The sequence below is a fragment of the Oryzias latipes genome, chromosome 6, assembly GCF_002234675.1.
Source record: "Oryzias latipes chromosome 6, ASM223467v1".
Taxonomy (NCBI): domain Eukaryota; kingdom Metazoa; phylum Chordata; class Actinopteri; order Beloniformes; family Adrianichthyidae; genus Oryzias; species Oryzias latipes.
This window is the reverse complement of record NC_019864.2, coordinates 31,420,871-31,491,137: the sequence shown is the minus strand read 5'-3', so window position 1 is coordinate 31,491,137 and position 70,267 is coordinate 31,420,871. Positions and strand designations below refer to the sequence as shown.

At 47.9% G+C, this 70,267-nt stretch overlaps 3 protein-coding genes across 3 annotated transcripts; all 3 read right to left on the bottom strand.

The window, feature by feature from the left end:
• Positions 1 to 13,797: 13,797 nt before the first annotated feature.
• On the bottom strand, positions 13,798 to 17,576 carry LOC111947525 (cell wall protein DAN4-like). The gene is made up of 6 exons (XM_023955630.1): positions 17,306 to 17,576; positions 16,804 to 16,905; positions 16,533 to 16,700; positions 16,304 to 16,420; positions 15,566 to 16,107; positions 13,798 to 13,857 (listed from the first exon to the last, which is right to left on the bottom strand). Exons 1-6 carry the CDS (start codon positions 17,352 to 17,354, stop codon positions 13,798 to 13,800), a joined length of 1,038 nt encoding a protein of 345 aa, XP_023811398.1. The 5' UTR covers positions 17,355 to 17,576.
• A 27,607-nt stretch (positions 17,577 to 45,183) lies between these two features.
• LOC111947524 (serine-rich adhesin for platelets-like) lies at positions 45,184 to 62,044 on the bottom strand. Its single transcript, XM_023955623.1, has 2 exons — positions 57,275 to 62,044; positions 45,184 to 45,234 (listed from the first exon to the last, which is right to left on the bottom strand). Exons 1-2 carry the CDS (start codon positions 62,006 to 62,008, stop codon positions 45,184 to 45,186), a joined length of 4,785 nt encoding a protein of 1,594 aa, XP_023811391.1. The 5' UTR covers positions 62,009 to 62,044.
• A 30-nt stretch (positions 62,045 to 62,074) lies between these two features.
• Positions 62,075 to 66,494, bottom strand: LOC111947556 (serine-rich adhesin for platelets-like; the record flags this gene model as incomplete). Its single annotated transcript, XM_023956171.1, has 5 exons — positions 66,224 to 66,494; positions 65,722 to 65,823; positions 65,451 to 65,618; positions 65,222 to 65,338; positions 62,075 to 65,025 (listed from the first exon to the last, which is right to left on the bottom strand). Coding segments are annotated over exons 1-5 (3,387 nt in total), but the record flags the coding sequence as incomplete, so codon positions are not given.
• Between the last annotated feature and the right edge of the window lie 3,773 nt (positions 66,495 to 70,267).

Here is a 70,267-nt window from a genome sequence, read left to right as displayed (position 1 = left end):
TCTTTACATTTAAAATTTGTTTGGCACCACTTAATGTGCATCCAACATGCAGCTAATATACTGTATTCAACTCTTCGGCAGCAAAAATAATTCAAAAATGTATTAATAGACAGATCTCATTTATATTACAACAACAGTTGCGTTTTTTTGGTGCTGCTGACCAGTTAGAGGGCCCACAAATTAAATTTCGCTTAGGGCCCCCAGAAGACCAGGGCCGGCCCTGCATGGACCAATGACGGGCCGTTTTAGTTGCTTCGAATGTGTCGACGATTCTGATTGGGTTTGACTGTACCACGTGGTAAGCGTGACGGAGTCCTAGCCAAAATGGCGTCGTCGACTGTGATTGGCTTTGTTTGTACCATGTGGTCGGCGAGACGCGTCCCTGACGACCAAATATGACGGAACGTGCTGAACTTTTTCATGAGGAAAATTTGAAGAGTTTGGGATGTAATTTGCGGTAAAATCATGGTGGGGATCGTCGTTATCGAGCGTGGTAATGACCTCGGTTGTAGGACGTCGTTTAAAAACAAATTTCAGTGGGTTTTCGGTTCGCCGAAAAAGGTTTTTATGTTGCACAGCGCCTCCGACGGCAGCCTCTGCCGCAACGGCGAGATCAACGTGCATGGTTGCAGGGTCTAATACATTTGGGGTAAAATAATTTTGTAATTATTTCGGTTTTCTTATTGTGAATACATGTCTCTAATTTGTTTGTATGTCCTAATAACCGCGATTAAGTTCAGCTTTGTTTGAAGAAGTATTATTGACATTTTTAATTTGTTTAATTTCGTTTTTCTGTTTGTTTTGATCTTGTGCACTGCAGTTTGAATGAGAAGCGAATTAGTGGCGGTTTTGTTTGTTTGAATCATAATCAATAGTATTTGAAAATTGTTATCAGAATGGGGAAAAGGAAGAGGTAAAGAAAAGAGAAACATGGTTTTTGAGGATTTGGAAGGATGTTGCAATGTAGAGACAAGAAATGTAAGGTGAAAAGCAGGAGAAATGAAAGGCATTGTAAGTGAAATGGAGCAGGGTCTGGTAGAACAGGACAAGAGGGAACATGAATGTTAAAACGCTAGTTATGAACGATTCATTTCAGTGAAATGGTTTATTTTTGTTTGTGTAAGGTACCTAATTTGTTGTGTTATGTCTTTTGCAGAAACGGTTAAAAGTTCTTGTCTTTGTCTTGATTGTCTGTGTTTTAGAGTGTGACTTGTGTTTTTGGTTAAATAAGGAAAAGCTTAAATTGTGGGATTTTGTTGCTTTTAGCACTTCTCCAAATTCTTTTTGTAGGGCAGCAAGTCCTTAATGGTAAGTAAGAACAATTTGTCTTTGTTTCTTGATTAAGCGTGAATGAAAAGCTGCCAGAATGCATGTAATAGAATATATTTTTCAAAGATTTTGCTCCAGGTCCTTCATTTCGGACAAAGAAAATTTTAGGGATTTTTCCCTTTGCTGGCTTTCATAACTGATCAACTTACGGTGTTGGAGACGGTGAAGACTGAACATGACTAATACATTTCTAAATCTCTTTCCAAGCAGAAGAGCAGACCTCATAAATCTTTACACAGAAAAATCCCGCTGCTTCAAACCCCTCCCTGCTTCGTGGGTGAGTGACAAAAGGCGCAGTAGTTTACCATCCTCCGCAGCTCACTACCTTCACAGGAGGGGGCCGTGTCAGGAATGACTGACCCTCGGGTCAGCTCTCCTACTCAATTCAAGGCATGAATTTACACATGAAGAATGCAGTGGAGCGTCTGGCAGGTGATAAGAGTCGATTTTAACATGCATCTGATTCATCACTGCAGAGCACATTACAGGGCAGAGGGAGAAGTTGATCAACTGAAAAAACTATTTCTATGAAACTATGAAAACATTATTTCTGGATAATAAAGGTGTTACAAATTAAAGGAAAGCAAATAACATGATGACTTTAACGTTAACACAGACTGGCAAAATTGTGTTTTTTCAGGTGTTCACTTTCCTCCCTCAATAAAAATGTACAGGTTAATTTTGCCTTCAACAACTGAGCAGAGAGGAGACGGCTCATGAAGATGCAGAGGTGATGTTTAAAACGCTCTCTGATGCTTCATGGTCCACAGGTTCAGTTGATGTTGGTTCATTCTTCACCGTCCCCCCGGTGGTGATTCAGGTAACTGCAGGAGCACAGATTTTTAGATCTCAGTGCAGCTGAGTGACTGATGCAGATGAAGGGCGGAAGGAAACTCAGTCTGGGCTGTGGAACTATGGTGTCATTGAATATTCGTATTCTTCATGGTGTACTTCTTTGAAACCGATTTTAAAAGCAGATGGATCGCGTGGCATATGATTTAAGCTAATGTTAATTTAAGTTGATGACGTCACCATTATTTTAAAACCTATCCGTCCCTGATCCATATTGCATGCTGTCACCTTTAACCCCACAAGGTGTGTTGTTTGTTGCTATTGCTTTAGCACACGTTTTCTTTTGCGTTCCATTACATAGAAATAGCAGACAATTATTTGCAGTTTATTACAGATGTATTCTTAAAATCCTTCTTGCATTTTTGATCACTGTTTAAAGTCACTCTGACAGAACATTATGCTACAAGAGGTTTGTGTTTTCATGATGTAGGCTGATGACATCCCGCTCGCAGCACCAACTGCTGAACTCTGCCTGCAATTAATGAAAGATCTTCTGTTGCAGTTGTATTATTTTTTCTTGTGACCTTGCCTTTACAGGAGCGTGGACAGGACGCCTCTTCACCTTATCAATGCACCAAACTGTTTATTGTTTTTATGTTCTTGCTTTACATTTAATTCGTTTTATGTGTTTGTCCTGGAGCTTAGCCCCAGGCCAAGAGAGGGAGGTAGACAAAAGAGGTCTTAATGATTAAAAGAAGGACATTATTTTATTATCGTTTAAATGTATTTGTCTAGAAAGAATGTTTAAATAGTAACACAGATTGACCATTTTTAAAATTTTAAAGCTTTGTGTGTCTGTTCATCTGATTTTCTCTCATCCACAGCAAGGATGAGTAGGTTCTACGACTGGGTCATTAGACAACAGCCCATAATAAACTTTTTTCTTTTTTTTCTTTTTCTTGAATTTGTATTTCCCCCACTTGTGTTCTTCATAAAACAGCACAAGGGGAAGCAGACCTTTGAGAAGAGAAATGTGGTGGACCTTTTCCATCATATTTTCTCTTACTGTGCATGCGTAAATTGATTCTTGTCTCATTGTCTTTTATGTTTTATTGTTTTTTATTTTTTAATTTCCTGACCCTAACACTAACAAAAACTTAGACCCACAGCAGAATCATCTTGGCAGAACAGTACCACAGCAGTGGACACCCCAAGTCCTTTTGCAGCCGTTCTGTTGTATCAGATGTGTCACATCTCTAATAACAGGCTTTTTGAGAAGTCCATAGGAGGCCAGGTCCAAGCTTGCCAGAGCTTGTGGGACATGCAGAAGGAGGACGCGAGTGTTCGAGGCCCGGAATGACCTTTTTTGGACTTTGTTGCATTTTTATAAAATTGCTTACTGTTATGTTTGACATTTTTCTTTTTTCTTTTCATCGTCTGTGTGCTTTTTGTTCTGCTTTAACATTTCTCATTCCCCCCCCTTAATTCCAGGTGTTCCTTTTCCTTACAGGAAGTGCTATTTTATTGTCTTTATCTTTTACTTTTTAGAATAATTTGAATTTTTATTTGTGCACTTACTTTATTTACTATTTTATGTCTTGTTCTTTGTAAATGCCAATGTGCCAAAGATCCAATGAAGCATGAGTGTCCTTAGGGACAGTCGCCGATGGGGCTCGGGGCCTTAGCAAGCATTTTTCCTGTCCAACTGAATGTTTCTTAAATAGCGACTCGTCGCATTTCGGGCAGACACTCGGCAGAATTGCAGGTTACTCCCCTAGGGCGGGTCTGTTAATTAACCCACCTGCTTACGTCCTATTTAAGTCAGGTGTACAACTGTTCATTCTCTCTTACCTTCAGCGCTCATTCTTTGCCGGTCTCAGTGCCCGCGGGTCTCCGTCTCTTTCGGCGTCTTGCTGTGTTCCCGCCGTTCTTCGGATGGATGATCCCCGTTTTTTATGATGTGGGGTTTTCGTTTCGCCGCGTCTGCTCTGCTTGCAGTGATCCGCGGGCGGCTGTCGGCGCACAGCGCGTTCGTTCTCGCCGCGGTCGCGTGCATCTGCAGGGGGTGTGCTTTCCGCGATGTTCGGGATGTCCGTGGCCCCCGATCAGGAGCAGTCCGGGTCTTCTCGTCTGCCGTGGTCAGCCGACTTTCTGCGGTGAGCGGCAATCAGTCCTTTCCCGTGTAGTTTTCTAAGGCTGCGTTTTTCTTCCTGTTTACTTCGGTGACGTCACGCCCTAAGGACCCTGGGAATTGTAGTTTTTTCTCCGGGTCCTTCTTGATGCACTTCTGATTCCTTTTCTGCTGCGTAGTTCTGCGTCGTCCGTTTTTTTTTTTTTTTTCAGGGGTTGTGGGGTCCTTTCTGTGGTTGTGAAGGCTGGCAGTCCTCGTTTGGACAGGTCCTCATGCTGGCTGATATTATTGTGGCTTTTAGCATTTGTTTTCTGTTGCTGTTTTGTTCTTTGGGAGCTGTGTGTAAATCTTATCTTTAATTTGATGCTGGCTTTATTATTATGGCGGTTCTTCTGTTGGTTTTCTTCGTTGTTGTGGCTGCTGGTTAGTTAGAATGTGAATCAGTGTCTCTTGGACCCGTCTCGGCTCTGTGGACATTTTTCCCTATGATTGGTCTCTCTTATGCAGCGACTATGGCTCATTTTATTCACTCAGCGATCCTCGTTCATTGCCCCCGCACATTCTGCATCTGGTTCTGCTCCGCCTGTTTTTTCCCTGCTCTGTGTACCCCAGTGGGTCCTGCCCTGTCCTCAGGGACTTGCGTCGGCCGCATTAGTGAGTGTGTCGGTCTCGTCGCGGCCTTGTTTTCTCGGCTGGGGGTAGTTCGATCCTGGGCCGCGTGTTCCTGTTCTGGATTTTCGTGTTTTGCGTTTGATCTTTCCCTCTCTATGCCTGGAGTGGTTTTGTGATGACTGTTGTGTCTTCAGGCTCCCTCCACTTGTTCTCCTGTGTCTGCGCCTTCTGGTTTGGGGGAAAAGGATTTAAGAAGAGTGGTTTGTGTTTGTCCGGCCGCCAGAATCTACAGCTCTGATGGTTCTTAAGGGGTCGTCCGGTTATTTCATCCTTGGAGATTATATTAAGGCTGTTTCAATATTGAATGATAGTATTGTGTCATCGGTTGACTTGGTTAAATAACACCTTGAGCAACTTCTACCCTGACCATAGGAAATATATCACTTGCGCTCTCAAGCTTAGTTCAAGAGTTAAATCTTGTGTCCACAAGTCAGTCTTCGGTCTGCCTTTTCTAAGCAGATGGCACTCTGCTAGATGCATCCCCATTTGGAGGCTTGTTATACTCCGCCTCTGAATGCTTAAGGTTCAGTCTAGCAAAAATAATATCAAAACCTATGATCCCTCATGGCTCTCAAGTTCTCTTTTGCAGTATCCAGTCGCCCTTGGCTAAATAAAAAATTTGAGAACCATTAATATCATATACAAGGCATCAAATCCAGCCGAGCTGTAATCCTCTGCTACGTGGGATGTTGACCTTCCTCATCTACAAATCTCCTTGGCTACTCTTCCCATCTACTACTCCTACTCCTCGATGGCCTCCTGAAGGTGCGTCCCTCTGAAACTGTCAAAGGTTACTTTTGTCATCATTGGAATATATAAAAAATTGGTGTTAAGATTTCGTGCAGGTCATATATTTCACTATCATTTCACTGTTGGAATTTGTAATTATGGTGGTTTCTAGGGTGCGATAAATCCACAATGGGTCTTTACCTTAACTATCTACTAAATTTCACTTTCTCAGATTTGTTTTTAAAAGCACTGTTATTTAATTTATCTCAATCATTTTGAAACTGATCAGTTTCTGGGTTATTTATATATTCTTGTCAAGACTAATACTGCTTTGTTTTTTATCTATGCATCGCATCCTGAGCCTGCGAACCCTTACGCCCCGATCAGCTTCTCCGTTTCCAGGAAATGATGTCACCCATGCATTCCCTGATCTGGTGCTGCAACGATGACTGCTCAACGTACCTATTGCTGCACTGAAAGTGAAGGGGTGGTGGACCTCCTCTGCGTTCCAAGGACACTTCTGGCTTGAATCAATCTATGTCAGCTGCAGAATGAGTGTGAAATTCTTGGATTATAAATGTTGAAAGAAAATTATTTGTCAGGTGGAAGCCTAAAAAATTGAGGATGTTCTGGGTTTGTATTGGTATGCGATGGAGCTGCAAAAGTGGTTCGTAAGTTCATTTATATGTTAGTGTGTCAATGACGCATAGTAATTCTAGCCGTTGAGCTCGTTCCTAATATTTAGATGGAACTCGATTTCATGGAGGTTTGAGGGCGTTTAATTGGTATGCCAAATGGGAGAAAACTTTGTGGCCGTTAAGCTCGTTATGGTATTGTCGTTGGAGTTCGTAATAATGGAAGTTACTAAGCCTGCGTGAGTAGCATGCATGACGTATATAATGGCGTCGAGCCCGTCATAGTGTGATGGCATCTTAGAATAATGGATGTTACTAAGCTTGAGTGAATATTATGCCAAATGAAATGTTTATGGCCGTTAACCCCGTCAAAGTATGTGATGGATGCTTCAAATATGGGGTTATTTCATTCATGGCATAGGATGTCATCGGGAGCATTGTATTGGATGTAAGTTGTGTCATCCTAGGGTCGTCCATGGCGGGTAGAATTATAGTTCCGCACAGCGTTTTGCGGACGTGGGCTTTACGTTCTAAGATCAGGTATGAGTACTTCTTATGTCGGCTCCCATTCATTTCTTTCCCTCTCTCTTTGAGGTAGTATGCTCCCCTGGTGAACGGGAGCGGCCCAACGGTCAATGGTGCCGGGTAAACACATAGCAGATACACTAGATAGCATGTTCCCTTCGTAGAGTGGTTCTCGAAGGGAGCGGCCAAACGGTCAATGGTGCCGGGTAAACACATAGCAGATACACTAGATAGAATGTTCCCTTCGTAGAGTGGTTCTCGAAGGGAGCGGCCAAACGGTCAATGGTGCCGGGTAAACACATAGCAGGTACACTAGATAGCATGTTCCCTTCGTAGAGTGGTTCTCGAAGGGAGCGGCCAAACGGTCAATGGTGCCGGGTAAACACATAGCAGATACACTAGATAGCATGTTCCCTTCGTAGAGTGGTTCTCGAAGGGAGCGACCCAAACGGTCAATGGTGCCGGGTAAACACATAGCACATACACTAGATAGCATGTTCCCTTCGTAGAGTGGTTCTCGAAGGGATCGGCCAAACGGTTAATGGTGCCGGGTAAACACATAGCAGATACACTAGATAGCATGTTCCCTTCGTAGAGTGGTTCTCGAAGGAAGCGGCCCAACGGTCGATGGTACCGGGTAAACACATAGCAGTCATACTGGAAAATGAGATGAAATGAAGTGAAAATGGAATGCAGCCAAAAACACACCTCATCTTATTTACACACTGATTATACATTCACATTTTCTTCTTCTGGATGATCTTGGCGTTGGGGTTTTTTGTTACCCTAAAGCGTAAGGAAAATAATTATCTCAAGAGAAGTCCTTCCTCAAGTAGAAGCCGCGAATGATGAGTATAAAATGCATGGTGTTTAAATTGAATCAGGTTGTGTAATCTTGTTGGCTCCCCTCCAGTCTTCTTTTTCTCTCTCTCTCTTCAAGATAGTATGCTCCCCTGGTGAACGGGAGCGGCCACGGTCAATGGCGGGTAAACATAGCAGATACACTAGATAGAATGTCCTCGTAGAGGGTTCTCGAAGGGAGCGGCCAAACGGTCAATGGTGCCGGGTAAACACATAGCAGATACACTAGATAGCATGTTCCCTTCGTAGAGTGGTTCTCGAAGGGAGCGGCCAAACTGTCAATGGTGCCGGGTAAACACATAGCAGATACACTAGATAGCATGTTCCCTTCGTAGAGTGGTTCTCGAAGGGAGCGGCCAAACGGTCAATGGTGCCGGGTAAACACATAGCAGATACACTAGATAGCATGTTCCCTTCGTAGAGTGGTTCTCGAAGGGAGCGGCCAAACGGTTAATGGTGCCGGGTAAACACATAGCAGATACACTAGATAGCATGTTCCCTTCGTAGAGTGGTTCTCGAAGGGAGCGGCCAAACGGTCAATGGTGCCGGGTAAACACATAGCAGATACACTAGATAGCATGTTCCCTTCGTAGAGTGGTTCTCGAAGGGAGCGGCCAAACGGTCAATGGTGCCGGGTAAACACATAGCAGATACACTAGATAGTATGTTCCCTTCGTAGAGTGGTTCTCGAAGGGAGCGGCCAAACGGTTAATGGTGCCGGGTAAACACATAGCAGATACACTAGATAGCATGTTCCCTTCGTAGAGTGGTTCTCGAAGGGAGCGGCCAAACGGTCAATGGTGCCGGGTAAACACATAGCAGTCATACTGGAAAATGAAATGAAATGAAGTGAAAATGGAATGCTGCCGAAAACACACCTCATCTTATTTACACACTGATTATACATTATACATTCACATTTTCTTCTTCTTCTGGATGATCTTGGTGTTGGGGGTTGTTACCCGAAAGTGTATGGAAAAATAATTGTCTCAAGGAATTGAACGGAGCCTTATGCCAAAACGAAGTTGTGAATCAAATTGTGAATGTCATCCTAAAGATGTTGTGAAAACCTAAAGATGTCGTGAAATAGATGGTCTTCTGCAAGAGTTGTCTGACTGAAAGATCATTAATGCAAGCTACACAGGTTTTTCGCTGCTAAACTCATAAATGGATCATCAACACCTTTGAAATGCACATTAATGCACATTGGTTCTGTTATAGATTGTGAGGGCTCGAGACCACAGCTGATTTGATTGCATGATGTGATGATGTGTTTTTATTTTTTGTATGACCTCACTTCGTGAGGTCAAGAGAGGGAAACTGAAGGAATTTGTTTTTTGTGGTCCTCATTTCTCCTAGGCTTTTATCTTATCTTTATTTCATTGAAGGTTTCCTTCAGGTTTACTGTGTGTCGTTCCTTTGAATTTCAAAGGGGCTTCCTGAACATTGCCTATGTAAAGAGGTTGTGACGCTGGAGTTTCAAACTCATCCCTTCAGGAGAAAACAGTCTTTGATCTTCTAAGGCCATTTGGTTGTAGGTCTGACATGGGCCATAAATGAACTATCTCTGACACGCCAGCTGTGGGAACCACTCCAGGCGTCCTTTCACGTGTGAAGAACAAAGCTCTAGGATCGACTTCCTGCGGTGACAGTTCCTGCCACCCATGGGCATTCCGTACCGTGTCCATCTGTGAGGTTTCCCCCAGAGACCAGATGCTGTGATGGGCTGAAGGAAGTAGGCGGGCTCCTCTGTCAGCCAATCTCTAGCGACCAGAGGCGGAGATTCGGCGGCCATCTTGCTCCCGGGGGAGGATGTTCTGACCACATGCTTAAAAGTCTGAACTCAAGGAATTTTCCTGTGTCTCCAGACAAGCTGCATGTGAATTCGGAATGTAACCTCTTGCGTATTGCAGGCCTTTGATTTTGGACACCCAGATCGATCTGTTTTACTCTGTTTTATTATTTTTTACTTTTTAGAAATATTGTTAGGGAATAAATTTGTTAAACTTAATCCGGCCGAATCCCGTGGTTTTCTTCTTCTCGACCTTTTTGAACATGCAACAAGGAAAGTAATCTCAAAGCGAAAGATTATATTTCCAACAACACGTATTAGCCGGATCCTAAACCCTTCTCCTGAATCTTATGAATTTTTTTATTTTATTTTCATTCATACAATAATTATAAATCTGTTTTTAATTTTTTCCCTCTCGGGTTAAAGCAGGACAGCAAACTTTCAGACTCGGTCATAGAGAGAGATGGAAAACCGCAGCCTGCAGCGCAGTGGCCGTCGTGGCTGAAGCTGAAGCAGAGAATCTCTGGGATGAAATCGAACACGGAAACATGATTACCATGTAGAACTCTTCAAAACAAATAAACATGATCTCTCCACATTCTCCGTGTCTACCATGCATTGTAAGTGAGATAGTGACACAGACACCACTCCATTTAGCGATCCGGCTAAAAACATCAGCTGGTAGCTCCTCCCACACTCGGCCTGCTGCGTTCACGGAGCTCCAGTACATTTAAGCTTCGCAGAACTCCCACAGAAACACAGTCTGGTAATATGCGGGGTGAATGTGAAAACGAAAATGAAATCCCCAGATGCATTTTCGCTTTAATTCTGTCACAGAATGAGCGATGTTAAAAAAGAAAATGAAGAAGCATTTTGAAGTATTGATTTTTCATTTGAATTTTGAGTCATTTGATGTTACATTTTGCAAATGAAAAAGCATTTCTGTTCAATCATTTGAATTGTCAAATTAGACATTTCTAAATGAATTTTGCTACACATTTACCAGAGAACCTTTTGAAAATGGGGTAAGAAGCAGGCCATAAAACAAAAGTTCAGTTTGAGTTAACATTTATAAACACATTTAAACGATGATATCAAACAAGCTTTTCTTTTTCATCAAATAGCGACTGAAAATGCATCCAATGACTGAATTCCTTCATTTGGCGCCCCAGTCTCCTCAGAGATGTTGCATCTGCAATCCCAATCCTCGACAGACTCATGTTGGCAAAGGTCGACAGCGTTTTGAGGCAGAGGACTTCTTCCACCTTCAGCATTTTTTCACAAGTTCACCTTCTGAAAACTGTTTGGATTTTAGTAATAAGGTAGCTTTTAATTTCCAGATTCCAGCTGGATCTTCTCTCCTCCTGTCCCTGACCGTAGACCTCCTCTCTGCTCCTTTACCTGACCGTAGACCTCCTCTTATCTCTGCTCCTGTCCCTGACCGTAGACCTCCTCTCTGCTCCTTTACCTGACCGTAGACCTCCTCTTATCTCTGCTCCTGTCCCTGACCGTAGACCTCCTCTCTGCTCCTGCTCCTTTACCTGACCGTAGACCTCTTCTCATCTCTGCTCCTGTACCTGACTGTAGACTTCCTCTCATCTATGCTCCTGTCCCTGCTGTACACTTCCTCTCTGCTCCTGTTCCTTTACCTGACCGTAGACCTCTTCTCATCTCTGCTCCTTTACCTGACCGTAGACCTCCTCTTGTCTCTGCTCCTGTCCCTGACCGTAGACCTCCTCTTGTCTCTGCTCCTGCTCCTTTACCTGACCGTAGACCTCCTCTTGTCTCTGCTCCTGTCCCTGACCGTAGACCTCCTCTTGTCTCTGCTCCTGTCCCTGACCGTAGACCTCCTCTTGTCTCTGCTCCTGCTCCTTTACCTGACCCTAGACTTCCTCTCGTCTCTGCCCTTATCCTTGAATGTAGACCTCTTCTCGCCTTTGCTCCTTTACCTGACTGTAGACTTCCTCTCATCTATGCTCCTGTGCCTGCTGTACACTTCCTCTCTGCTCCGGCTCCTTTACCTGACCGTAGACCTCGTCTCTGCTCGTGTTCCTTTACCTGACCGTAGACCTTCTCTCGTCTCTGCTCCTGTCCCTGACCCTAGACTTCCTCTCGTCTCTGCCCTTATCCTTGAATGTAGACCTTTTCTCGTCTCTGCTCCTTTACCTGACCGAAGACCTCCTCTCGGAAATCTTCTCTAAGAGTTCTGGTACATCAACTGTCCGTTCTGGGGGAGGATCCCCTCTTTACGTGGGCACCCCTGAGGCTTATTCTTTGATTTTGGTAAGTTAAAATATAGAAAGGGAACAGTCAACATTGTTTACTTTCCACAACAAAATATATTTCAGTATAAAAAAAACAAAGAATGAATGTGATTTAATCAATACGTTTCGATTAGGGAAATAAAATGTTGTTTAATTTCAACATTGCTTAATGTAGCTTCTCCAGTACTTTTAAACGGTTCAGGAGCCTGAATGATGCCTAAAAATAAAGGGGGGGGGGGGCACTGATTCTTTCCAGAAACAAAAAAGTGTGATGATGAGGCAGCATTACAGAATGAAGAAAAGTTGCTTTAATGTAACAAAGAAGGCGCTTTGTTTACATATCAGTCTGCTCTGCCTCTGCTGCACCGCTGCAGCTACGCTTCTCACACACGGAAGTAAACTAACGCTCCTCGCCACGATGTCGGCCTCTTTTCAGAGCGTTGAGACATCACTCTGATCCATTAGGTCGCAAAACTAGAATCCATTGCTGGGAGGTTCTGCAGAACTTTAGCCCGCTTTGGCGATAGCATTTTAGCCGATGTTGAGCGCATTAGCTTATTAGCCGCTGCCATGATGCTTCACTCGTATTTATCTGAGCTGCTAAAAAGCACAACAATCCTCGTTTTTATATCTTACTGGCAGCAACATGGCTCAGAGTTTCTGTTTGGTATCCATTCCAAGTAAAAACTAAATAGTTCATGTCTCATGGCTGCAGTCTTCCTGTTGTCTTGTGCAGAGTAGAGCTGCTCAAAGAGGCTCCATGTTCTCTGCTGCCAACTAGTGGTCAGAGGGTGAAGTGGACAACAAGAGTCAGACGCTGAAGGACGCTCAGAAATAATTAAATAAACATCGTTCTGGCAGCATTTTGAATTGACACAAGTATTGCCAAATGAACTATTGCGATATGTTGCCGAATCGATTTTTTTCTTACACCCCTAGCACAGAATGAGAAGGGGGAGTAAGAAGTGCGCTGTGGCTGCTCAGGAAGTGGGTTTGGGTCAAAGGCGGGTGGTCAGAGCGGGCGTGGTGCCTAGACAGGGGTGGCATGGGCGGAGGTGGTGCGTACAGGTTCCCGGGGAGGGCAGGTGGCATGTAGAGGTGTGTGTGTGTTTGGGGGGGGGGGGGGGGGGGGGGGGTAACACCTGTGGGCCATATAACGCCGCTCGCAGCTTTAATTTTCTTTTTCTTTTTCTTTTCCAATGCTGAGGCCTCTGCAGGTGGAGAGGTTCATGCACACGGTAGATTTGAAAGTTAATATCTTTACTGAAGAACCGGGTCACTGAAAAATGGATAGTTGGTTCCATAGACGGCACAGCAGCAGGTCGGCTCTGGTTCTGGTCCATATGGGGATTTGGCTAGATGAAATCAGCCATCCCTGTTTCTTAGAGTCCCAGGAGCCTCAGTTCAAGCCTCACAAGAAGAGCAAACCCATTTTAGTTTGAAGCATAAAACTTTATTTACAACTGGTTAAAAGACAATAAATAATGTGGAGAGACACAAAGAAATAAATATTTGATGAAAGGATTTAAAAGGCTTCTCTGACTTTAACCAATTAATATTAAATAACAGTTTGTTCCAACAACAAACAATAAATAGGAATGTTAAATAATAATGCAGGAACATCAAAAATATCTTCAAGTTTAGGTTCATACTGTGACCTTTTTCACATTTCTAGATTCCCATTGGTAACCAGATGTTCACGTTTGGTTTAGCATGAGAGAGAAATGCAACTTTCCCAACAAAACGGAGCTGAAACCTCCACGGTCAATTACAACATGAAGACCAGAAGACCAAGCAGGAGGTTGAAAACACACATTTGGACAGAAAGTCCAGAACTGCTGGTTGTTGACACCGTGGTTGATTGAGTTGTTCCAGCTCCAGTGGCACCGCTAGTTGCTGGTGCAACTGGTGCAGGGACGGCGGAGGTTGCTGGGGCAACTGGTGCAGGGAGGGCGGAGGTTGCTGGGGCAACTGGTGCAGGGAGGGCGGAGGTTGCTGGGGCAACTGGTACAGGGACGGCGGTGGTTGCTGGGGCAACTGGAGCAGGGACGTCGGAGGTTGCTGGGGCTACTGGTGCAGGGACGGCGGATGTTGCTGGGGCAACCGGTGCAGGGACGGCGGAGGTTGCTGGGGCAACCGGTGCAGGGATGGCGGAGGTTGCTGGGGCTACTGGTGCAGGGACGGCGGAGGTTGCTGGGGCGGCTGGTGCAGGGACGGCGGAGGTTGCTGGGGTGGCTGGTGCAGGGACGGCGGAGGTTGCTGGGGCGGCTGGTGCAGGGACGGCTGAGGTTGCTGGGGTGGCTGGTGCAGGGACGGCGGAGGTTGCTTGGGCAACTGGTGCAGGGACGCCGGAGGTGGCTGGTTCAACTGGTGCAGGGACGGCGGAGGTTGCTGGGGCGGCTGGTGCAGGGAGGGCGGAGGTTGCTGGGGCGGCTGGTGCAGGGACGGCAGAGGTTGCTTGGGCAACTGGTGCAGGGACGGCGGAGGTGGCTGGTGCAGCTGGTGCAGGGACGGCGGAGGTGGCTGGGGCGGCTGGTGCAGGGACGGCGGAGGTTGCTGGGGCGGCTGGTGCAGGGACGGCGGAGGTTGCTGGGGCTGGGGCGGTTGGTGCAGGGACGGCGGAGGTTGCTGGGGCGGCTGGTGCAGGGACGGCGGAGGTTGCTGGGGCTGGTGCAGGGACGGCGGAGGTTGCTGGGGCGGCTGGTGCAGGGACGGCGGAGGTTGCTGGGGCGGCTGGTGCAGGGACGGCGGAGGTTGCTGGGGCTGGTGCAGGGACGGCGGAGGTTGCTGGGGCGGCTGGTGCAGGGTCGGCGGAGGTTGCTGGGGCGGCTGGTGCAGGGACGGCGGAGGTTGCTGGGGCGGCTGGTGCATGGACGGCGGAGGTTGCTGGGGCAACTGGTGCAAGGACGGCGGAGGTTGCTGGGGCTGGTGCAGGGACGGCGGAGGTTGCTGGGGCTGCTGGTGCAGGGACGGCGGAGGTTGCTGGGGCAGCTGGTGCAGGGCCGGCGGAGGTTGCTGGGGCTGCTGGTCCAGGGACGGCGGAGGTTGCTGGGGCTGCTGGTGCAGGGCCGGCGGAGGTTGCTGGGGCTGCTGGTGCAGGGACGGCGGAGGTTGCTGGGGCGGCTGGTGCAGGGACGGCGGAGGTTGCTGGGGCTGGTGAAGGGACGGCGGAGGTTGCTGGGGCTGCTGGTGCAGGGCCGGCGGAGGTTGCTGGGGCGGCTGGTGCAGGGACGGCGGAGGTTGCTGGGGCTGGGGCGGTTGGTGCAGGGACGGCGGAGGTTGCTGGGGCGGCTGGTGCAGGGACGGCGGAGGTTGCTGGGGCTGGTGCAGGGACGGCGGAGGTTGCTGGGGCGGCTGGTGCAGGGACGGCGGAGGTTGCTGGGGCGGCTTGTGCAGGGACGGCGGAGGTTGCTGGGGCTGGTGCAGGGACGGCGGAGGTTGCTGGGGCTGCTGGTGCAGGGTCGGCGGAGGTTGCTGGGGCGGCTGGTGCAGGGACGGCGGAGGTTGCTGGGGCGGCTGGTGCAGGGACGGCGGAGGTTGCTGGGGCAACTGGTGCAGGGACGGCGGAGGTTGCTGGGGCAACTGGTGCAGGGACGGCGGAGGTTGCTGGGGTGGCTGGTGCAGGGACGGCGGAGGTTGCTGGGGCGGCTGGTGCAGGGACGGCGGAGGTTGCTGGGGCAGCTGGTGCAGGGCCGGCGGAGGTTGCTGGGGCAGCTGGTGCAGGGCCGGCGGAGGTTGCTGGGGCTGCTGGTGCAGGGACGGCGGAGGTTGCTGGGGCGGCTGGTGCAGGGACGGCGGAGGTTGCTGGGGCTGGTGAAGGGACGGCGGAGGTTGCTGGGGCTGCTGGTGCAGGGCCGGCGGAGGTTGCTGGGGCTGCTGGTGCAGGGACGGCGGAGGTTGCTGGGGCGGCTGGTGAAGGTTTGGCGGAAGCAGCTGTTGTCGTTTCAAAGGTAGTGGATGTTGATGTGGCAACTTTTGTGGTTTTAGCAATAGTGGAAGTTGATGCTGCAACTGTTGTGGTTTCTGGTGTTGTGGAGGTCGATGGTGCAACTGTTGAGGTTTCCGGTGCTGTGGAGGTTGATGGTGCAACTGTTGTGGTTTCTGGTGTTGTGGAGGTTGATGCTGCATCTGATGTGGTTTCAGAACTTGTGGAGGTTGATGAAGTTGCAGGTGCCGTAGCAGCAGTTGTGGTTGCTTGAGTAGTAGAAGTCGTTGGTTGAACAGTTGTGGTTATGCTGGTTGCAGCACTGCAAACTGGTCCAGGGGTGATGTCACCAACGTTCTCCATGAAAGGCAGCCTCCCCAGGCCGGTTGCAGCTGCACATGTGTTTGGTGACACGCAGCCCAGAGCTGGATATGATGTGGAGCCGTTATTCACTGTAGATCAACACAAGGAGGTTTAGTTCAGAATGTTGCAAACATGAACAATAAGGAAGCTGATCAAATCAAGTTCTTGCTAACACGTTTTGGAATCTCTGACTCATGAGTTCTCCTCAAACACAGAGGCTGATGATTATTCCAAAGCAGAAGAAGATTCTTGAGGTCAGACTCCTAAGTTGCCATGAAAACTCACAGGTTGCTTGGAAGCAGCTGGTCTGGTCTCCTGAACACTGGACTGTAGAGCTGCACTGAGAGGTGGGCGGGTCACAGCCGGGACACGTCAGGCCGTTAGCAGACGGAGGGGTAGGAACTGAAACCCAGTAAGAGATTTATTATCAACCAGACAAATGTGTAGAAGCTTCAGAGGAACATCCACATGTCTGGAAATCGGAGGTTTGCAGTAAAAAGCTGAGTGTCCGTACAAGCCAGGGTCTGGGAGTTGCAGTTGTCCGAGTTGCAGCACTGAGCCGATGCAATGGCACTGGAATAACCCAAGTTGACGGAAAAGGTTGCCGCTCCAGCCATGGGACAAAGAGAAGGAGCAGCACAGTCCTTGTAGACCCGTGTTCCTGAAGCTCCAGGTGAAGAGGCTGCAGTCAAAGGACAGTTGGAGTTACTGATGGAAACCCCCCAGAACTTTCCAGAACAACATTCAGGCTTTCACTGTACGGTCATGAGAGGAGAAGAGCATACCTGTGATGGAAGCGGTTACACACAAGGTCCCTGAGCTGCAATTCTTACTAAATGTGGTTGAACATGCTGCGTCTGCACAGGCGTCACACTGAAGAGCAGCAGCTGCAGAGACAAAAAGATTTCAGTCCAGTCATGAATATGGATCCACTTTTCTGCAGGGATCCTTTCTGATCCAGTTGTTGTGTGTAATCATGACAATGAGGGATCCATTTGGAGTCAAGGACAAAAACGTTCAAGTTTCAAAGCTTTAGAATGGAGAGTTTCCTGTTGAACTTGAAACTTCTCATCTTTCAAATATTCTATTTGATCATTTCTAAGCGTTCTTTATCCCAGAGAGATCTATTTACCCTCACATTTCAAATGTTGGACTTCCTAAAGAGTTTTCTGCAGTTGAATCTTTGAATTGAACACAAACGAAGGGAAAACCTGGAAAGAGCTGCTCAGACGTCCCAGACGCTTCAAAGATCCCAAAGTGGGAGAGAAACAGGTGAATGTTGGTTACCTGAGCTGCAGAGCGCATAGATGAGAGTCAGAGAGAAGATCAGCTTCATCTTGATGCACAGGTGACTTCTGCCGGTTTGATGCTGCTGCTGAGCAGCTGCTCTGCTTTTATGCTGCTCAGGTGACCTCAGCTCTGGGTGTGTTGCTGTGCTACAGCGTCAAACCCGTGTTACCTCCTTTGTGAGCATCACAACAAGCAGGCACACCCTTCTGAACCGTCAACATCTATTTGTGGAATATTTAGCTCAGAGAACGGGGGAACGCCCCATGAATCACAGTCAATGGAGAGAAAGAACTAAAGCATTTCTATTGATTAGTAGCTTCAGGTAAACGGCGTGGGTGCGTTATGGGTCTGAAGATGACGTTCAAACACTAAAGTCCATGTCGTTCCTCATAAAGTGGTAGACAAAATAGTTGGTACCCCTCAGTTAAAGAAAGAAAGTCCACAATGTTCACTGAAATGACTTGAAACGTTCAAAAGTAACAATAAATTAAAATTTCTTGAAAATTAAATCATCAAAATCAGCCATTACTTTTGAGTTGTTGATTAACAGAATTATTTATAAAAACTAATGAAATAGGGCTGGACAAAAACGATGGTACCCATAACTTAATATTCTGTTGCCCAACCTTTTGAGGCAATCACTGCAATGAAACGGTTTCTGTATTTGTCAATGAGCCTTCTGCACCTGTCCACAGGTATTTTGGCCCCCTCCTCATGAGCAAACTGCTCCAATTGTCTCAGGTTTGACGGCTGTCTTCTCCAAATGGCATGTTTCAGCTCCTTCCACTGATGTTCAATGGGATTCAGATCTGGGCTCATAGAATCCACTTCAGAATAGTCCAACGACGGTTTTTGGTTGTGTGTTTTGGATCATTGTCCTGTTGGAAGACCCATGACCTGCGACTGAGACCAAGCTTTCTGACACTAGGCAGCACATTTCTACCCAGAATGCCTTGATAATCTGGAGATTTCATTTGACCTTCACAACTTCCAGACACCCTGTTCCAGATGCAGCAAAGCAGCCCCAAAACAGAACTGAGCCTCCTCCATGTTTCACAGTAGGGACAGTGTTCTTTTGGTTGGATGCTTCATTCTTGAGTCTACCAACATAGAGCTGATGTTTCTTACCAAAAAAGCTCCAGTTTGGTCTCATCATTTTCCCAGAAGCTTTGTGGCTTGTCAACATGCATTGTTGCAAATTCCAGTCTGGCTTTTTGATGATTTCCTTTCAACAGTGGTGTCCTCCTTGGTCGTCTCCCATGAAGTCCACTCTGGCTCAAACAACCACGAATGGTGCGATCTGACACTGATGTACCTTGATCTAGGAGTTCACCTTTAATGTCTTTGGAGGTTGTTCTGGACTCTTTGGACACAGTTCCAACTATCCGTCTCCTCCATTTGTCATCAATGTTCCTCTTCCATCGTCCAGGGAGGTTGGCTACTGTCCCGTGGGTCTTAAACTTCTGAATAATATGTGCCACTGTGGTCACAGGAACTTCAAGCTGCTTAGAGATGGTTTTATAGCCTTTACCTTTACCATGTTTGTCTATCATTTTGTTTCAAATGTCCTGGGGCAATTCTCTCCTTGGCTTTCTGTTGTCCGTGTTCAGTGTGGTTCACACCTTTTCACCAAACAGCAACTATGTGACTATTTGTCTCCCTTTAAATAGGCAGACTGACTGATTCTGGGTTTGAAAACAGCTGTGATGTCAATCAAAGGACATACCTGAGTTCATCATGACCCTCTGGACAATTAGTTCTCAGTCTTTTATGGAGGTACCATCATTTTTGTCCAGCCCTATTTCACTAGCTTTTTTAAAAAATAATTCTGTTAATCTGATTCTGATGATTTAATTTTCAATAAATTTTAATTTATTGCAACTTTTGAAGGTTTCAAGTCATTTCAGTGAGTATTGTGAACTTTCTGTCTTTAACTGAGGGGAACCAACTATTTTGTCCACCACTGTATCTGAGCATCACTTTGCTTCTGTGGGTTTTGGTAACGGTAAAGGAAAATGTCAAGTCCTTTCTAAGGAACAGTTTCTTTTCCATTGCAGTCATGTTTTCATGCTGTGTTCATTGTGTGGGGGGGTCACAGGATCAGTGGAGGGGGTCAACGGTTTGAATCTTGGTGGTTCCTTTTTTCCAGTTCGTTTTAAACTGTAAAGCTCTGAGAGCTGCTGAAAGCGTGGAAAGATGTTTGCATGAATAAAGGTGGACTTCTATGGAGGTTCTGTCAGTATTTCAGGCAAACGACGTCCTTATTGGTTCTACATGTGAGCAGCACATATTTGCTCCTGTTTCCAGGTGTTTCTTGTTGCTGCTGTGGTTTGTTGTGTGAAAACCTGGATGAGGAAAAAGGGAGAAACGTTCCCCTGAATGAGAAGCAGAGATGCTTTCCTGCGTCAGTGCGTCTTTTGACGCTACAGAAAGTGATTGACGTGGAGTGGAATGCTTCAAATTACGGGGCAACGCTGCGGCCTGTGTCACAGTCCTGCTGTTCTCCTGAGTCCACGTCAGGAATCTGGTCCGTTCACTTCTCTGCTGCAGGGCGGGGCGCGGCACGCTGTCCTCCCATCATGCAGCAGCTGGCCCTGAGCCAGTGAGAATTAATTAAACATGGTATGGAACAAAAGACGACATCCATCCAAGAATGTACAGAGATTATAAAGCAGCTCAATTTTATTATGAAACTTTCTGTTTGAGAGATGGAATTTGAATGATTTTATGGAAAGGAAAGAAAAAAAAACCACACACACGCGCACACACACACACACACACACACACACACACACGCACACACACACACACACACACACACACACACACACACACACACAAACACAGACACACACACACAGACAAACAGACACAGACAAACACACACACAGACATATCATAACCAATAGTCAATAAAATATTAGTTTCTTTATTTTCGTGTTCAATTCAATTCAATTTTATTTGTATAGCCCAAAATCACAACAACAGTCGTCTCGATGGGCTTCAAAGTAAAACATGAATTTAAAAGGATCACAAATACAAAGAGTTCAATAGAAAAATACTAAATTGAACTAACAAACTGACTAAGCTATACTGGCATCCCTGCCCTTAGACCCCCCTTCACGGTAAGGAAAAACTCCCAAAAAAAACGGATTCCGGAAAAAACGAAGAAACCTCAGGGGTGTCCACATGAAGGAGGGATCCTCCCCCAGGACGGACAGGCGATTTACCAGAACTCATAGAGAAGAATTAACTTATCTAAATCTACAACTACATATATAAAGTCTAGCAGACGAGCTTCATCCAGTCGTGGTTGTGGGGACAGTCAAAGGCGCGAGTCGAGCCGGAGACAGGAACCACAGCCAGGTGTAGGAGCAGGAGCAGAGGCGAGGTACTAGGCGAGGTAAACGGTGTTGCTCTCTCATTCTCTACCATCTCTGAGGTGTTTTTTTCATCTTGACGTTTGGGGTTTCCTGTCTATATTCTGCACATATTTTCCTGTAGACTATACCAGCCACTTGGTTGTAGTACCATTTAATACTATTTAATATAAATAATATTAGCAGTTTTGCATGTTACCAGCATAGAATCTAAGCACACACTTCAGTTCATTTGCTGTTAAATGTCTTTTTATTAATCTTTTCTTGATAATTTTACTGACCAGTTTGTTTAAACGGTTTTTGAGTCTCATGGTGGTCTCAACTTCAGTTTATGGTCCAAAAAACGTAGCGTTAAATTGCTAATGCTAACTTTACCATACTGAACGTATTGATATCATATTTATCACAAAATATAACAGCTTTTGTCCCATTTCCTTCAATGACTTAAAAGAAAAGCATTTTTAAATCAATCATCACATTGTTGCCCTGAACCATCGAGCATCTGGGAAGCCTTTCAAAAACATTCCAGGAGAACAGCAGAGGTGACTGTTGTGGAGCAGGAAGTCAGAAAGATTAAGGGGGAAGTGAGGGGCATTGAAGAGGATGAAGAGTAGAAAGGCACTTGGGTCGAGACCGGGAGTTTGGGTATGGATCCCATAGCAGATAATTACAGGGCTAGTATGACCAATACCATACATTAAAAAAGAAAAAAGTTGTATAACATAATGATTTCGGAAATACACATGGTTGTGTGACGTATATAAAACAGATGATTGTGGGGCAGGGGGGGGGTTGTAGTGTGTAGGGTTGTAGGGTTATGGGGGGTGGCTGTGGGTGCGTGGCGATCCCTGGGTTGCTCAGGTCGCGTGCCTGGGCTGGCTTGCGGAGACGGGGCGCCGGTCGGGTGGTGGACGGCTCATGGGTTCCGGGGGCCCTGGCTTCGTCCCTGGCCCTTGTCTCGGTGTCCGGCGCCCGGTGGCCCCCATGGCTGCCGCCTGGTACGGCTAAGCGCTTCTGTTTTGTGGCCTGAGGGCCGGACACTGGGTTCGCTTGTGCCTCTGGGCATTGGGGGGGCCCCTGTAGGGGGGCCCTCTCTGTGCCTGGCTGGTGGGGTGGGCGGTCCCCTCCTCCCCCCTCCAGGGCTGCCTGGGTCCGGATGCTGGGGGGGCTCCTGGCCTGGTGGTCTCTCCTCCCCTCTCCTGGTCTGGCTGGGTAGGATCTGGTTCCCCTTATGAACACACGGTTCACGTCGGCAGCATGCATGTATCTCCACCCCCATGTGCATGTGCATGTGCACGTGCACACTGCCACACTGCTCCCTGTCTGCTTCATCCCTCCTCCTAACCCACAGTGTATTGATGGACGGATTTTTTTCGCTCATCTTAGTGTCAGATTTTCACCTTTGATGTAACATTCGTCTTTCCAGCAGATCTGGTATAATTGTTACAGCTTAAAATAATAACTTATTCAAATCAGTGCTTGTATCCCCCACCTTTTCACCTTTCTTCCTTTTACTTTCTTCCACCCTCCCCTCACATTCTTCCCCTCTCCCTCCCCACACACTAAATGTAACAAATACATAAAAACTAATACGACACAAAGGGGTTTATACAAATCTACACTCTAGTTTCTCGAAGCTATATAACCTCTTTTTGTGATAGTAAAACCTGTCCAACACAAAAAGCCTTCAGCTCTAATCTGTTTGCTCAGCTGTTGGACAGAACAAGTTAAAAAAACAAAAAAAAAAAAAACAAAAAAAAAAAACAGATGATTGTGACTGAGTCACCTGTCAAACTTTGACAGGTGACTCCGCCCCTTCATGTCCGTTTCCATCTGTGGTGTCTGTTTTTTTAGTGCGGAGGGTTCTTTTCCCAGTCCAGGATGTGGTTTTGATGCTTGCAGTGGCCCGTTATGGCTGATCATGGAGGCGGTGGAGATCCCAAAGCGAGCCCACACTTCCATGAACCGGGATGAGGGGGCCTTCCTGCTCTCTCATGAAAACGGGCATCAAGGGGCGGAGACTCCGCCCTCAGTCACAATCATCTGTTTTTATATACACTGACCAAAAATATAAACGCAACACTTTTGTTATTGCTCCCATTTTTTATGGTCTGAACTCAAAGATGTGAAACATTTTCCGCATACACAAAATAACCAGTTCTCTGAAATATTGTTCCCAAATCTGTCTAAATCTGTGATAGTGAGCACTTCTCCTTTGCCAAGACAATCCATCCCACCTCACAGGTGTGCCATATCAAGATGCTGATTAGACAGCATGATTATTGCACAGGTGTGCCTTAGACTGGCCAGAAGAGAAAAGGCCATTCTGAAATCTTCAGTTTTGTTTTATTGAGGGGATCAGGAGACTCAGACAACCAGTCAGTATCTGGTGTGACCACCATTTGCCTCATGAAGTGCGACACATCTCCTTCACATAGAGTTGATCAGGTTGTCTATTGTGGCCTGTGGAATGTTGGTCCACTCTTCTTGGCTGTGCGAAGTTGCTGGATATTGGCAGAAACTGGAACACGCTGTCGTATACGCCGATCCGGAGCATCCCAAACATGCTCAATGGGTGACATGTCCGGTGAGTATGCTGGCCGTGCAAGAACTGGGATGTTTTCAGCTTCCAAGAATTGTGTACAGATCCTTGCAACATGGGGCCGTGCATTATCATGCTGCAACATGAGGTGATGTTGTTGGATGTACGGCACAACAATGGGCCCTAGGATCTCGTCACGGTATCTCTGTGCATTCAAAATGCCATCAATGAAATGCACCTGTGTTCTTCGCCCATAACATATGCCTGCCCATACCATGACCCCACCACCACCATGGGCTACTCGATCCACAACATTGACATCAGAAAAACGCTCACCCACACGACGCCACACACGCTGTCTGCCATCTGCCCTGAACAGTGTAAACCGGGACTCATCCGTGAAGAGAACACCTCTCCAACGTGCCAGACGCCATCGCATGTGAGCATCTGCCCACTCAAGTCGGTTACGACGACGAACTGGAGTGAGGTCGAGACCTCGATGAGGACGACGAGCATGCAGATGAGCTTCCCTGAGACGGTTCCTGACAGTTTGTGCAGAAATGCTGTGGTTATGCAAACCGTTTGTTTCAGCAGCTGTCCGAGTGGCTGGTCTCAGACCATCTTGGAGGTGGACATGCTGGATGTGGAGGTCTTGGGCTGGTGTGGTTACACGTGGTCTGCGGTTGTGAGGCCGGTCGGATGTGCTGGCAAATTCTCGGAAATGCCTTTGGAGACGGCTTATGGTGGAGAAATGGACATTCAATTCCCTAGCAACAGCTCTGGTGGACATTCCTGCTATCAGCATGCCAATTGCACGCTCCCTCAAAACGTCTGTGGCATTGTGCTGTGTGATACAACTGAAGATTTCAGAGTGGCCTTTTCTCTTCTGGCCAGTCTAAGGCACACCTGTGCAATAATCATGCTGTCTAATCAGCATCTTTATATGGCACACCTGTGAGGTGGGATGGATTGTCTTGGCAAAGGAGAAGTGCTCACTATCACAGATTTAGACAGATTTGTGAACAATATTTCAGAGAACTGGTTATTCTGTGTATGTGGAAAATGTTTCACATCTTTGAGTTCAGACCATAAAAAATGGGAGCAATAACAAAAGTGTTGCGTTTATATTTTTGGTCAGTGTACGTCACACAACCGTCTGATGACGACTCTGACGGAGACGTGTCAGGGATGTGAAAAACCCAACCGTGTCTGATAATAGAAGAACCAAGAAGTCAGTTTATGATACAGACACTATGAACTTTATTGCACCAAACCTTTTTTTGTTAATTCGGTGTATAATAAAATACAAACAGAGACTTTTGGCAGATAAAAATGTTAATCAACTAATTACAACAATATGAACTGAACATGTGTCAAACATGCATATTTGATCTGGTTACCTTTGTGTGTAGAAGGAATTATGAACAATGATGTGGCAATAATGTATATTAATAATAGCATAATACAACGATAATTATAAGAAAACAGTAACCAGAGCATAATTTAAAAACGCACAAATGTAACGAATATGTTTGTGTTGCCGTTATAAAAAAATAAAGGCGGTAACAAAACTTCAGTCACTAGTGAAAAAAGAAACAAAAGAACCACAGTAATAAATATAGAAACATAAACAAAAGAAAAAATTCTGCCGTTGGTGCAAATATGTGGCTCTGTAATGACTCATCTCTCCAATGAAGCAGGGTGGGGAGGGAGGGGGGGGCAAGGTGTGCTCTGTTTACACAGACAAATCAGGCTGCCAGATTGGACAGTTTCCTGCACAAAGTGGGTCGTTATTTATTCAAATATTTCCCAACAGCAGCACTGCAGACAGACAGACGCTGCGCTTGCATGAACTCATCAGGAAATTCAATTCATGCACATATTGAAGTAAAACTGCCATGAAAGTATTGATCTCTTGCTGGTATCCATACTGTCAATACTCAGATGGATACGCCCACCGATAGTGGCAACTACAGAGGAATAAAACTGATGAGCCAAACAATAAAGTGATGGGAAAGAGTAGTTGAAGCTAGACTAAGAGCAGACGTGAACATTTGTGAGCAGCAGGATGGTTTCATGGAAAGAAAGAGAACTACAGATGTAATCTTTGCTTTGAGGATGTTGATAGAGAAGTACAGAGAAGGCCAGAGAGAGACACGGTCTGTGTTTATGTCCAGAGGGAAGTGTGGTATCGTATGAGGAAGTCTGGAGTGACAGAGAAGAATTTTAGAGCTGTACAGGATGTTTGAGGGCTGTAAGATAGTGGGGGTGGGGTGGGGGGCTGTAGGGGAGACAGAGGAGTTGGAGGTGGGATCACATCAGGGATCAGCTCTGATCCACTTCCTGTTTGCAATGGTGATGGACAGACTGACAGATGAGGTTAGACAGGAACCACCACAGACTATGATGTTTGCAGACGATACTGTGATTTGTAGTGGGAGCAGAGAACAAGTGGAGGAGAAGCTAGAGAGGTGGAGGTTTGTCCTGGAAAGGAGAGGAATGAAGGTTAGCGGCAGTAAGACGGAGAACGTGAGTGTGAAAGAAGAAGAAGTGAAGAAGAGTGCAGGCCAGTTGGAATGGGTGGAGAAAAGTGTAGAACGTGTGGAGAGAGCAGCCATGTTGTTTCCTAGAGACACTGAGAAAGACAGGAAGCAGAGATGAAGATGCTGAGGTTCTCTCTGGGAGGAACCAGGATGGATCAGGAAGGAGGACATCAGAGGGACAGCACATGTTAGAGGTTCTGGAGATAAAGCCAGGCTGAGATGGTTGGGACATGAGGAGCGACGGTGAATCTATTGGTAGAAGGATGCTGAGTCTAGAGGAAGACCAGAGAGGAAGATTCTGGATGCAGAGAAGGAAGACATGAACATGAAGGTAGCTGCTGGTAGAGGATGCAGGAGACAGAAGGAGGAAGCTGATTTGCTGTGGAGACCCTGAAGGGAACCGCCCAGAGGAAAAGAAGAAGAAAAAGAGGATTCTCTGCTAATGCAAACAATTGCCGACAATAAAATCCAGTTTGTTAACAGGAAATGAGCAGGAATGCTTCAGGTGTTAATGACCTCCTCTTGAACCCAGAAAAAACTGATGTCATTATACTTGGTCCTAAAAACCTCAGAGATGCTCTGTCTGCTCAGATAGTCTCCCTGGATGGTATAAGTATAGCCCCCAATTCCACAGTTAGAAACCTTGGGGTTTTACTTGACCAGGATTTATCATTTAAGGCTCACATATCTCAGGCGTGTAGAACTGCCTTTTTTCACCTGTGGAATATTGCTAAGATCAGAAATATACTTTCTAAGAGTGATGCTGAAAAACTCATCCATGCATTTGTTACGTCGAGGCTGGATTACTGTAACTCCTTGTTAGCAGCGTGTCCTAAGAGTTCCTTAAGAAGTCTCCAGCTTGTTCAGAATGCAGCAGCTAGATTGTTAGCAGGAACCAGCAGAAGAGATCACATCACTCCTGTGTTAGTTTCACTTCACTGGATCCCAGTTGATTCTAGAATCAAGTTCAAGATCCTCCTGTTAACCTATAAGGCCTTACATGGAATGGCCCCGTCCTATATTAAGGACCTCATAGTCCCTTACCATCCAGTAAGAACACTTCACTCACTAAATGCAGGACTGCTTGTGGTTCCTAGAATTAGTAAAAGTACGGTTGGAGGTAGAGCGTTTAGCCACCAAGCCCCTGTTTTATGGAATAAACTCCCAGCTCATGGAAGAGAGGCCGACTCAGTTTCTACATTCAAAGTTAGACTGAAAACATTCCTCTTTGGACAGGCTTATTGTCAGACTAGTTAGTATTTAGAGATTATTTAACTTAATGTTAATTTGTTTAAATTAAACTTAATTACAATAACTATTTGTTTTAAAGGCTGCTAGAAGTTGAAGCTGGGGTAACTATGGTGCTCTGGGGTTCTGTCCTCTTTTCTCTACTTCTACCCTTCCTCTCCTCTATTCTTGATCATTATTCATCATTTAGTTCTCCATGCCTCTGTTTGGTACAGTGATTCATGTATTGTCCCTCTTTCCCTCCTGGGGAGTGGGAGTGCTTCCAGACTCCAGTTGGCTCATCCGTGCTCCTGTTCCTGACCGTTTACCTAGTCTCTGCTCCTGCTCCTACACCTGGCTGTGGTTCCTGTCTCCGGCTCGACTCGCGCCTTTGACTGTCCCCACAACTCCGTCCGGATGAAGCTCGTCTGCTGGACTTTATATATGTAGTTGTAGATTTAGATAAGTTCATTCTTCTCTAAGAGTTCTGGTAAATCGCCTGTCCGTCCGGGGGGAGGATCCCTCCTTCATGTGGACACCCCTGAGGTTTCTCAGTTTTTCCCGGAATCCGTTTTTTTAGGAGTTTTTCCTTACCGCGAAGGGGGGTCTAAGGGCAGAGATGTTAGTTTAGTTTAGCCAGTTTGTTAGTTCAATTTTAGCAAACACCCGTTTGCTTAGGTGGACTTGATGACAAGATGGCGGGTGACAGTTATCGCGGTGCGTCTGCTCCCGATTTCAAACGGTCTAGAATTAAACCTGAAGTTTACAAGACTGTTGATGGGAAAATAGTTGTGGAGGATGAATAGCTTAACTTCTTGGCCAAAAAAATCAGGACAATGACTCAAGAGGAAATTGTCGCGCTGGCTGTGAACTTTTTTGACTCTGAATGGATCGAGGCCTCTAAGGCCGTATTTCCACTGCAGGGTTCAAGTGACCTAATTCCGATTTTTTTCCTCTCATGTGGCACAGATCGGATATGACCGGTGAACGTGTGAAAGCGCATGGATTCCGATTTTCTCAGATCAGATACAGGCCTCATTCATATGTGGAAATAAATCGGAAGTGTATTTGCGTGTGCCATGTAAGCAGACAAATCGGATATTCCTCAGTAAATGCGAGTCGTACGTCAGTGACATCAACTCAGGACACCACCCACTGAGATCACATGACTTATTATAGGTGCTTTTGTGCGCTGATTTTGCTGTTGGAGGACAGCTGGAGCCCCATCAGCGTGTTAACTTTCAGCCTCAGGCTTCAGACCGTAGTCTGAAACCGCTGTTATTTCTGGTCCGCAAACGGTAACTAATCAAGCGGGACACCATTGCTCTGGAACAGGCTAGAAGCCGTTGATTTCTTTGCTTGTGTTGCGGAGTTGGGGGCGTGTATGTGATGGGGACCACGCGTGCTGTGTGTGAGGAGAGGAGAGGGGCGCGTGCAGCGATAGGGGGGTGCGTGTGAGTGCGGAGCGGGAGTGTGCGTTCAATATTTTGAGGACGTAGAACCGTAATAAAAAGAAGGTGTCTCCCCCCAAAAGAACTGTTTTTGAGTCTTTCTTAACCCACTCTGGAGGCTGAGGGTTCAGAACGGGAAAGTGAACCCCGAAGGAGAATCTGCCTTCGGCCCTGGAGAAAATCTCCCGTGCGTTTCTGACCACGGTCGGAAAAAAGAGAAGTCATCGCGCAGGAAAGGTTCAACACTTGGATCAAACTGTTAGTACAGCACGTCTGCAAACACTTCCTCATTCAAAACTCAGAGAGAGCACATGAGCTGGCCGAGCAGCCCCCCTTTTTCCTCTCCGGCGCATCCCCTCAGGAGCGCCCAAGGCAACGCCTCCTTCCGTCGCTGCGTTACCTCCATGACAACCGCAGTCACACAAAAGTCCGAAGGAGGTCTGCAGGGGGGGGGGGGGGGGGGGGGGGGGGGGGGGGGGAATGATGCTACGTAGTCCTCAGAACGTCTATGTTTGATAGTTTCAGCATTGGATAGTGTAAATGCAAAAATCGGATACGGGTCACTTTTAAAAGATGATGTGATCGGGTCATCAAAAAAATCGGATATAGTTAGAAAATTGGATTTGGGCATCAAGACCTGCAGTGGAAATGCAGCCATAGAAACTTTTGTTTGAACTTTGTCCAACCACCCAGCGGTTAAAAGCTGGCTCAATGTGCTGAATGACATGCCCAGATTTGTGTGACACAATCTTGATGATTTACCTCTAGAGCAGGGGTGTCAAACTCATTTTAACCGAGGGCCACATCAGCATAGTGTCTGTCCTCAAAGGGCCAGATATAACTTATACATGTAACTAAACGTAATGAAAAATGAATGTAAATACTCCTTAATGTTTAATAACTCATTATTTATTATAACTTTTTAAAGTGACGATTCCAGTTGCATAGAAAACATATGTTTGCTGGTTACTTTAGCATAAATCCTTTTACATTTGATTCTGTCAGGTTAGGTTATATAGACAGAGTTTAAGTCCTAATGTATAGTTGCCCAATCAGATGTTTCAAGTCCAATTCCCCCTAGATATGAATAAATACACACCAATTATTATTGTCATTTTAAAAAATTAAAAACTTTTATGCTCTCGCGGGTAGAGCAGTGACGGTGTCGGATTTTTCAATCACCGCGGTGATGAACCACCAGGGGGCGCGGTTAACCGCAGCCCCCCCCCCCAAAAAAACAAAACAAAACAACAACAAACAAACAAAAACAAAACACAAAATCCCCCGGCGGCCGCATCAGAAATAAATACAACTACAACGTAGTATTCTTTATTAACAAATAACAGTAACAACTAACTAATGAACTAACTATGTAGGTGTTGTAGATTGACTGTGACTGTGTGAGCGCGCTGCGTCGTGTGTAGGACTGGGAGGAGGGAGCGCGCACACGCGTGTTCTGGGAGCGTGTTGATTTGTCTGCAGCGGACCGCTCTCTAGCTGCACGTCAGGCTTCACCTGTGCTGCTTCTGAAAGCACGCGCCCGTGTGTAAAGGGAGCCGCGTGTCACGTGCAGCAGAGGCAGTGAGAGTGACAGGCGGGTGGGAGAGAAGGAGAGAACAGTCTGAAAGAAAGAAGGAAAGTCTGAACACAGCAGAAAGAGTAAATTATCAGCAAAGATGAACGTGTTTAATGTGTTAATTATAGTTCCATCATGCACCATATGCTAAACTTTCAACAAAAAAAAACTAAAAAAAAAAGTGTGGTGATGCGGTGATGAGGTCATCATCACAGACCTACTCGCGGGCCACATAAAATGACATGGCGGGCCACATTTGGCCCGCGGGCCTTGAGTTTGACACGTGCTCTAGTGTCTTTCTCCAGCCTACTTGGTAAACTGGAGAGAAGGCAGGCCGAGGTTTGCGCGATGAGGCAAGCCATGCAGCTGCAAGCTGACGTCAGTGACAGTCTTCGCGCTGTGACAGCTGACGTGGATCGCGCCGGAGTGCCGCACCTCTGGAGGGTCCGTGGCCTTGCCAGCTTGCAGTGGTGGAGATACGGGGAGAGGGCCTGCTTCCGTCATCAGGCCTCACTCTGGAGCAACGGGAGGAGAACATCCGAGCCTGGCAGCCGTGAGCAGTACAGCGGAAGCGAACACCTTAGCTACTCTGGTTGCTGACTTGGAGCTAACAGCGGCAAGTCCAGGTGGTGCTGCTATACCCTCTCCAAAGTGGTCTCAAGTTCTTAAGAAGAACCAGTGACCTCAAATGCTACGTTGACAACCTCAAAACGGAGTAAGAAAGTGACCGACGCGACTGTCATCGGCACCGGAGCCCCCGGTAACATCCAAACTCTCAGGACAAAGCTGGTGAGTGTTTTCGCCACAAGGTTTGACCCGGCTCTGGACCCCGATGTACTGGCTTTGTATCTTAAGGAAAAGTTAGGTCGTGAGGTGACCTGTCTAAAGGTTGCTGCTGCAAACTCTCGATTCAGGTCTTTTAAAGTTGCTGCTGAGTGTAATGAAGTGAGCGAAATGTACGCCCCGCAGCTTTGGCCTGAGGGATCCTTCGTTAGGCGGTATCATGATTCGCGAAAGACCGCTGTGGTTGGACTGAGCACCTCGCTTAATGCGGGGGGCAATGTTGCTGTCCAAGGTCCTTAACACGCTATGGCAATACATGTTGCTTCAAATAACTGCTGGGGCTGGGGCCTGGGGCTGGGGCCTGCGCTTTGGTCAGAGCGCAGCGGAAAAAGCTCGCGGCAGAGTTTGACATTTTGTGTCTTCAAGAGACATTTATTTCTAAACAGGACCTGGAAAAATTGAACACCCTGAACTCTGACTTTTATGGCGCTGGGGAGTCTACTAATAATTGATCCTTATGAATATATACACACCATATGAATGTGCTCAGAATGAGGATGAGTTTTTAAGTAAGCTTGTGTGAGGGGGTTCTTGTCAGCAGCAAAGAAATAAATCACTCGGAAATAAGATAGCCAAGCCAGCAGACTCAAAATTTCAAAAATGGGTTTTTATTTATCCCCCCAAAAAATAATAATCAGACAATAAATTCAGCTGATTCTGGGAGAGCCTGTTGCCACCACTGCAACCAAGACTGCTCTCTCTCAACTGGGAAAAGTTCACCCCTTATAAAGGCTTAGTCCCTCCCACAGGCCAATTTTCCAGACAAAAAGGGGAACAAAGCAAAACAAAAAACAATTCTGACGTGTGACGTCACTTCCTGTTTCCTGTGGATATAAATGCTGATGTGTCCATTGCTCTGGTTTGGCTGTTGGTGGAGGAAAACTTTGATGGTGAGTGAGATTCTGTTTAAAATCAAGTGTGCACCCTTAGAATTAAACAAAACATGAAATGTGAATGATTTGTGTCCCACAAAACTTTAAACTGTTACCGGGCTTGGAGAAAAGAGAAAAAAAAACACAATTAAGGCTCCTGTTCAGGCTCTGCCCTGCAACCTCTGATGCTACTTGGTCAAAGGTTGGTTTTATTGATTCATTTATACAAGACAGTCCCACTACTAGGATATATGTTGTTGGGGATATGAATGCTGATGTTACAAACTGTGGGTCTATTTTTGCCAACTATTTGTGTGAGTTTTGTTTTAATAATAATCTTACTTTTTCAAGTAAGATGCTTTTACCCCCTGATAGTTTTACTAATATAAGCGAGGCCTGGCATACCACATCATGGTTGGATCACTGTGGTAGCACTGCTGATGCACATAACTCTTTGAGTATGATGAGCCTTTTAAATGGGGAAAGTATCCCTGATCATATTCCTTTTACATTGTCAACTAATTGTGAGCGCTGCTCTGACAAGAAACAGTACTGTAAAAATGAATAAATTAGATTGGGCATCTGCTACAGAAAGGGAAATATTGAGCTATTATGCCCAAACAGACAAATCCTTGAGCAGCATTAATCTTCCTAAAGATGCTATCTGGTGTAATAAGGCTAACTGTAGTGATGTTACACACAGCAAGGAGCTCTGAGTCATGTACAATGACATAATTAACTCCTTGTTTGAGGCCAGTAAGCCTCTCTACATTCCTAAACAGAGGGGAAGCAAAATAAAACCAGGATGGAATGATCGTGTTGCTGAATATCATGCTATAGCCAGAGATGCTTTTTACTCATGGGTAGAAGCCGGAAAACCTAGACAAGGGCCAGTTTTTGAACACAAAAAAATGACAAATGCACGTTATAAATATGCTCTACGCTTTATATGCAAGGATGAGCAGAACATAAAAAACAACTTATCTGACTCCTGGAAAGAGGTAAAAACTTTCAATACTTGTAAGACGTCTCTAGCAGGCACGGTCGAAGGCGTCTCAGGTGCAGATAATATAGCAGAGCTCTGGAGACTAACCCCTCACTACACCTTATTCAATGGTGTTAAAGGTGAAGCATTTGAAATGGGAGAAGGAGGGAGTGAAGTTTACATTGGAGTAACCTCCCACCAAGTGTCTGAAGCCATAAAGGTGCTCAAGGACAACAAATCATGTGGGGTAGATCACATCACCAGTGAGCATCTTAAATATGCCAGCCCGAGGATTTTGCTGCTTCTTGCCATTTGTTTTACTGGATTTCTGACTCATGGGGTATTACCTGACTCAATGATGTCTGTATTGTTGGTGCCTGTAAATAAAAACAAGACAGGCAAGCTTGACTCTATTGACAACTATAGACCAATAGCCTTAGCCAGTGTCCTCTCAAAGGTTTTAGAAAGAATTTGATGTCAAACAATTAATGATTTTATCTTATCTGCTGATAATCAGTTTGGTTTTAAACCACAACATGGGACAGTCGTTTGCATTTTTGCGTTAATAGAAATTGTTAATAAGTACAGACAAGATAATTCATCTGTACTTATGTGTTTTATTGACGCATCTAAAGCCTTCGACAGGGTTAATCACACCAAACCTTTTATCAAAATGAAAATTCGGGGTGTTCCATGGTATATTTTAAGACTACTAGCCTTCTGCTATGCCCATCAGGAAATGGTGGTTAGGTGGGGATCAGGTGTCTCTGCCCCGTTTGGTATGACCAACGGGGTAAACGGGGAGCTATTCTATCCCCACTCCTTTTTAACTTGTACACTGATGACTTATCGAAGGATCTGAATGCATGTAATACCAGTTGCATGGTCGGTGGTTATAAGGTAAATCATCTAATGTATGCAGATGATTTAGTTGTCTTCAGCCCCAGCAGCTCCGGATTACAACAACTTTTAAATGTCTGTTCAGAATTTGGTTTTAAGAGTGATATTTTATATAATTCCAGTAAAAGTGCTGTCATGATTTGTCGCACAAAGGATGACGTTGCATTGAATTTTCCTGATTTTAAACTGTCTGATTCTGAGCTTACAGTCTGTCACAAAGTCAATTATCTTGGTCATGTCATCAACGATAAGCTTACAGATGACCATGATATCCGCAGACAACGGTGTATTTTATATGCTCAGGCAAACACGCTCGCACGCAGGTTTTATTCATGTTCGGATGATCTTAAAATTCTTTGATTCAAAACTTACTGCACACCTTTGTATGCTGCCCACCTGTGGACAAATTCTAGGGCATCCAGCAGGAGGAAGCTACAGGTTGCCTATGATGACGCCCTAAGGATTTTATGAAAACAGCCTCGGTGGTGCAGAGCAAGCAGTTTGATTGTTGGTGCTGGAGTTAATACTCTCCAAGCCTTATTAAGACGTTTTATCTGTGGTTTTAATGCTTCAAATAATGAAATCATTTTAAATCTCACCAATGTAAAGCACAGCACCTTTAGATGCCAATCCCCTATTTGGAGGTTTTGGTACGTCGTCTTTTTTAAACTTTCAACTTCATTCAGTTCCTGAGGTGCAACAATCCAACCAGGAAACAGAAAAATGTTCCTTTTAATAAATCACTGGCCTAGAGATAAAAACACTAGAACATCCTCTTCATAGTTTAAAGTGAAGCGTGAAGATCAGATGCATCCAGTGCATCTTTCACAACGCAGTGCTTTCTGGAATAAACAGTCATTCAACACATTGCACAATTCACATTAGCTTTCCTTTTGGAGAGCAAAGCTTTCATTACAGCCCCGATCGTCTCTGGGGTGGGGAGAAAGGGCTCCACCTAGTGGTGTGAGGCTGAATTCATCACAGGATTCTTGATTGATGGATTCTTTGAGTCGCAGCTTTTAAATATAGTAACCTGCTCTCTCCAGACGGACGTATTCCCCTCTGCCTGTAGGATGGCTGTGGTGACGCCCCTTCTGAAGAAGGGTCATTTAGACCCAAAACTCTGGATAACTGGATAAAAATGTTAGGAAAACATCAGTCTGGTTTTAGGACAGAACAGAGACGGCTTTTTAAAGATCGTTAACGATCTTAGATTAAACTATGACTCTCAGAAACTTTCTGTTCTGGTGCTGCTGGATCTTAGTGTTGCTTTTGATCCAGTAGATCAACAGATTTTCTTAGACAGACTGAGGAGTCTAGTGGATCTCTCTGGAAATGTTCTGAAGTGCTTTTATTCTTACTTTACTGACCGACACTTTTATGTTAGTATGGATAAATGCTCTTTAGTTGTTGTGGGGTTCCCCAAGGCTCTATTTTAGGTCCAACACTTTTTAACTTCTATACGTTTCCTCTTGGGGAGGTCATCAGGAGACACGGCGTTGACTTTCACAGCTATGCTGATGATACACAGCTTTACATGGCTGTGTCTCCTGATGACCTTTAACCTGTTAACATTGTTTCAAAGAGTATTTTTGACGTAAAGTCGTGGATGGCAGAAAACCTCCTACAGCTCAACCAGGAATAAACTGAAGTTTTAATCATCGGTCCTGAAGACAAGAGAGAGATGATTTGAACACATCTTCAGAACTTGAAACCTTCTCAGTGTGTGAGAAACCTGGACGTTCTTTTTGACTCTGAGCTGAGATTCATGCCTCACATCAGGAACGTTGTGAAAACAGGATTTTATCATCTTATAAACATTGCCAGAGTCCGCCCGTTCCTCTCTCTGGCAGAGGTGCTGATGTTTTCAAGGGCGACTGTGGGGCAGCGGTAGGGCAGTCGACCCATGATCGTAAGATTGCAGGTTCGATTCCCCCTCCTTGCACGCCCATGTCTTGAAGTGTCCTTGGGCAAGACACTGAACCCCACCTTGCCTCTGGTGGGAGGTTGGTGTCAGTGTGTGACTGTAACGCTAGGTAGAAAAACGCTATATGAGTATATATAAGTACATATAAATATGCCATTTACCATTTATTTTAGTCCTTTAGATATTTTAAATCCCTGCTCTCTGGTTTATCTTTGTCATGGTAGGGAGAACACGTCAATGTAAGGGGGGGGGGTATCTAAGATAGCACAAGGGTTAAACCTACAACTATTACAGAATTATTACTGTTCTTTAGAGTCCCAGGAGCCTCAGTTCAAGCCTCACAAGAAGAGCAAACCCATTTTAGTTTGAGGCATAAAACTTTATTTACAACTGGTTAAAAGACAATAAATAATGTGGAGAGACACAAAGAAAGAAATATTTGATGAAAGGATTTAAAAAGCTTCTCTGACTTTAACCAATTAATATTAAATAACAGTTTGTTCCAACAACAAACAATACATAGGAATGTTAAATAATAATGCAGGAACAGAAAAAATTTCTTCAAATTTAGGTTCATACTGTGACCTTTTTCACATTTCTAGATTCCCATTGGTAACCAGATGTTCACGTTTGGTTTAGCATGAGAGAGAAATGCAACTTTCCCAACAAAACGGAGCTGAAACCTCCACGGTCAATTACAACATGAAGACCAGAAGACCAAGCAGGAGGTTGAAAACACACATTTGGACAGAAAGTCCAGAACTGCTGGTTGTTGACACCGTGGTTGATTGGGTTGTTCTAGCTCCAGTGGCACCGCTAGTTGCTGGGGCAACTGGTGCAGGGACGGCGGAGGTTGCTGGGGCAACTGGTACAGGGACAGCGGTGGTTGCTGGGGCAACTGGTGCAGCGACGGCGGAGGTTGCTGGGGCTACTGGTGCAGGGACAGCTGTGGTTGCTGGGGCAACTGGTGCAGGGACGGCGGAGGTTGCTGGGGCAACTGGTGCAGGTACGGCAGAGGTTGCTGGGGCAACTGGTGCAGGGACGGCGGAGGTTGCTGGGGCAACTCGTGCAGGTACGGCAGAGGTTGCTAGGGCTACTGGTGCAGGGACGGCGGAGGTTGCTGGGGCAACTGGTGCAGGGACGGCGGATGTTGCAGGGGCAACTGGTGCAAGGACGGCGGAGGTTGCTGGGGCAACTGGTGCAGGGACGGCGGTGGTTGCTGGGGTAACTGGTGCAGGTACGGCAGATGTTGCTGGGGCTACTGGTGCAGGGACGGCGGAGGTTGCTGGGGCAACTGGTGCAGGGACGGCGGAGGTTGCTGGGGCAACTGGTGCAGGGACGGCGGAGGTTGCTGGGGCAACTGGTCTAGGGTCCGCGTTGGTTGCTGGGGCAACTGGTGCAGGGACGGCGGAGGTTGCTGGGGCAACTGGTGCAGGGACGGCGGAGGTCGCTGGGGCAACTGGTGCAGGTACGGCGGAGGTTGCTGGGGCTACTGGTGCAGGGACGGCGGAGGTTGCTGGGGCAGCTGGTGTAGGGGCGGCGGAGGTTGCTGGGGCAGCTGGTGCAGGGGTGGCGGAGGTTGCTGGGGCAACTGGTGCAGGGACGGCGGAGGTTGCTGGGGCAACTGGTGCAGGGACGGCGGAGGTTGCTGGGGCTACTGGTACAGGGACGGCGGAGGTTGCTGGGGCAACTGGTGCAGGGACGGCGGAGGTTGCTGGGGCTACTGGTGCAGGGACGGCGGAGGTCGCTGGGGCAACTGGTGCAGGGACGGCGGAGGTTGCTGGGGCAACTGGTGCAGGGACGGCGGAGGTCGCTGGGGCAACTGGTGCAGGGACGGCGGAGGTTGCTGGGGCAACTGGTGCAGGGACGGCGGAGGTTGCTGGGGCAACTGGTGCAGGGACGGCGGAGGTCGCTGGGGCAACTGGTGCAGGGACGGCGGAGGTTGCTGGGGCAACTGGTGCAGGGACGGCGGAGTTTGCTTGGGCAACTGGTGCGGGACGGCGGAGGTTGCTGGGGCAGCTGGTGCGGGGTGGCAGAGGTTGCTGGGGCAACTGGTGCAGGGACGGCGGAGGTTGCTGGGGCAACTGGTGCAGGGACGGCGGAGGTTGCTGGGGCAACTGGTGCAGGTACGGCGGAGGTTGCTGGGGCAACTGGTGCAGGGACGGCGGAGGTTGCTGGGGCAACTGGTGCAGGGACGGCGGAGGTTGCTGGGGCAACTGGTGCAGGGACGGCGGAGGTTGCTGGGGCAACTGGTGCAGGGACGGCGGAGGTTGCTGGGGCAACTGGTGCAGGGACGGCGGAGTTTGCTGGGGCAACTGGTGCAGGGACGGCGGAGGTTGCTGGGGCAACTGGTGCAGGGACGGCGGAGGTTGCTGGGGCAACTGGTGCAGGGACGGCGGAGGTTGCTGGGGCAACTGGTGCAGGGACGGCGGAGGTTGCTGGGGCAACTGGTGCAGGGACGGCGGAGGTCGCTGGGGCAACTGGTGCAGGGACGGCGGAGGTTGCTGGGGCAACTGGTGCAGGGACGGCGGAGGTTGCTGGGGCAACTGGTGCAGGGACGGCGGAGGTCGCTGGGGCAACTGGTGCAGGGACGGCGGAGGTTGCTGGGGCAACTGGTGCAGGGACGGCGGAGTTTGCTTGGGCAACTGGTGCGGGACGGCGGAGGTTGCTGGGGCAGCTGGTGCGGGGTGGCAGAGGTTGCTGGGGCAACTGGTGCAGGGACGGCGGAGGTTGCTGGGGCAACTGGTGCAGGGACGGCGGAGGTTGCTGGGGCAACTGGTGCAGGTACGGCGGAGGTTGCTGGGGCAACTGGTGCAGGGACGGCGGAGGTTGCTGGGGCAACTGGTGCAGGGACGGCGGAGGTTGCTGGGGCAACTGGTGCAGGGACGGCGGAGGTTGCTGGGGCAACTGGTGCAGGGACGGCGGAGGTTGCTGGGGCAACTGGTGCAGGGACGGCGGAGTTTGCTGGGGCAACTGGTGCAGGGACGGCGGAGGTTGCTGGGGCAACTGGTGCAGGGACGGCGGAGGTTGCTGGGGCAACTGGTGCAGGGACGGCGGTGGTTGCTGGGGCAACTGGTGCAGGGACGGCGGAGGTTGCTGGGGCAACTTGTGCAGGGACGGCGGAGGTTGCTGGGGCAACTGGTGCAGGGACGGCGGAGGTTGCTGGGGCAACTGGTGCAGGTACGGCGGAGGTTGCTGGGGCTACTGGTGCAGGGACGGCGGAGGTTGCTGGGGCAGCTGGTGCAGGGACGGCGGAGGTTGCTGGGGCAACTGGTGCAGGTACGGTGGAGGTTGCTGGGGCTACTGGTGCAGGGACGGCGGAGGTTGCTGGGGCAGCTGGTGCAGGGGCGGCGGAGGTTGCTGGGGCAGCTGGTGCAGGGGTGGCGGAGGTTGCTGGGGCAACTGGTGCAGGGACGGCGGAGGTTGCTGGGGCAACTGGTGCAGGGACGGCGGAGGTTGCTGGGGCTACTGGTACAGGGACGGCGGAGGTTGCTGGGGCAACTGGTGCAGGGACGGCGGAGGTTGCTGGGGCTACTGGTGCAGGGACGGCGGAGGTCGCTGGGGCAACTGGTGCAGGGACGGCGGAGGTTGCTGGGGCAACTGGTGCAGGGACGGCGGAGGTCGCTGGGGCAACTGGTGCAGGTACGGCGGAGGTTGCTGGGGCTACTGGTGCAGGGGTGGCGGAGGTTGCTGGGGCCACTGGTGCAGGGGTGGCGGAGGTTGCTGGGGCAACTGGTGCAGGGACGGCGGAGGTTGCTGGGGCAACTGGTGCAGGGACGGCGGAGGTTGCTGGGGCAACTGGTGCAGGGACGGCGGAGGTTGCTGGGGCTACTGGTGCAGGGACGGCGGAGGTTGCTGGGGCAGCTGGTGCAGGGACGGCGGAGGTTGCTGGGGCAACTGGTGCAGGGACGGCTGTGGTTGCTGGGGCAACTGGTGCAGGGACGGCGGAGGTTGCTGGGGCAACTGGTGCAGGGACGGCGGAGGTTGCTGGGGCAACTGGTGCAGGTACGGCGGAGGTTGCTGGGGCAGCTGGTGCAGGGGTGGCGGAGGTTGCTGGGGCAACTGGTGCAGGGACGGCGGAGGTTGCTGGGGCAACTGGTGCAGGGACGGCGGAGGTTGCTGGGGCAACTGGTGCAGGGACGGCGGAGGTTGCTGGGGCAACTGGTGCAGGGACGGCGGAGGTTGCTGGGGCAACTGGTGCAGGGACGGCGGAGGTTGCTGGGGCAACTGGTGCAGGGACGGCGGAGGTTGCTGGGGCAACTGGTGCAGGGACGGCGGAGGTTGCTGGGGCAACTGGTGCAGGGACGGCGGAGGTTACTGGGGCAACTGGTGCAGGGACGGCGGAGGTTGCTGGGGCAACTGGTACAGGGACGGCGGAGGTTGCTGGGGCAACTGGTGCAGGGACGGCGGAGGTTGCTGGGGCAACTGGTGCAGGGACGGCGGAGGTTGCTGGGGCAACTTGTGCAGGGACGGCGGAGGTTGCTGGGGCAACTGGTGCAGGGACGGCGGAGGTTGCTGGGGCAACTGGTGCAGGTACGGCGGAGGTTGCTGGGGCTGCTGGTGCAGGGACGGCGGAGGTTGCTGGGGCAGCTGGTGTAGGGGCGGCGGAGGTTGCTGGGGCAGCTGGTGCAGGGGTGGCGGAGGTTGCTGGGGCAACTGGTGCAGGGACGGCGGAGGTTGCTGGGGCAACTGGTGCAGGGACGGCGGAGGTTGCTGGGGCTACTGGTACAGGGACGGCGGAGGTCGCTGGGGCAACTGGTGCAGGGACGGCGGAGGTTGCTGGGGCTACTGGTGCAGGGACGGCGGAGGTCGCTGGGGCAACTGGTGCAGGGACGGCGGAGGTTGCTGGGGCAACTGGTGCAGGGACGGCGGAGGTCGCTGGGGCAACTGGTGCAGGGACGGCGGAGGTCGCTGGGGCAACTGGTGCAGGGACGGCGGAGTTTGCTTGGGCAACTGGTGCAGGGACGGCGGAGGTTGCTGGGGCAGCTGGTGCGGGGTGGCGGAGGTTGCTGGGGCCACTGGTGCAGGGGTGGCGGAGGTTGCTGGGGCCACTGGTGCAGGGGTGGCGGAGGTTGCTGGGGCAACTGGTGCAGGGGTGGCTGAGGTTGCTGGGGCAACTGGTGCAGGGATGGCAGAGGTTGCTGGGGCGGCTGGTGTAGGGACGGCGGAGGTTGCAGGGGCAACTGGTGCCGGATTGGTGGAGGCAGCTGTTGGGCTTGGTAATGCAACTGTTGTGGTTTCTGGTGTTGTGGAAGTTGATCCTGCAACTGTCGTGGTTTCAAAAATGGTGGAGGTTGATGCAGGAACTGTTGTGGCTTCAGAGTTAGTGGAAGTTGATGTTGCAGTGATGTTGGAGGTCATTGTGGCAGCAGTTGATGGTGCGGGGGTTGATGCGGCAACTGTTGTGGCTCCAGAGATAGCAGAGGTTGATGCTGCAACTGTCCTGGTTTCAGCGATAGCGGAGGTTGATTCGAAAACTGTGGTGGCTTCAGAGATAGTGGAAGTTGATGCTGCAGCAGTTGATGTTGCAAAGATGGTCGAATTCATTGCGGCAGCAGTTGATGGTGCAGGTGTTGATGACGCAACTGTTGTGGCTTCAGAAATAGCGGAAGTTGATGTGGCGACTGTTGTGGGGTCAGAGCTCGTCAAGGTGGACATGGCAACTGTTGTTGCTTCAGAGAACGCAGAAGTTGATGTGGCGACTGTTGTAGGGTCAGAGCTTGTCAAGGTGGACATGGCAACTGTTGTTGCTTCAGAAATAGCGAAGGTTGATGCGGCGACTGTTGTGGCTTCAGACTTAGTAGATGTTGATGCGGCAACTGTTGTTGCTTCAGAGTTAGTAGATGTTGATGCGGCAACTGGTGTTGCCTCAGAGATGCCGGAAGTTGATCCGGCAACTGTTGTGGCTTCAGAGATGACAGAAGTCAATGCAGCAACTGTTGTTGCTTCAGAGATAGCAGAAGTTGATGCTGCAACTGTTGTTGCTTCAGAGATAGCAGAAGTTGATAGAGCAACTGTTGTTGCTTCTGAGATTGCGGAAGTTAATGCTGCTGCAGTTGATGTTGGAGAGAAGATGGAGGTCATTGCGGCAGCAGTTGATGGTGCGGGGGTTGATGCGGCAACTGTTGTTACTTCAGAGACAGCGGAAGTTGATGCAGAAACTGTTGTGGCTTCAGAGTTAGTGAAAGTTGATGCGGCAACTGTTGTGGCTTCGGGGATGACAGAAGTTGATGTGGCGACTGTTGTGGGGTCAGAGCTTGTCAAGGTGGACATGGCAACTGTTGTTGCTTCAGAGATAGCGGAAGTTGATGTGGCAACTGTGGTGGCTTCAGAGATAGCGGAAGTTGATCCGGCAACTGTTGTTCCTACAGAGATGGCGGAAGTTGATCCGGCAAATGTTGTTGCTTCAGAGATGGTGGCAGTTGATCCGACAACTGTTGTTGCTTCAGAGATGGCAGAAGTTGATCCGGCAACTGTTGTTGCTTCAGAGATGGCGGCAGTTGTTGCGGCAACTGTTGTTGCTTCAGGGATGTTGGAAGTTGATGCGGCAACTGTTGTTGCGTCAGAGATAGCGGAAAGTGATCCGGCAACTGTGGTGGCTTCAAAGAGAGTTGATGCGATGACCGTTTTGGTTCCAGAGCTTGTTGAGGTTGATGCTGCAACTGTTGATGTTTCAGATGTTGTGGAGGTTGATGTGGCAACTGTTGTGGTTTCAGCGCTGGTAGAGTTTGATGTTGCAACTGTTGTGGCTTCAGAGATGGCAGAAGTTAATGCGGCGACTGTGGTGTCTTCAGAGATAGTAAAAGTTGATGCTGCAGCAGTTGTTGCTTCAGAGATTGCGGAAAGTGATCCGGCAACTGTTGTTGCTTCAGAGATTGCGGAAAGTGATCCGGCAACTGTTGTTGATTCAGAGATGGCGGGAGTTGATCCGGCAACTGTTGTGGCGTCAGAGAAAGCAGAAGTTGATCCGGCAACTGTTGTTGCTTCAGAGATTGCGACAGTTGATGCAGCAACTGTTGTTGCTTCAGAGATGGCGGAAGTTGATGCTGCAACTGTTGTTGCTTCAGAGATAGCAGAAGTTGATAGAGCAACTGTTGTTGCTTCTGAGATTGCGGAAGTTAATGCTGCTGCAGTTGATGTTGGAGAGAAGATGGAGGTCATTGCGGCAGCAGTTGATGGTGCGGGGGTTGATGCGGCAACTGTTGTTACTTCAGAGACAGCGGAAGTTGATGCAGAAACTGTTGTGGCTTCAGAGTTAGTGAAAGTTGATGCGGCAACTGTTGTGGCTTCGGGGATGACAGAAGTTGATGTGGCGACTGTTGTGGGGTCAGAGCTTGTCAAGGTGGACATGGCAACTGTTGTTGCTTCAGAGATAGCGGAAGTTGATGTGGCAACTGTGGTGGCTTCAGAGATAGCGGAAGTTGATCCGGCAACTGTTGTTGCTTCAGAGATGGTGGCAGTTGATCCGACAACTGTTGTTGCTTCAGAGATGGCAGAAGTTGATCCGGCAACTGTTGTTGCTTCAGAGATGGCGGCAGTTGTTGCGGCAACTGTTGTTGCTTCAGGGATGTTGGAAGTTGATGCGGCAACTGTTGTTGCGTCAGAGATAGCGGAAAGTGATCCGGCAACTGTGGTGGCTTCAAAGAGAGTTGATGCGATGACCGTTTTGGTTCCAGAGCTTGTTGAGGTTGATGCTGCAACTGTTGATGTTTCAGATGTTGTGGAGGTTGATGTGGCAACTGTTGTGGTTTCAGCGCTGGTAGAGTTTGATGTTGCAACTGTTGTGGCTTCAGAGATGGCAGAAGTTAATGCGGCGACTGTGGTGTCTTCAGAGATAGTAAAAGTTGATGCTGCAGCAGTTGTTGCTTCAGAGATTGCGGAAAGTGATCCGGCAACTGTTGTTGCTTCAGAGATTGCGGAAAGTGATCCGGCAACTGTTGTTGATTCAGAGATGGCGGGAGTTGATCCGGCAACTGTTGTGGCGTCAGAGAAAGCAGAAGTTGATCCGGCAACTGTTGTTGCTTCAGAGATTGCGACAGTTGATGCAGCAACTGTTGTTGCTTCAGAGATGGCGGAAGTTGATCCGGCAACTGTTGTTGCTTCAGAGATGGCGGAAGTTGATCCGGCAAATGTTGTTGCTTCAGAGATGGCGGCAGTTGATCCGGCAACGGTTGTTACTTCAGAGATGGTGGCAGTTTTTCTGGCAACTGTTGTTGCTTCAGAGATGTTGGAAGTTGATGCAGCAACTGTTGTTGCGTCAGAGATAGCGGAAAGTGATCCGGCAACTGTGGTGGCTTCAGAGATTGCGAAAGTTGATGCGATGACCGTTGTGGTTCCAGAGCTTGTTGAGGTTGATGCTGCAACTGTTGTGGTTTCTGGTGTTGTGGAAGTTGATGGTGCAACTGTTGAGGTTTCAGAGCTTGTGGACGTTGCTGCTGCAACTGTTGTGGTTTCTGGTGTTGTGGACGTTGATGCTGCAACTGTTGTGGTTTCAGGTGTTGTGGATGTTGATGCTGCAACTGTTGTGTCTTCAGAGATGGCAGAAGTTAATGCGGCGAAACACTAAAGTCCATGTCGTTCCTCATATCTGAGCATCACTTTGCTTCTGTGGGTTTTGGTAACGGTAAAGGAAAATGTCAAGTCCTTTCTAAGGGGCAGTTTCTTTTCCATTGCAGTCATGTTTTCATGCTGTGTTCATTGTGTGGGGGGGTCACAGGATCAGTGGAGGGGGTCAACGGTTTGAATCTTGGTGGTTCCTTTTTTCCAGTTCGTTTTGAACTGTAAAGCTCTGAGAGCTGCTGAAAGCGTGGAAAGATGTTTGCATGAATAAAGGTGGACTTCTATGGAGGTTCTGTCAGTATTTCAGGAAAACGACGTCCTTATTGGTTCTACATGTGAGCAGCACATATTTGCTCCTGTTTCCAGGTGTTTCTTGTTGCTGCTGTGGTTTGTTGTGTGCAAACCTGGATGAGGAAAAAGGGAGAAACGTTCCGCTGAATGAGAAGCAGAGATGCTTTCCTGCGTCGGTGCGTCTTTTGACGCTACAGAAAGTGATTGACGTGGAGTGGAATGCTTCTGCGTCACAAACTTTTAGCATACGGTTTTTGATAAACTCTCCCTCTGTAAATGGTCGGGCGGATTTTGCGACCTCTTCCGCCACAATAAAACTCGCCTTGATGGCAGCTCGTTTTAATTCTTCCACCTTCTGTAGCCTTTGTTCCGTGTCCATATTCTTGTCTGTGTGTTTCTTAGACGTTTCATGGTGCTCTCTTAGATTATATTCTTTCATTACAGCCAAACGTTCTCCACACTGAAGACATACAGGTTTACCATGTACCTCAGTGAACATGTACTCTGCCTCCCACCTAGCTTGAAACGCCCTGTTCTCAGCATCCACCTTCCGTTTAGCCATTTTTCGGGGTGGAGGTAGCTAGCAGAAAGTTGACATCTGCTCTGACTGCTAATGAATGATAAAGCCGAGGTCCGCTTGCTGCGCTGCAGTCAGTTTGCGGGTTACCGTTGCATTGTGGGAAATGTAGTATTGGTGCGTGCAAAACACCAGCGGGCGGCTACAGCATGCGGTACGGTTCTAATACTAATCATATATCATCCCGGGGGCCATAGATAATTCATTCGTGGGCCGGATTCTGCCCGCGGGCCTTGACTTTGACATATGTGGCCTAGACCAACAGAGGAACAAATCACAGCCCTGGAGTCCCGTCCTACTGAAGAAGAGCTACATAAAGCATTAACCAACATGCCTAGTAAAAAAGCCCCAGGACCAGACGGCTTCCCAGCAGAATTTTATAAAGGGTTTTGGCAAATTTTAGCTCCCATTTTTCTCAGAATGACAATAAAAATAAAGGTTAACAATTCTCTACCTCCAAATATGAACTCTGCTAATATTATCTTACTTCTGAAACCTGGGAAAGATCCCACATCACCATCCAGCTATCGACCCATATCGCTGATTAATGCAGATCTTAAAATAATCTGCAAAGCTTTGGCGGGAAGGCTGGAGAAGGTAGTTCCCTCTCTAATACATCCTGACCAAACAGGTTTTATAAAGGGTAGACATTCATCTACCAACATGCGCAGATTAATCAACCTCATAGATTATACAACCATCAACAACCGAGAAGCAACCATTTTGTCACTGGATGCAGAAAAGGCATTTGATCGGGTCAACTGGAAATTTTTAATAGCCACCCTGAACAAATTTGGCTTTGGAAAATCGTTTATTAACTGGATTAAAATATTATATGCCTCTCCTAACGCTCGTGTCAGAACTAATGACCAAACATCTCCAAGCTTTAATTTACAAAGAGGAACCAGACAAGGCTGTCCACTATCTCCGTCTTTATTTGCACTATTTATTGAACTTCTAGCTGCTGCTATTAGGCAAAGTCGAGACATTGAAGGCATTCAAACCAAAAATTTAGAACACAAAATAAGTCTTTATGCAGATGATGTTTTACTATTTACTCCAAATTCACAATCTTCCATCTGCCAAATCATCTCCCTAATTAATAGATTTTCCTCAGTTTCAGAATACTCCATAAACTGGTCTAAAAGCACAATTCTGCCAATTAATTGCAATTATCTTAATCTGTTATCTATTAAAATACAAACAGGCAACATCAAGTACTTAGGTATAAATATCTCCTCTAGGCTTTCTGATCTATTCAAGCTAAACCACACCCAACTACTTAAAACAACCGAGGCTGATCTCACTAGATGGAAAACTCTACCCATTTCTCTAATGGGGAGAGTTGAAATCATAAAAATGACGATTCTTCCCAAAATTAACTACCTGTTCTCAATGATTCCTTCCAAACCTCCAACTACTTGGTTCAAATCATTAGACTCATTTATTTCCCAATTCCTCTGGGAAGGTAAACCACCAAGGATCAGTTTAAAAAGTATTAAAAAACCTAAAGATAGAGGAGGACTAGGCCTTCCAGACTTCCAGGACTACTACTCTGCAAACAGACTGTGCTATGTCCAAAAATAGCTGAATCCTGGTGTGTTAGATGAATCTTGGCTAGACATAGAACAAAATCTCTGTGATAACCTAGATATTTCTAATTTACCTTTCTTCAGTTCTAAAATTAAACAACACAAATGCTTCAGAAGTTTAAACATCAGCTCATCTCTAACAGCCTGGTGGGATTTTCTTAAAAAAAACAACCTCACATTATTTCCATGTAAACTCACCCCCATTTGGAACAACTCTGACATTTTGATTAAAAAAAACATGATTCACTTTGCTTCATGAAAGAACAAAGGAATCCAGCAGTTCCAGCATATAATTCAGAATAGAACATTTATGTCCCTCTCAACGTTATCCTCATCCTATGGAATTAATAAAAACAAATTTCTAGAATATCAGCAGCTTAAATCAGCTATAAGCACTAAATACTGCCTGACCCAAATAGACCTAGACCTTCCCCTTACAGTAACACATTTCATGGACCTTAAAAATCCCAAACTCACCTCCAAAATTTACAAGTTGATATCTAACATAGATGAAACAATTTACTTACCCATGACAAAATGGGAGTCTGAGCTATCATTGAATACTAGTGATCAATTTTGGCTACAGATCTGTTTGAATGCCTTTAATATGACCAAAAGTCCTAATCTGCAACTTATTCAGCACAAGATTTTCCACAGAATTCACTACACCGGACAGAGGTTATTTAAAATGGGTCTCAATCAGTCTGCTATATGCACACAGGGCACAGGTAACAACATAGATGACTATCTGCATGCCCTGTGCTTCTGTCATTCAATCATTCTGGCGTAAGGTTTGTGAGGATTTATCAATCTGGTTTAATCATAAGATTCCTTCATGCCCCAAATTCTGCTTATTAGGTGACCTGAATAACATCAACATGGAATCTAACAAGGCTTATATGGTTCTCACCGCTGTATGTATCACAAAGAAAACTATCCTCCTAAACTGGAAATCTACAAATAATCTTAGCATCAACCACTACAGAAACCTCATGTCAGAGCATATTAGTTTAGAGATAATGTCCTCCACTAAAAACCTGTCGGCTTCAGACTCTCCCTGGTCACATCACCTAGTAGGGGTGGGATGGTGATGGGTTGAGCCAGGTCCTGGCTGGTTCGGTGGGCCGGGGTGGGTTTGGGGGGGTGGGTGTTGCTGGGCCTGCTGTTCTCCTGGCCTCGGGGCTCGGGTTGCTTGGGTGGGGCGCACTTTGCCAGCACTTGACAGGGGTTCCTGGGCTGGTGCCTTCTGGGCGCAGGGTGTGGCTGACCGGGAACGATATATATATATGTATATGTATGTATATATATATATATATATATATATATAGTACCCACCATGGAAGCAACGGTTAGAGGCCAAAATCAAGGCAACTCGGAAGGATGTGAGTAAGCTGACAGAGGCTCAAAGAGGTACAATGAGAAAGCAAGTACCTAAGAGATACAGCCAGATGCCCATACCTGAAGCACTGGAATCTGCCAAACAAAGGCTACTAGCCTTAAGCAGCCGCCTCAAGAGGTACACAAGAGACAATGAAGCCAGACGAATAAACAGGTTCTTCGCAACTCAACCTGCAAAAGTGTACGCTCAGTGGCAGGGTCAAAGCAGCCGAGCAGACCCACCAAGGCTGGAAACTGAACAGTACTGGAAAAGTATATGGGAGAAAGAGACGGCACATAACAGTAATGCCCAGTGGCTGGTCACTCTGAGAAAAGAACATAGCAACCTCCCTTAACAGAATCCAGTAACATCACAGTGGCAGACATCCAAGAAAGAGTCTCAGGTATGAAGAACTGGACAGCACTGGGTCCTGACATGATACATGCCTACTGGCTAAAGAAGCTTACCGCACTCCACGAGCGCCTGGCAGCACAAATGAACCAGCTGCTAAGAGATGGGACTCACCCCGAATGGCTAACGGAAGGGCGAACGATCCTGATCCAGAAGGATCCCCCAAAGGGTGCAGTCCCATCCAACTACCGGCCATTAATCTGTCTGTCCACAACATGGAAGCTCATGTCAGGCATCATTGCAACCAAGATAAATAGGCACATGGATCAATTCATGAGTAACACACAGAAGGGCATTGGTAGAGACTCCAGAGGAGCCAAACACCAACTCCTGGTGGACAGAACAGTCGCTCAAGACTGTAAGTCACGACACACCAACCTGTGCACAGCCTGGATTGATTACAAGAAGGCCTATGACTCAGTGCCACACACATGGATCACTGAATGCTTGGAGCTGTACAACATCAACAGGACTCTAAGAGCCTTCATAGGAAACTCAATGAAGCTGTGGAAAACCACCCTTGAAGCCAATGGGAAGCCACTTGCACAAGTGTCCATCAAATGTGGTATATACCAAGGTGATGCTCTGTCCCCACTGCTGTTCTGCATAGGTCTGAACCCCCTCAGCCAAATAATCACCAAGACTGGCTATGGATACCGACTCAGAAATGGGGCCAACATCAGTCACCTCCTCTAAATGGATGACATTAAGCTATATGCTAAGAGCGAGCGTAACATTGACTCCCTGATCCACACCACCAGGATCTACAGTACTGACATTGGGATGTCATTCGGGCTCGAGAAATGTAGCCGGATGGTGACAAAGAGAGGCAAGGTAGTCCACACAGGAGGGGTCTCACTCCCAGAAGGAACAATAGCAGATATCGAGGACAGTTACAAGTACCTTGGAATTCCACAGGCAAATGGCAACTTGGAGCAGGCAACAAGGAAAGCTGCAACAGCTAAATTCCTCCAACGAGTAAGGCAAGTCCTGAGAAGCCAGCTCAATGGCAAAAATAAGACCCGGGCAATAAACAGCTGCGCACTGCCAGTTATCAGATACCCTGCAGGAATAATAAGATGGCCAAAGGAAGAGATACAGACCACGGATGTTAAAACACGAAAGCTCTTCACCATGCATGGAGGGTTCCATCCCAAATCCAGCACCCTGAGACTGTATGCTAGCCGCAAGGAAGGAGGCCGAGGACTAGTGAGCGTAGAAGCCACTATCCAGGATGAAACATCCAAGATGCATGAGTACATCAAGCTCAAGGCCCCAAATGACAGTGTGCTCAGTGAATGTCTCAGGCAATGGAGAGCAGAGGATACAGTGCTGGAGGACAGATCCTCATGGGAGGACAAACCCCTGCATGGGATGTACCACCGGACCATAACTGAAGTGGCTGATATCAAGAAGTCCTACCAATGGCTAGAAAGGGCTGGCCTACAGGACAGCACTGAAGCACTCATCCTGGCAGCTCAGGAACAAGCCCTGAGCACCAGAGCAATAGAGGTTCAGATCTACCACACCAGACAAGACCCAAGGTGTAGGCTGTGCAAAGAGGCGCCTGAAACAATCCAGCACATAACTGCAGGGTGTAAGATGCTGGCAGGGAAAGCATACATGGAGCGCCACAAGTGGCCGGAATAATATACAGGTACATGTGTGCAGAATATGAACTGGAAACCCCAAGATCAAAATGGGAAACACCTCCGAAGGTGGTATAGAATGAGAGGGCAAAGATCCTGTGGGACTTCCAGATCCAGACTGATAGGATGGTAATGGCGAACCAACCTGCAAGAATTAGTATAAAAACTTTAAAATCTGCAAAAAGCTGTGGAGGATTAGAATTACCTAACTTCCACAAATACTTTCTTGCAAATAGATTACAATATATCTTAAAATGGTTAAAAAATAATCCAGAAACCAACTCATGGTTAGACTTGGAACAGGCGTTATGTGGAAAGATCAACCTGTCACAGCTACCATTTATTAGCCAAACAGTTAAAAAACAGGATTGTTTCAAAAGCATTAATATAAATGCCACTTTAACAGCCTGGTGGGAATTTCTCAAAATATCAAAATCATCAATTCAACCGTGCAAAATGACACCCATCTGGAACAACCCGGACATCCTTATTAACAAAAAAATGATTCACTTCCCAGCTTGGCAAGCAGGGGGCATAAAACAACTAGAGCACGTAATTATTGATAGAAGATTCATAACTCCCCAGGAACTTCAAGACAAACATGGAATAAATAACTTTTTGGAATATTAGCAACTTAAATCAAGTATTACTAAAAAGTATAAATTTAAAGACGACGATTTAAAGCTACCAGATGTAGTTACCACTCTGATTAATTTTTCAATCAATAGAACTCTCTCCAAAATATACAAACTTTTATGTAATTTAGATAACAATATTGCCCTTCCAACAAAAAAATGGGATGCAGATTTGAGCATCAGCACAGATGAAAGCTTATGGTCGTCTGCCGTGGTTTGGGGTGGGGGTCGGGGCCTCCGGTGCCTGGCGGGGGCGGTGGGGGCTCCGTTGGTCGGGGGGTCGGGTCCGGTGCCTGGGTGGGGCGGGCTGGGGCGCTGCGTGGTCCTCTGGGCTTGGGTGTGGGGGAGCGTGGTGGGGTGGTGGGGTTGTGGTCTGGCTTGGCTTGGGGGGGTGGTCCCTTTGCCTGCGCTGGGGGGGTTTGGCGGGGGGCCCTGCTCGGGGGGGGGGCCCAGCGGCGCCGGATGGGCTGCCCATCTGCACCTGGGGCTGGGATCGGCCCTTCCCTGGCTCTGGGACGGGACGGGACAACCCTCTCGGGGCCCCCGGTCGCTCTGGGTGTCATCCGCTTCGGCTGCGGGGTCTGGGGTGGTGTGGGGTGGGGGGCTTGTCGGCCCTGTCCTGTGGGGGGGGTGTTCTGGGGGGAAGGGGGGGGGGGCATTTTTTTTTTTTTTTTTACTTGTCCTGTCCAACAGCTAGGCAGACAGATGAGAGCTGAGGGCCTCTTGTGTTGGACATATTTTACTTTAACAAGAGGGGTTATGAATCTCAAGACAAACCAGAGGTATGACTGAATAAACCCCTTTTGTAATTGAGGCCAAACTTTATTCATTCCAACCATGATTGAAAATCTTTGGTGTTGGACCGGACGGAAAAGGAAAGAAGGGAAGAAGAGGGAGGGATGTCAGAGAGGGGGGGGGGGGTGATAGTGAGAGGGGGGGGGGGGTAAGACCATGAAGCAGCATAGAGCAGACAGGTTTACTGGTTGTTTATCATTACAGTACAGTTCAAATGTAGTACAAAAAGGGCGGGGCCTGTTCACACACACTCAAATATTATCAACACACCTGCTAGCTGCAAGAAATGTTCACATGTAAACATGTACACAAAACAGATAGCGTTCACACACGCATACTTATGCCTTTAAACCAACTAGTGTGAAATCTTTCATTCATTCAATCATGCAAACTATAAGTGCAAAGGTGAGCTAACACCTGTGCTCAGGTGAGTGTTCATGTTCCTCTAAAATGGATGGCGGAATGGGAAAAGAAGGAGGAGGAGCGCCCAGCCACCCCCACACCCAGACCCCCGCCGCAGCAGCAGCGGCAGCCGGAATTCCCCCAACGCCACACGGGAACAGGCAAAACCGCCCCCCGGGCGACCAAGATCGCCACCCAGGCCAGGGCCAGCAGGACCGCCGCGAGGCCCCCAGAGCCAGAGAGCAGGGAGGCGCGGAGGGAAAGAGAGCGCCGCCCCAGCCCAGCCAGGAAAGCAGCCCCCCCGCCGCGCCGGAAGAGCCCAACGCAGGGCCCCACCGGAGAAGGACGCCCACAGCCCCACCACCCAGGAGTTCCGGGCATCCCCCCGCCCCAACCCCAGGTACGAGCCAGGACCCCCCAAGGGAGACCCGCTCCGCACTCCAGGCAGCCACCCACCCGGCCCACGGTTGGTCCAGGGAGGAGCAAGGCAGGGGCCCGCCGCCTCCGTCCAGGAGGGGGGAACCCCGGGGAAAAAAGGGTGGCCCACAAGGGGTGTTATAAATATGGCCCGACCAGGCCACGTTGGAAGTTTGTCGAGGCCCAGCGCTCAGGGGCAAGGACCAGGACCCACCCCCCAGGGACACGAACACCCCCGGCTAAGGTGTAATTTGAAGCCCCCCACCGTGCGGAGAGAGCACCGCCGGGCCCAGGGAGCCGGCACCCAAGGGACACGGCCGCCATCGCCAAGGGGCCCGCACCCCCCACCAGGGAAGGGGTAGGGGACAGATGGACCCAGGTCCCCCCCTTCCTTGCAAAATGTGTGTGCGTGTATGTGTGTTTGAGAGGGTGTGTGTGTGCATGTGTGTGTGTTTATGTTGGAATGTATATACTGAAGGGGGAGGGGTGTGTGTACTAAGGGGGGTGCAGTTAAAATTGGCGAGTAGGGCACTAAGGGGACATCTCCTGATTACTCACAGTGATGTCCCCCCACCCTCCCCACCAAGGGGCCCTAAATGTCTAAGGTGCGGTTAAAATTGGCGGGTAGGGTGCCAGGAGGACATCTGCTGCTTGCTTGCAGTGATGTCCAAGCACCCCCCCTACCAAGGACCCTACATGTCTAAGGTGCAAATAAAACCGAAAGAGGGGGGGCCAAATCCATACGGCAACCATAGGAGGGGGGCCACTGCCAAGTAACCCCCCCCCAAGGCGCATCGCAGGCTAGACCCCACACATGCACACACACACCCTTTCAAACACACATACACGCACACACATTTTGCAAGGAAGGTGGGACCTGGGTCCATCTGTCCCCTACCCCTTCCCTGGTGAGGGGTGCTTGTCTGGGGCTGTGGGCGTCCTTCTCCGGTGGGGCCCTGCGTTGGGCGCTCCCGGCGCGGCGGGGGGGCTGCTCTCCTGGTTGGGCTGGGGCGGCGCTGTATTTCCTCCGTGCCTCCCTGCTCTCTGGCTCTGGGGGCCTTGCGGGGGTCCTGCTGGCCCTGGCCTGGGTGGCGGGCTTGGTCGCCCGGGCGGCGGTTGTTCCCTGCCGGTTCCCGTGTGGCGTTGGGGGGATTCCGGCTGCCGCTGCTGCTGCGGTGGGGGTCTTGGGGTGGGGATGGCTGTTTGCATGATTGAATGACTGAAATATTTCACACTAGTGCGAACACTATCTGTTTTGTGTACATGTCGACAGGTGGACATTTTTGCAGCTAGCAGGTGTGTTTATAACATTTGAGTGTGTGTGTGGATAGGCCCCGCCCTTTTTGTACTACATTTGAACTGTACCGTAATGATAAACAACCAGTAAACCTGTCTGCTCTATGCTGCTTCATGGTCTTACCCCCCCCCCCCCCTCTCACTATCACCCCCCCCCCCCCCCCTCTGACATCCCTCCCTCTTCTTCCCTTTTTTCCTTTTCCGTCCAGTCCAACACCAAAGATTTTCAATCATGGTTGGAATGAATAAAGTTTGGCCTCAATTACAAAAGGGGTTTATTCAGTCATACCTCTGGTTTGTCTTGAGATTCATAACCCCTCTTGTTAAAGTAAAATATGTCCAACACAAGAGGCCCTCAGCTCTCATCTGTCTGCCTAGCTGTTGGACAGGACAAGTTAAAAAAAAAAAAAAAAAAATGCCCCCCCCCCCCCTCCCCCCCAGAACGCCCCCCCCACAGGACAGGGCCGACAAGCCCCCCACCCCACACCACCCCAGACCCCGCAGCCGAAGCGGATGACACCCAGAGCGACCAGGGGCCCCGAGAGGGTTGTCCCGTCCCGTCCCAGAGCCAGGGAAGGGCCGATCCCAGCCCCAGGTGCAGATGGGCAGCCCATCCGGCGCCGCTGGGCCCCCCCCCCGAGCAGGGCCCCCCGCCAAACCCCCCCAGCGCAGGCAAAGGGACCACCCCCCCAAGCCAAGCCAGACCACCCCCCCACCCCCCCACCACGCTCCCCCACACCCAAGCCCAGAGGACCACGCAGCGCCCCAGCCCGCCCCACCCAGGTGCCGGACCCGACCCCCCGACCAACGGAGCCCCCACCGCCCCCGCCAGGCACCGGAGGCCCCGACCCCCACCCCAAACCACGGCAGACGACCATAAGCTTTCATCTGTGCTGATGCTCAAATCTGCATCCCATTTTTTTGTTGGAAGGGCAATATTGTTATCTAAATTACATAAAAGTTTGTATACTTTGGAGAGAGTTCTATTGATTGAAAAATTAATCAGATTGGTAACTACATCTGGTAGCTTTAAATCGTCGTCTTTAAATTTATACTTTTTAGTAATACTTGATTTAAGTTGCTAATATTCCAAAAAGTTATTTATTCCATGTTTGTCTTGAAGTTCCTGGGGAGTTATGAATCTTCTATCAATAATTACGTGCTCTAGTTGTTTTATGCCCCCTGCTTGCCAAGCTGGGAAGTGAATCATTTTTTTGTTAATAAGGATGTCCGGGTTGTTCCAGATGGGTGTCATTTTGCACGGTTGAATTGATGATTTTGATATTTTGAGAAATTCCCACCAGGCTGTTAAAGTGGCATTTATATTAATGCTTTTGAAACAATCCTGTTTTTTAACTGTTTGGCTAATAAATGGTAGCTGTGACAGGTTGATCTTTCCACATAACGCCTGTTCCAAGTCTAACCATGAGTTGGTTTCTGGATTATTTTTTAACCATTTTAAGATATACTGTAATCTATTTGCAAGAAAGTACTTGTGGAAGTTAGGTAATTCTAATCCTCCACAGCTTTTTGCAGATTTTAAAGTTTTTAGACTAATTCTTGCAGGTTTGTTGTTCCATAGAAAGCTTGATATGGATGAGTCTAATGTTTTGAACCATTTTAATGGCGGTTGTGTGGGAATCATTGAGAAGAGATAATTAACTTTGGGTAAGATTTTCATTTTAACCGTGGCTACCTTGCCCATAAGGGACAAAGGCAGGTTGGTCCAGCGTGTTAGATCGTCCTGTATGCTTTTCAGTAATGGGGTGTAGTTTAGCTGCACCAGTTCTGATATTTTGGGGGAAAAGTAGATACCCAGATATTTGATATTTCCTGCTTTAACTGGAATTGTGAGTCTTTGTTCCATATTCCTGTTGAGTGGTAATAAAACAGACTTATTCCAATTAATGGAATAGTCTGATATGGAGGAATAGTCTGATATGGAGTAACAAAGAGTCATTTTTGACGTAAAGTCTTGGATGGCAGAAAACCTCCTACAGCTCAACCAGGAATAAACTGAAGTTTTAGTCATTGGTCCGGAAGACAAGAGAGAGATGATTTGACCACATCTTCAGAACTTGAAACCTTCTCAGTGTGTGAGAAACCTGGACGTTCTTTTTTGACTCTGAGCTGAGATTCATGCCTCACATCAGGAACGTTGTGAAAACAGGATTTTATCATCTTATAAACATTGCCAGAGTCCGCCCGTTCCTCTCTCTGGCAGAGGTGCTGATGTTTTCAAGGGCGACTGTGGGGCAGCGGTAGGGTGGTCGACCCATGATCGTAAGATTGCAGGTTCGATTCCCCCTCCTTGCACGCCCATGTCTTGAAGTGTCCTTGGGCGAGACACTGAACCCCACCTTGCCTCTGGTGGGAGGTTGGTGTCAGTGTTCAGCAGCGGAGCCGCCACCAGTGTGTGACTGTAAAGCCCTTTGGGCCTTGAAGGTAGAAAAGCGCTTTATAAGTATTTATAAGTATATATAAATATACGCCATTTATTTTAGTCCTTTAGATATTTAAAATCCCTGCTCTCTGGTTTATCTTTGTCATGGTAGGGAGAACACGTCAATTCCGGGGGGGGGGGGGTATCTAAGACAGCACAAGGGTTAAACCTACAACTATTACAGAATTATTACTGTTCTTTAGAGTCCCAGGAGCCTCAGTTCAGGCCTCACAAGAAGAGCAAACCCATTTTAGTTTCAAGCATAAAACTTTATTTACAACTGGTTAAAAGACAATAAATTATGTGGAGAAATACAAAGAAATAAATATTTGATGAAAGGATTTAAAAAGCTTCTCTGACTTTAACCAATTAATATTAAATAACAGTTTGTTCCAACAACAAACAATACATAGGAATGTTAAATAATAATGCAGGAACATCAAAAATATCTTCAAGTTTAGGTTCATACTGTGACCTTTTTCACATTTCTAGATTCCCATTGGTAACCAGATGTTCACGTTTGGTTTAGCATGAGAGAGAAATGCAACTTTCCCAACAAAACGGAGCTGAAACCTCCACGGTCAATTACAACATGAAGACCAGAAGACCAAGCAGGAGGTTGAAAACACACATTTGGACAGAAAGTCCAGAACTGCTGGTTGTTGACACCGTGGTTGATTGGGTTGTTCCAGCTCCAGTGGCACCGCTAGTTGCTGGGGCAACTGGTGCAGGGACGGCGGAGGTTGCTGGGGCAACTGGTACAGGGACAGCGGTGGTTGCTGGGGTAACTGGTGCAGCGACGGCGGAGGTTGCTGGGGCTACTGGTGCAGGGACAGCTGTGGTTGCTGGGGCAACTGGTGCAGGGACGGCGGAGGTTGCTGGGGCAACTGGTGCAGGTACGGCAGAGGTTGCTGGGGCAACTGGTGCAGGGACGGCGGAGGTTGCTGGGGCAACTGGTGCAGGTACGGCGGAGGTTGCTGGGGCTACTGGTGCAGGGACGGCGGAGGTTGCTGGGGCAACTGGTGCAGGGACGGCGGATGTTGCAGGGGCAACTGGTGCAGGGACGGCGGAGGTTGCTGGGGCAACTGGTGCAGGTACGGCGGAGGTTGCTGGGGCTACTGGTGCAGGGACGGCGGAGGTTGCTGGGGCAACTGGTGCAGGGACGGCGGAAGTTGCTGGGGCGGCTGGTGCAGGGACGGCGGAGGTTGCTGGGGCAACTGGTCTAGGGTCCGCGTTGGTTGCTGGGGCAACTGGTGCAGGGACGGCGGAGGTTGCTGGGGCGGCTGGTGCAAGGGTGGCGGAGGTTGCTGGGGCAGCTGGTGCAGGGGTGGCGGAGGTTGCTGGGGCAGCTGGTGCAGGGGTGGCGGAGGTTGCTGGGGCAGCTGGTGCAGGAGTGGCGGAGGTTGCTGGGGCAACTGGTGCAGGGGTGGTGTAGGTTGCTGGGGCAACTGGTGCAGGGGTGGCTGAGGTCGCTGGGGCGGCTGGTGCAGGGACGGCAGAGGTCGCTGGGGCGGCTGGTGCAGGGACGGCAGAGGTCGCTGGGGCGGCTGGTGCAGGGACGGCGGAGGTTGCTGGGGCAACTGGTGCCGGATTGGTGGAGGCAGCTGTTGGGCTTGGTAATGCAACTGTTGTGGATTCTGGTGTTGTGGAGGTTGATCCTGCAACTTTCGTGGTTTCAGAAATGGTGGAGGTTGATGCAGGAACTGTTTTGGCTTCAGAGTTAGTGGAAGTTGATATTGCAGAGATTGTGGAGGTCATTGTGGCAGCAGATGATGGTGCGGGGCTTGATGCGGCAACTGTTGTTGCTTCAGACACAGCGGAAGGTAATGCGGCGACTGTTGTGGGGTCAGAGCTTGTCAAGGTTGATGCGGCAACTGTTGTGGCTCCAGAGATAGCAGAGGTTGATGCTGCAATTGTTTTGGTTTCAGCGATAGCGGAGGTTGATTCGGAAACTGTGGTGGCTTCAGAGATAGTGGAAGTTGATGCTGCAGCAGTTGATGTTGCAAAGATGGTTGAATTCATTGCGGCAGCAGTTGATGGTGCAGGTGTTGATGACGCAACTGTTGTGGCTTCAGATATAGCGAAAGTTGATGTGGGGACTGTTGTGGGGTAAGAGCTCGTCAAGGTGGACATGGCAACTGTTGTTGCTTCAGAGACAGCAGAAGTTGATGTGGTGACTGTTGTAGGGTCATAACTTGTCAAGGTGGACATGGCAACTGTTGTTACTTCAGAGATAGCGAAAGTTGATGCGGCGACTGTTGTGGCTTCAAAGTTAGTGGAACTTGATGCTGCAGCAGTTGATGTTGCAGAGATGGTGGAGGTCTTTGCAGCAGCTGTTGATGGTGCGGGGGTTGATGCGGAAACTGTTGTGGCTTCAGAGATGACAGAAGTCGATACAGCAACTGTTGATGCTTCAGAGATAGCAGAAGTTGATGCTGCAACTGTTGTTGCTTCAGAGATAGCAGAAGTTGATAGAGCAACTGTTGTTGCTTCTGAGATTGCGGAAGTTGATGCTGCAGCAGTTGATGTTGCAGAGAAGGTGGAGGTCATTGCGGCAGCAGTTGACGGTGCGGGGGTTGATGCGGCAACTGTTGTTGCTTCAGAGACAGCGGAAGTTGATGCAGAAACTGTTGTGGCTTCGGGGATGACAGAAGTCGAAGCAGCAACTGTTGTTGCTTCAGAGATAGCAGAAGTTGATGTGGCGACTGTTGGGTCAGAGCTTGTCAAGGTGGACATGGCAACTGTTGTTGCTTCAGAGATAGCGGAAGTTGATGTGGCAACTGTTGTGGCTTCAGAGATAGCGGAAGTTGATCCGGCAACTGTTGTTGCTTCAGAGATGGCGGAAGTTGATCCGGCAAATGTTGTTGCTTCAGAGATGGTGGCAGTTGATCCGGCAACTGTTGTTGCTTCAGAGATAGCGGCAGTTGTTGCAGCAACTGTTGTTGCTTCAGAGATGTTGGAAGTTGATGCTGCAACTATTGTTGCGTCAGAGATAGCGGAAAGTGATCCGGCAACTGTTGTTGCTTCAGAGATGGCGGAAGTTGATCCGGCAACTGTTGTTGCTTCAGAGACAGCAGAAGTTGATGTGGCGACTGTTGTAGGGTTAGAGCTTGTCAAGGTGGAAATGGCAACTGTGGTGGTTTCAGAGATAGCGAAAGTTGATGCGATGACCGTTGTGGTTCCAGAGCTTGTTGAGGTTGATGCTGCAACCGTTGTTGCTTCTGAGATGTCGGCAGTTGATCTGGCAACTGTTGCTGCTTCAGAGATGACAGAAGTCGATGCAGCAACTGTTGTTGCTTCAGAGATAGCGGAAGTTGATGCGGCGTCTGTGGTGGCTTCAGAGAGAGTGGAAGTTGATCCTGCAGCAGTTGATGTTGCAGAGATGGTGGAGGTCATTGCGGCAGCAGTTGATGATGTCGGGGTTGATGCGGCAACTGTTGTGGCTTCAAACATGACAGACGTCGATGCTGCAACTGTTGTTGCTTCATAGTCAGTAGAAGTTGATGCTGCAACTGTTGTTGCTTCAGAGATGGTGGAGGTTGATCCGTCAACTGTTGTTGCTTCAGAGATGGCGGGAGTTGATCCGGCAACTGTTGTTGATTCAGAGATGGTGGCAGTTGATCCGCCAATTGTTGTTGCTTCAGAGGTAGTGGAAGTTGATCCGGCAATTGTTGTGGCTTCAGAGCTGACAGAAGTCGATGAAGCAACTGTTGTTGCTTCAGAGACAGCAGAAGTTGATGTGGCGACTGTTGTAGGGTTAGAGCTTGTGAATGTGGAAATGGCAACTGTGGTGGCTTCAGAGATAGCGAAAGTTGATGCGATAACCGTTGTGGTTCCAGAGCTTGTGGAGGTTGATGTGGCAACTGTTGTGGTTTCAGCGCTGGTAGAGTTTGATGTTGCAACTATTGTTGCTTCAGAGATAGTAAAAGTTGATGCTGCAGCAGTTGATGTTGCAGAAATAGGGGAAGTTGATCCGGCAACCGTTGTTGCTTCTGAGATGTCGGCAGTTGATCTGGCAACTGTTGTGGCCTCAGAGATGACATAAGTCGATGCAGCAACTGTTGTAGTTTCTGGTGTTGTGGAGGTTGATGGTGCAACTGTTGTAGTTTCAGAGCTTGTGAAGGTTGATGCTGCACCTGTTGTTGTTTCTGGTGTTGTGGAGGTTGATGCTGCAACTGTTGATGTTTCAGGTGTCGTGGATGTTGATGCTGCAATTGTTGTTGTTTCAGGTGTCGTGGGAGTTGATGGTTCAACTGTTGACGTTTCTGGTTTTGTGGATGTTGATAGTGCAACTGTTGATGTTTCTGGTATTGTGGAGGTTGATGCTGCAACTGTTGTGGTTTCAGAGCTTGTGGAGGTTGATGCTGCAACTGTTGATGTTTCAGGTGTCGTGGATGTTGATGCTGCAATTGTTGTTGTTTCAGGTGTCTTGGAGGTTGATGCTGCAACTGTTGTGGTTTCTGGTGTTGTGGAGGTTGATGCTGCAACTGTTGTGGTTTCAGAGCTTGTGGAGGTTGATGCTGCAACTGTTGTGGTTTCAGGTGTCGTGGATCTTAACGCTGCAATTGTTGATGTTTCTGGTATTGTGGAGGTTGATGCTGCAACTGTTGTGGTTTCAGAGCTTGTGGAGGTTGATGCTGCAACTGTTGTGGTTTCTGGTGTTGTAGAGGTTGATACTGCAACTGTTGTGGTTCCTGGTGTTGTAGAGGTTGATGCTGCAACTGTTGTGGTTTCAGTGCTTGTGGACGTTACTGCTGCAACTGTTGTGGTTCCTGGTGTTGTAGAGGTTGATGCGGCAACTTTTGTGGTTTCAGAGCTTGTGGAGGTTGATGCTGCAACTGTTGTGGTTTCTGGTGTTGTGGAAGATGATGGTGCAACTGTAAAGGTTTCAAACGTGTTGGAGGTTGATGCTGCAACTGTTGTGGCTTCTGGGATTGTGAAGGTTGATGCTGCAACGGTTGAGGTTTCAAACGTGTTGGAGGTTGATGCTGCAACTGTTGTGGTTTCAGAGCTTGTGGAGGTTGATGCTGCAACTGTTGTTGTTTCAGGTGTCGTGGATGTTAATGCTGCAACTGTTGATGTTTCTGAGCTTGTGGAGGTTGATGCTGCAACTGTTGTGGTTTCAGGTGTCGTGGATGTTAATGCTGCAACTGTTGATGTTTCTGAGCTTGTGGAGGTTGATGCTGCAACTGTTGTGGTTTCAGGTGTCGTGGATGTTAATGCTGCAACTGTTGATGTTTCTGAGCTTGTGGAGGTTGATGCTGCAACTGTTGTGGTTTCAGGTGTCGTGGATGTTGATGCAGCAACTGTTGTGGTTCCTGGTGTTGTAGAGGTTGACACTGCAACTGTTGTGGTTTCAGTGCTTGTGGACATTGCTGCTGCAACTGTTGTGGTTCCTGGTGTTGTAGAGGTTGATGCGGCAACTGTTGTGGTTTCAGAGCTTGTGGAGGTTGATGCTGCAACTGTTGTGGTTCCTGGTGTTGTAGAGGTTGATGCGGCAACTGTTGTGGTTTCAGAGCTTGTGGACGTTGCTGCTGCAACTGTTGTGGTTTCTGGTGTATTGGAAGTTGATGCAGCAACTGTTGTGGTTTCAGAGCTTGTGGAGGTTGATGCTGCAACTGTTGTGGTTTCTGGTGTTGTGGAAGTTGATGGTTCAACTGAGGTTTCTGGTGTTGTTGAGGTTGATACTGCAACTGTTGTGGTTCCTGGTGTAGTAGAGGTTGATGCTGCAACTGTTGAGGTTTCAGAAATTGCAGAGGTTGATGGTGCAACTGTTGCAGTTTCTGGTGTTGTGGAGGTTGATGGTGCAATTGTTGTGGTTTGAGAGCTTATGGAGGTTGATGCTGCAACTGTTGAGGTTTCAGGTGTTGTAGTGGTTGATGCTGCAACTGTTGTGGTTTCAGAATTTGTGGAGGTTGACGAAGTTGCAGGTGCCGTAGCAGCAGTTGTGGTTGCTTGAGTAGTAGAGGTTGATGCTGCAACTGTTGTGGTTTCTGGTGGTGTGGACATTTCTGCTGCAACTGTTGTGGTTTCAGAGCTTGTGGACGTTGCTGCTGCAACTGTTGTGGTTTCTGGTGTTGTGGAGGTTGATGCTGCAACTGTTGTGGTTCCTGGTGCAGTAGATGTTGATGCTGCAACTGTTGTGGTTTCAGGTGTTGTAGAGGTTGATGCTGCAACTGTTGATGTTTCAGGTGTCGTGGATGTTGATGCTGCAATTGTTGTTGTTTCAGGTGTCTTGGATGTTGATGCTGCAACTGTTGTGGTTTCAGGTGTTGTAGAGGTTGATGCTGCAACTGTTGATGTTTCAGGTGTCGTGGATGTTGATGCTGCAACTGTTGTGGTTTCAGGTGTTGTAGAGGTTGATGCTGCAACTGTTGATGTTTCTGGTATTGTGTAGGTTGATGCTGCAACTGTTGTGGTTTCAGGTGTTGTAGAGGTTGATGCTGCAACTGTTGATGTTTCAGGTGTCGTGGATGTTGATGCTGCAACTGTTGTGGTTTCAGGTGTTGTAGAGGTTGATGCTGCAACTGTTGATGTTTCTGGTATTGTGTAGGTTGATGCTGCAACTGTTGTGGTTTCAGGTGTTGTAGAGGTTGATGCTGCAACTGTTGATGTTTCAGGTGTCGTGGATGTTGATGCTGCAACTGTTGTGGTTTCAGGTGTTGTAGAGGTTGATGCTGCAACTGTTGATGTTTCTGGTATTGTGTAGGTTGATGCTGCAACTGTTGTGGTTTCAGAGCTTGTGGAGGTTGATGCTGCAACTGTTGTGGTTTCAGGTGTCGTGGATCTTAACGCTGCAACTGTTGATGTTTCTGGTATTGTGGAGGTTGATGCTGCAACTGTTGTGGTTTCAGAGCTTGTGGAGGTTGATGCTGCAACTGTTGTGGTTTCTGGTGTTGTAGAGGTTGATACTGCAGCTGTTGTGGTTCCTGGTGTTGTAGAGGTTGATGCTGCAACTGTTGTGGTTCCTGGTGTTGTAGAGGTTGATGCGGCAACTTTTGTGGTTTCAGAGCTTGTGGAGGTTGATGCTGCAACTGTTGTGGTTTCTGGTGTTGTGGAAGATGATGGCGCAACTGTAAAGGTTTCAAACGTGTTGGAGGTTGATGCTGCAACTGTTGTGGCTTCTGGGATTGTGAAGGTTGATGCTGCAACGGTTGAGGTTTCAAACGTGTTGGAGGTTGATGCTGCAACTGTTGTGGTTTCAGAGCTTGTGGAGGTTGATGCTGCAACTGTTGTTGTTTCAGGTGTCGTGGATGTTAATGCTGCAACTGTTGATGTTTCTGAGCTTGTGGAGGTTGATGCTGCAACTGTTGTGGTTTCAGGTGTCGTGGATGTTAATGCTGCAACTGTTGATGTTTCTGAGCTTGTGGAGGTTGATGCTGCAACTGTTGTGGTTTCAGGTGTCGTGGATGTTAATGCTGCAACTGTTGATGTTTCTGAGCTTGTGGAGGTTGATGCTGCAACTGTTGTGGTTTCAGGTGTCGTGGATGTTGATGCAGCAACTGTTGTGGTTCCTGGTGTTGTAGAGGTTGACACTGCAACTGTTGTGGTTTCAGTGCTTGTGGACATTGCTGCTGCAACTGTTGTGGTTCCTGGTGTTGTAGAGGTTGATGCGGCAACTGTTGTGGTTTCAGAGCTTGTGGACGTTGCTGCTGCAACTGTTGTGGTTTCTGGTGTATTGGAAGTTGATGCAGCAACTGTTGTGGTTTCAGAGCTTGTGGAGGTTGATGCTGCAACTGTTGTGGTTTCTGGTGTTGTGGAAGTTGATGGTTCAACTGAGGTTTCTGGTGTTGTTGAGGTTGATACTGCAACTGTTGTGGTTCCTGGTGTAGTAGAGGTTGATGCTGCAACTGTTGAGGTTTCAGAAATTGCAGAGGTTGATGGTGCAACTGTTGCAGTTTCTGGTGTTGTGGAGGTTGATGGTGCAATTGTTGTGGTTTCTGGTGTTGTGGAGGTTGATGGTGCAATTGTTGTGGTTTCTGGTGTAGTAGAGGTTGATGCTGCAACTGTTGAGGTTTCAGGTGTTGTAGAGGTTGATGCTGCAACTGTTGTGGTTTCAGAATTTGTGGAGGTTGACGAAGTTGCAGGTGCCGTAGCAGCAGTTGTGGTTTTTTGAGTAGTAGAGGTTGATGCTGCAACTGTTTTGGTTTCTGGTGTTGTGGAAGTTGATGGTGCAACTGTTGAGGTTTCAGAGCTTGTGGACGTTTCTGCTGCAACTGTTGTGGTTTCTGGTGTTGTGGAGGTTGATGCAGCAACTGTTGTGGTTTCAGAGCTTGTGGAAGTTGATGGTGCAACTGTTGAGGTTTCAGAGCTTGTGGACGTTTCTGCTGCAACTGTTGTGGTTCCTGGTGCAGTAGAGGTTGATGCTGCAACTGTTGTGGTTTCAGGTGTTGTAGAGGTTGATGCTGCAACTGTTGTGGTTTCAGAATTTGTGGAGGTTGACGAAGTTGCAGGTGCCGTAGCAGCAGTTGTGGTTTCTTGAGTAGTAGAGGTTGATGCTGCAACTGTTTTGGTTTCTGGTGTTGTGGAAGTTGATGGTGCAACTGTTGAGGTTTCAGAGCTTGTGGACGTTTCTGCTGCAACTGTTGTGGTTTCTGGTGTTGTGGAGGTTGATGCAGCAACTGTTGTGGTTTCAGAGCTTGTGGAAGTTGATGGTGCAACTGTTGAGGTTTCAGAGCTTGTGGACGTTTCTGCTGCAACTGTTGTGGTTCCTGGTGCAGTAGAGGTTGATGCTGCAACTGTTGTGGTTTCAGGTGTTGTAGAGGTTGATGCTGCAACTGTTGTGGTTTCAGAACTTGTGGAGGTTGATGAAGTTGCAGGTGCCGTAGCAGCAATTGTGGTTGCTTTCGTAGTAGAAGTCGTTGGTTGAACAGTTGTGGTTATGCTGGTTGCAGCGCTGCAAACTGGTCCAGGGGTGATGTCACCAACGTTCTCCATGAAAGGCAGCCTCCCCAGGCCGGTTGCAGCTGCACATGTGTTTGGAGACACGCAGCCCAGAGCTGGATATGATGTGGAGCCGTTATTCACTGTAGATCAACACAAGGAGGTTTAGTTCAGAATGTTGCAAACATGAACAATAAGGAAGCTGATCAAATCAAGTTCTTGCTAACACGTTTTGGAATCTCTGACTCATGAGTTCTCCTCAAACACAAAGGCTGATGATTATTCCAAAGCAGAAGAAGATTCTTGAGGTCAGACTCCTAAGTTGCCATGAAAACTCACAGGTTGCTTGGAAGCAGCTGGTCTGGTCTCCTGAACACTGGACTGTAGAGCTGCACTGAGAGGTGGGCGGGTCACAGCCGGGACACGTCAGGCCGTTAGCATACGGAGGGGTAGGAACTGAAACCCAGTAAGAGATTTATTATCAACCAGACAAATGTGTAGAAGCTTCAGAGGAACATCCACATGTTTGGAAATCGGAGGTTTGCAGTAAAAAGCTGAGTGTCCGTACAAGCCAGGGTCTGGGAGTTGCAGTTGTCCGAGTTGCAGCACTGAGCCGATGCAATGGCACTGGAATAACCCAAGTTGACGGAAAAGGTTGCCGCTCCAGCCATGGGACAAAGAGAAGGAGCAGCACAGTCCTTGTAGACCCGTGTTCCTGAAGCTCCAGGTGAAGAGGCTGCAGTCAAAGGACAGTTGGAGTTACTGATGGAAACCCCACAGAACTTCCCAGAACAACATTCAGGCTTTCACTGTACGGTCATGAGAGGAGAAGAGCATACCTGTGATGGAAGCGGTTACACACAAGGTCCCTGAGCTGCAATTCTTGCTAGATGTGGTTGAACATGCTGCGTCTGCACAGGCGTCACACTGAAGAGCAGCAGCTGCAGAGACAAAAAGATTTCAGTCCAGTCATGAATATGGATCCACTTTTCTGCAGGGATCCTTTCTGATCCGGTTGTTGTGTGTAATCATGACAATGAGCGATCCATTTGGAGTCAAGGACAAAAACGTTCAAGTTTCAAAGCTTTAGAATGGAGAGTTTCCTGTTGAACTTGAAACTTCTCATCTTTCAAATATTCTATTTGATCATTTCTAAGCGTTCTTTATCCCAGAGAAATCTATTTACCCTCACATTTCAAATGTTGGACTTCCTAAAGAGTTTTCTGCAGTTGAATCTTTGAATTGAACACAAACGAAGGGAAAACCTGGAAAGAGCTGCTCAGACGTCCCAGACGCTTCAAAGATCCCAAAGTGGGAGAGAAACAGGTGAATGTTGGTTACCTGAGCTGCAGAGCGCATAGATGAGAGTCAGAGAGAAGATCAGCTTCATCTTGATGCACAGGTGACTTCTGCCGGTTTGATGCTGCTGCTGAGCAGCTGCTCTGCTTTTATGCTGCTCAGGTGACCTCAGCTCTGGGTGTGTTGCTGTGCTACAGCGTCAAACCCGTGTTACCTCCTTTGTGAGCATCACAACAAGCAGGCACACCCTTCTGAACCGTCAACATCTATTTGTGGAATATTTAGCTCAGAGAACGGGGGAACGCCCCATGAATCACAGTCAATGGAGAGAAAGAACTAAAGCATTTCTATTGATTAGTAGCTTCAGGTAAACGGGTGCGTTATGGGTCTGAAGATGACGTTCAAACACTAAAGTCCATGTCGTTCCTCATATTTGAGCATCACTTTGCTTCTGTGGGTTTTGGTAACGGTAAAGGAAAATGTCAAGTCCTTTCTAAGGAGCAGTTTCTTTTCCATTGCAGTCACGTTTTCATGCTGTGTTCATTGTGTGGGGGGGTCACAGGATCAGTGGAGGGGGTCAACGGTTTGAATCTTGGTGGTTCCTTTTTTCCAGGTCGTTTTGAACTGTAAAGCTCTGAGAGCTGCTGAAAGCGTGGAAAGATGTTTGCATGAATAAAGGTGGACTTCTATGGAGGTTCTGTCAGTATTTCAGGCAAACGACGTCCTTATTGGTTCTACATGTGAGCAGCACATATTTGCTCCTGTTTCCAGGTGTTTCTTGTTGCTGCTGTGGTTTGTTGTGTGAAAACCTGGATGAGGAAAAAGGGAGAAACGTTCCGCTGAATGAGAAGCAGAGATGCTTTCCTGCGTCGGTGCGTCTTTTGACGCTACAGAAAGTGATTGACGTGGAGTGGAATGCTTCAAATTACGGGGCAACGCTGCGGCCTGTGTCACAGTCCTGCTGTTCTCCTGAGTCCACGTCAGGAATCTGGTCCGTTCACTTCTCTGCTGCAGGGCGGGGCGCGGCACGCTGTCCTCCCATCATGCAGCAGCTGGCCCTGAGCCAGTGAGAATTAATTAAACATGGTATGGAACAAAAGACGACATCCATCCAAGAATGTACAGAGATTATAAAGCAGCTCAATTTTATTATGAAACTTTCTGTTTGAGAGATGGAATTTGAATGATTTTATGGAAAGAAAAGTCTATACACACACACACCCACACACACAGACACACACGTACAGACACACACACACAGACATATCATAACCAATAGTCAATAAAATATTAGTTTCTTTATTTTCGTGTTCAATTCAATTCAATTCAATTCAATTTTATTTGTATAGCTCAAAATCACAACAACAGTCGTCTCGATGGGCTTCAAAGTAAAACATGAACTCAAAAGGATCACGAATACGAAGAGTTCAATAGAAAAATACTAAAATGAACTAACAAACTGACTAAGCTATACTGGCATCCCTGCCCTTAGACCCCCCTTCGCGGTAAGGAAAAACTCCCAAAAAAACCGGATTCCGGAAAAAACTGAGAAACCTCAGGGGTGTCCACATGAAGGAGGGATCCTCCCCCAGGACGGACAGGCGATTTACCAGAAATCTTAGAGAAGAATTAACTTATCTAAATCTACAACTACACATTTAAAGTCCAGCAGACGAGCTTCATCCAGCCGTGGTTGTGGGGACAGTCAAAGGCGCGAGTCGAGCCGGAGACAGGAACCACAGCCAGGTGTAGGAGCAGGAGCAGAGGCGAGGTACTAGGCGAGGTAAACGGTGTTGCTCTCTCATTCTCTACCATCTCTGAGGTGTTTTTTTCATCTTGACGTTTGGGGTTTACTGTCTACATTCTGCACACATTCTGCTAATACTATTTAATATAAATAATATTAGCAGTTTTGCATGTTACCAGCATAGAATCTAAGCACACACTTCAGTTCATTTGCTGTTAAATGTCTTTTTATTAATCTTTTCTTGATAATTTTACTGACCAGTTTGTTTAAACGGTTTTTGAGTCTCATGGTGGTCTCAACTTCAGTTTATGGTCCAAAAAACGTAGCGTTAAATTGCTAATGCTAACTTTACCATACTGAACGTATTGATATCATATTTATCACAAAATATAACAGCTTTTGTCCCATTTCCTTCAATGACTTAAAAGAAAAGCATTTTTAAATCAATCATCACATTGTTGCACTGAACCATCGAGCATCTGGGAAGCCTTTCAAAAACATTCCAGGAGAACAGCAGAGGTGACTGTTGTGGAGCAGGAAGTCAGAAAGATTAAGGGGGAAGTGAGGGGCATTGAAGAGGATGAAGAGTAGAAAGGCACTTGGGTCGAGACCGGGAGTTTGGGTATGGATCCCATAGCAGATAATTACAGGGCTAGTATGACCAATACCATTAAGAAATACCATTAAATACCATTAAAAAAAAGATGTATAGCATAATAATTTCGGAATTTCCCCTTTTTTTTACTTCCTGGTTCTTCTATTATCAGACACGGTTGGGTTTTTCATGCACTGACATGTTTTGACGGACGTCTTCTGTCTTCGTCAGAGTCGTCATCAGATGGTTATGTGACGTATATAAAAACAGATGATTGTCTTATCCCCCTTCCCCTCCTATTATCACCCCCTACCCCCCCTCTCTCTAACGTCCCTCTCTCTTCTTCCCCTCTTTCCTTTTCCGTCCGGTCCAACACCAAAGATTTTCAGACATGTTTGAAATTAATAAAGTTTGGCCTCAATTACAAAAGGGGTTTATTCAGACATACCTTTGGTTTGTCTGAAGATTAATAACCCCTCTTGTTAAAGTAAAATATGTCCAACCCAAGAGGCCCTCAGCTCTCATCTGTCTGCCCAGCTGTTGGACAGGACAAGTTAAAGAAAAAAAAAAAAAAAAAAAAAAAAAAAAAAAAAACAGATGATTGTGACATCAAGGGGCGGAGTCACCTGTCAAAGTTTGACAGGTGACTCCGCCCCTTGATGTCCGTTTCCATCTGTGGTGTCTGTTTTTTTAGTGCGGAGGGTTCTTTTCCCAGTCCAGGATGTGGTTTTGATGCTTGCAGTGGCCCGTTATGGCTGATCATGGAGGCGGTGGAGATCCCAAAGCGAGCCCACACTTCCATGAACCGGAATGAGGGGGCCTTCCTGCTCTCTCATGGAAACGGGCATCAAGGGGCGGAGACTCCGCCCTCACAATCAGTGGCGGTTCGGGTACAAATGACGCCCTGGGCGAGCCACACCATTAGCGCCCCTTCAGTGCCCACAAATTATGACCCAGAAGTGCACAATTGCTTGTTATAGTTATCTTAATTGTTTAAATATTTAACAAATACAAATTATAAAAAGTGGCTTGTAAATTCCTACTGCTTTAAGTACTGTTATAAAAAAAATTCCAAAAGTAGCAATAACTTACAAGGATAACATCAGTGACAGGAGGTAGATGCACGTGGTACATCTTCATCATCTTGCCTTGCAGCAGGTGCTTCTAAATATTTTAGAAGTGCATCTAAAATGAATGGAAAAATAGAACATTGTTACAAATTACAATAGACACATATATAAAAGTAGAGGGGATTAAAGCTGTATATTTTTAATGCAATTTCTGACAAAACCCACCACAAAGTTAAATTTAAATAATACTGAGAATAAGAGACAAAGTACTGAAAACATGTAATTACAAAAATATAAATAACGTGACAGCTGGTCATCATTTTGTGTTATGCTATTTTAATAAAAGCACAACATGAGTGAAGAAATTAATTACAATTGGATATGAGTGAATATTAAAATTGTATTTAATTAGCTGAATTTAGTGCCCAAATAGAGTTGGATTAAATAAGAAATTTTGAAAGTAGAGGCTAAACGATGTAGCCTTAGCCTAACTTTTTATTCAAAGTTTAAAAAGTTGTCTTAGACTAACACATAATGACATGAACAATATTTAATATCAATTAATATACCTTTAATATACCTTTGTTCTTTTCACATTTCTCTTGGACTTCTTTTTTCTTTTTACTGGCTTCTTTTTTTTTTCTTTTTAGCTAGGGATGATTTATTAGACTGTA

Excerpts from the sequence above, each read along its gene's own strand:
- LOC111947525 (XM_023955630.1), bottom strand. The coding sequence starts at position 17,354 with ATGAAGCTGATCTTCTCTCTGACTCTCATCTATGCGCTCTGCAGCTCA. Across the intron at positions 16,421-16,532 it reads CAACTCCCAGACCCTGGCTT|TTCCTACCCCTCCGTCTGCT; the intron begins GTACGGACACTC and ends ACTGGGTTTCAG. Across the intron at positions 16,108-16,303 it reads CAGCTGCTTCCAAGCAACCT|TGAATAACGGCTCCACATCA; the intron begins GTGAGTTTTCAT and ends GTTGATCTACAG.
- LOC111947524 (XM_023955623.1), bottom strand. The coding sequence starts at position 62,008 with ATGTCCACACCACCAGAAACCACAACAGTTGCAGCATCAACCTCTACT. Across the intron at positions 45,235-57,274 it reads CCCTTGCACCAGCCGCCCCA|GCCACATATGTCAAAGTCAA; the intron begins GCAACCTCCGCC and ends CTGTTGGTCTAG.